Source organism: Delphinapterus leucas, chromosome 6 (assembly GCF_059928025.1).
Source record: "Delphinapterus leucas isolate spDelLeu-1000000601 "Yukka" chromosome 6, BTC_Dleu_Yukka2, whole genome shotgun sequence".
In the NCBI taxonomy this organism is placed as follows: Eukaryota; Metazoa; Chordata; class Mammalia; order Artiodactyla; family Monodontidae; genus Delphinapterus; species Delphinapterus leucas.
The window spans coordinates 95,037,832-95,109,920 of NC_143134.1; positions in this window are offsets into that span (position 1 = coordinate 95,037,832).

Here is a 72,089-nt window from a genome sequence, read left to right on the forward strand (position 1 = left end):
GTTGGGATCACTTTCCTTGTTGTGAGTTGTTTAAATGGCAGGCACAAACTTTGTGTGATTCTCTTTCATTCTTTTGAATACAAAGCATCTTTTCAACAGTTTTAATACTATTTTGGTATCCTGGCCATATCTGTTTCCCTTGAAGACAAAGAGAGTAAGAATCAGAGCTTTGCTCATAATTTATTTATTTAGCTATTCAAATTAAGTGAAAGGTTCTTTGTGCCATTTATGGTGTTGACATTTAGAGCCTTAACCCTGATTTTGCTAATATATTCACTCAGATCACTGTGGCATTCATAAAATTCTAATAGCTAAGAAATATTATCAAGTAATATTCTTGTAAATTAATAGACAGTCAATCAAGAATTATCTCAGGGCTTATGCACATCCTGTATTTCTAATGGTTTTCAAACCTGCCTCTACACCAAATTATCTGGGGAGTTATAAGAAATACTATTGTTCGTATGGAGTCCACACCAACTCGGTTAAGTTAAAATCCCTGGAGATGGGGCCTAACTATTAGTATTAGCTGGAAGCTCCCCAGGTATTCTGACTGTGGCTCCCCAGCCACAGTTAAGAACTATGCTGTCTAGTTTTTTTCCCCCTATTTTTATTCTTCTCTGGTCTGCTTTCCCTCTACTCTGGGCTTGGCTGAAGATTACCTTTTCCATGTAATAGAGGGAGTTAATTGGAAGCCTCTGTTTTTATTGAAGCTGCCAGGCTATATTTCCTCTAAAAACCCAAATTGGCTTGCTCCTGACAGCAACTACTTTATCTGTTTCTCTGAATCAACAGATAAATAAAGGTACAAACATATTCAAACAGATAACAGTAGAGGTTTCTCCACAGGCACCAAGTGGTTTTAAGTTACTCGACTGTTCTATATTTATTGATGATAATGTTTTTAACAAAGAGATGCTGAGTTATGATTACCATAAGCCTCTGGCAAGTTTGCTATTTCAAGTCAGAAGTATATGGTCAATTTGAGTCATTTGCATTTATCTCTTTATCACCAGATTTAAACTACTTAGAACTGACTTCATAACAGATTACTATATGTACAATGTTTGGACATGAATAATGTTAAAGCCATCATGAAACGTCACAAAAATTAAGTACCTCTTGTGTCGTGGCAATGCTGAATGCTATTTTATTTGTGTTCCACAAGTATCTGGTGGATCCTGTACAGTGATGTTATAGTATTTTATTACAGACAATTCTGAATGGGGATAACATCATATTTCAGGCTTGGAAGAAAAGGAAGTTAATTTATTTACCTCATATGTGTGTAGCCAACAATGTAATTGTGCTTTTTAATGTCAGTAGATTTTTGCCTGTCCTTCTTTGTATGATAATGGATTTGGTCATTTAAAAAATATATTTTGAATATATTACTATACTAAACATCGTATACAAGGCTTCCTGCTTTTAGGCTTATTGAATCTCCTGCTAATGGAGAGTTTCTCTCTAATTCTGTAACAGTGTTCCCCGAGTGAGAGTACAGGCTGCATACATTTGACAAATTTGTCCATGTCTAGGCTCGTCCTGAGCGCTCACTGCATCAGCCAACTGAGAGCTGATTTACATGTTGAACTACATAGTTCTACAGGAAAGGCACCTGACCGGAGTCTGAAGTGCATGTGGACCTCCAGGACTAAGACATCAAACCTGCAGTGAAAGAAGGGTCTCCCCTTCATTGCAATGTCCTCAGAGGGGAAGGGATACATCCTGAGGAAAGAGAGGGTTGAGGTGCATTATGGTAGATGGAGGAACCAAGGTCTGATACATCCTATTCTGAGACACTGAGACTGTCTCCCAACCTGCACATTGGTGTCAAAGCAAAAATTGCCCTGATAAATTTAAACAGGCAGGGAAGACTTTATTCAAGACTGTTGCAACAGGGGCAAGAGACTAAACTCAACTACACTGAAACAAAAGGTGAAAGGGTTTTTGAGCTCTGGGATGAGCTAGTAGAAAAGTACTGATGGACATTGGGGAATAGGTTGATCAGTGAGATGTTGAGCGCACTGAGTTTTCTGAGTTTGCAAATATTTTTCTCTGTACTATACCATCTGTGTTTGTTAATTGGCAGCCATCAAAGTTAGGCTCCTACTCCCCCACAGAGACTGGGAGATTGGGATGCTATATCCTTCAATGTTTACATTTCAAAGAGATGTTTCCCAAGTACTTGAGAAAGACATTTCCTGGGTTGTAAAACTGGCAAGAGTCTGGGAGAAGAATTACATACATTTCAAAGCAGAAGAGAAAGAATTTACAGTTCCATGTTTTCTAAAGTAGATGCACTAAGAAAAGTGAGGCCAGGGGCTTATAGTCAGGAAGAAACTTGTGTAAAGTTTTGTCAGGCTGAGGGGAATGTTAGTCCATTTTTGCCGCTGGACAAGTGCTAAAGTCTCAAGGGCAGGTAACCGCAGTAAAGACTGATTCAAATAAAAAGTGATGCCATGAAAGTTTCTCTAATAAAATAGAGACACAGAGCAGAGCTAAGAGAGGAAGAAGCATTTCTCAATGTCATATTTGCACAGTAATCGTTGAGGCAGAAAGAAGAAAAGTCTCTGTCAGGGTCCATGAAAGATCAATAGGAAGTAATGACAGAGCTGACAACAGGAAGCATTCCTGTAGTAGCACCTATGGGGGAGTAGCTTGGAAGTTTAGTTCTCCATTTGGGTAGAGTGACAAGCTTGGTGACAAGCACAGAAAAATCACTGGGCATGATGGAAGATGGCAACTACTTCTCATGGGCACGTATGAGCACACCATAAACTACTGTGGATCAAAGGAAAGTATTTGGAAATGGTTATGGTTTCAGTGACATTGTGAGAGAAGTGATGCTAGGAACTTACCTTATTTTTCTTCTTCTGTAACTTTCAGATTGATGTAAATTTTAGAGCAGTATACTACACTGAAAAAATAATATACTTGCATATATCATTCAAATAAAAATTCCAATTTCAGTTTTGCCATTTACCTACGTGAACTTCAACAAGTTACTTAAATTCCCTGTGCTTGAATTTTATTTTTTCTTGTGTGAAATAAAAACGAAATAGTTATTATGCATTATTAGTGTAATAATTAAATGTATAAAAGCATAAAGCCCAGTACCTGGTACATGAAAAGCCCCCTACAAATGTAAGTTCCCTTCCTCTATTACATTCCCATGAATGTACAGAGATGACGTATCAAACATATCAAATTATCTAATTACTCAAGATTTTAATATCGAAAACTTGCCTATATTATTTGCTTTCCTTAGATAGTCTCTATGCACAGAAATTTTAGCAACTTGAGAATACCTCCAAATTAAGATACCTGAAATCCTTGGCCTCAATTAGTTGGATAATTCAGGTGAAAAAGATACAGTATTTTCTTAGCATAATGGACTCAAATTTCCTATCTTCAGGTGTATATGTGTATGTGGGGCTGAGGGCTATGAATTCAAAAATTTTATTGACCTTTTGGATCTCTGTACTAGGTATTTGAATTTTTTCACCTATCCCTGGCTTTGTATAGCACCTGTTTCAGTGCATCTATTTTTGTGAATTTCTCTAGGTAATTGGCTTCATGTGCTTATACCTTTCCCTAGCATCCCTAGATACATCTTAAATACTGTTTATCTTTTATCACACAGATATAGGAAGATTGATTATCAAAAATGACTATGTTGAATCCTTGTGTAGGTGTGCTACTGTGACTTGAGCATTTCTTCCTTCTAACCTGTCTCTGGAAACCTGTTTGCTTCCTTTGTATCTACTGATGCTCTATCCTTGTGCTGTAGGCAGAATAAGGGCTCCCAAAGACATCCACATTCCAATTTGTGGAAACTTATTGATAATGTTAACTTACATGGCAAAAGGGATTTGCAGATATAATTAAGGATAAGAACGTTGAGTTAGGGATATTATACTGGATTATAAGGTGTATCCAATCTAATCATAGAAATTTTTAACATGGGAAGCTTTTCTGGACTGTGGTCGGAGAGAGGGATGACCACTGAAGAACAATCAGGGAGATGTAACATTTCTGGCTTTGGAGACAGGAGAAAGGAATGTGGAAGATGGTGCTAAGGAATGTAGGCATCCTCTAGAAGTCGAAAAAGGCAAGGGAACAGATTTTCTCCTAGAGCCTCCAGAAGGAAATGTAGACCTGCTGACATTTGATTTTAGCCCTTTGAGACCATGTTAGACTTCTGACCTACAGAACTATAAAATAATGAATTTGCATTGTTTTAAGCCTCTAAGTATGTAGTAATTTTGACAGTAGCAATAGAAAACTTGTATCTACACATACAACCTTGGTGCAAGCTGGATGATAGGAATGAAATGGGAGGAGGCCTTCTGCTTTACAATTCAAGTTTAAGGCCTGCCACTTTGCTGGAATTCCACTGAAGAGACTAAAGACCCATTCTGGGCACATCTTCATTTCCCCAGAACTATTCTTTGTACACAACATGCCTTACATTTGGGGACTGTGTGTAAAACCTTTCCAATCATACTGCTGTCTTTACACCTTGCTAAGAATCTACAGATCATGTGGTTAACACCAGCTACTTAACATGCCTACTCAACCTGTGATTTCTCATCACTAAATTCTTCTTAATTTAGCTGAGGGAGAGGAGATCTTTATTGTTCCTTCTCTCTCTACTCTTAGGGACTTTAATATTTCTCTGGGCTACTTCCTCCAGATCAGCTCACAAACCTCTTCTGCTAAGTACTAACTCCACAAGGACTAGAGGAAAGGAGGTGTCTATTACTGGTTTACTGTAGAAGTGTGTGTTTCTTATTTTCTTTCATTGGTGATATGGATATTTCTTTGTTTCTTTCCTCCTCTAGTTTACCTTCCCAGTTTCGGTTACATAAATCCTTGCCTTAACATGTTTACAGTATAGAACTAAAGAATGAATTTATGTTCATGTATGTATGTACATGTATATTTGTACCCACATGTGTTTATTTAATAATAATTTAGATAGACATTGGCATTCAATTTCATATGCATATACACATATGTTAACCTGAAACAAAACAAATTAAAATAATTAACATTAGTTAATTTTACTTTTGATTTTTCTGGGTAGGCCTATAATAGGTCTTGATGTCTTGATGGTATAATGAGTCTATAAACTGCTAACATTCTGAAGGCCTTTTGTTAGTCAAGGTGATAGTTGTCACCTCCTACTGTAATTACACCATATATTCTGATTGCCAATGTTTGTATTTGGTTTATATTGAGTGATGATGAGTTCTTTATTTGACTAAAGTCTATGCTATCTTCTACCCATTAAAAGGGTTTATTGAACCTTTTTACTATCTAAAAAATATCTGACCCTCCCCAGTCTCTACCATCTCCCACTCTGTTCCAACCTCTCTAATATTTCTCCTCTATTATCTTTCTAACACATATAATAAAATAAATTAAAAACTTACTATAGAAAAACTCAAATATTGGTTTAGAACGAAAGCAAAATATTCTTGTAGCCATTTTACTCCATGTAACGTAGAATGAGCATCTCTCACCACTCAGGGCACTGGAAGGTGACTTGCAGCAGGTTGGATACAGACAGACACTTATAGAAGTTACTTTGGGGACAACACTTGAACTATAGTGGGAAATTTGGAGCAAGCATAAAGAAGTTAGAAGGAGCTGTTTTAGAGAGCAGATGGTAGACCAGGGGGTTTTGTGCCTTTTAACATAAATAATTCTATGAGGCAAGCAACCAAAGTAAACAAGCCCAATTTCTTTTGAATTGCACTCCAGGAACAGAAAAATAAAGGAGTGATAATAGTCGATGTTAGAGACAATTCAAAAATAGCTATTCTTTCTCATCCTTAGTTGATTAAAATATGAACATAGAATAGGAAAGGGCAAAACATGACCATTAAAATCTCTTCTTGTGGTACTTACGTTGTATTTTCTGCATCATAATCCCATGGCACCAGCTGTATTTAATTTCTTGCTATATATTCCAGTTAAATAAATGGTGCTTTCTTGAGTGCTAACTACTCATGGACATGTTCTGATGACTCTGGGGTGAATTTACCCACTTCAGTGAACACAGTAATAAGCCAGACTCTATGCAACGTTCTAGTGGAATTAAGATACCAAATGCAAAAAAAAGATACCAGATGCATGGCATTCCAAATCATTGGAAGAAGCAAAATGTAGTCAACCAAATGCCAACCTCTGATTGGAAGATAAGCTAAAAGAGTAAGGATTTTTTTTTTGGATCATTTCACATGCATACAAAATCACTCTGTGGAGGACCTTCAAGATGGTGGAGGAGTAAGACGTGGAGATCATCTTCCTCCCCACAAATACATCAAAAATACATCTACACGTGGAACAACTACAGAACATGTACTGAATGCTGGCAGAAGACCTCAGACTTCCCAAAAGGCAAGAAAGTCCCCACATACCCGGTTAGCGCAAAAGAAAAAAGAAAAAAGAGAGACAAAAGAATAGGGATGGTACCTGCACCTCGAGGAGGGAGCTGTGAAGGAGGAAAAGTTTCCACACACTAGGAAGACCCTTCACTGGCGGAGATGGAGGGTGGCAGGGGGGAAGCTTCAGAGCCACGGAGGAGAGCGCAGCAACAGGGGTGTGGAGGGCAAAGTGGAGAGACTCCCACAGAGAGGATCGGTGCTGACCAGCACTCACCAGCCCGAGAGGCTTGTCTGCTCACCCACCGGGATGGGTGGGGACTGGGAGCTGAGGCTCGGGCTTCGGAGATCAGATCCCAGGGAGAGGACTGGGGTGGGCTGCATGAACACAGCCTGAAGGGGGCTAGTGTGCCACAGCTAGTGTTAGGGAGTCTGGGAAAAAGTCTGGAACTGCCTAAGAGGCAAGAGACCATTGTTTCGGGGTGCGTGAGGACAGGGGATTCAGAGCCTAAACGAGCTCCATAGACGGGCGCAAGCCGCGGCTATCAGCGTGGACACCAGAGACAGGCATGAGATGCTAAGGCTGCTGTTGCTGCCACCAAGAAGCCTGTGTGCAAGCACAGGTCACTATCCACACCTCCCCTCCTGGGAGCCTGTGCAGCCCGCCACTGCCAGGGTCCCGTGATCCAGGGACAACTTCCTCAGGACAACGGCACGCCTCAGGCTGTTACAAAGTCACGCTGGCCTCTGCTGCCACAGGCTTGCCCTGCACCCGTACCCCTCCCTCCACCCAGACTGAGTGAGCCAGAGACCCCTAATCAGCTGCTCCTTTAACCTCGTCCTGTCAGGGTGGGGAACAAACGCCCACAGGGGACCTACATGCAGAGGGCCAAATCCAAAGCTGAACCCCAAGAGCTGTGTACACAAAGGAGAGAAAGGGAAATTTCTCCCAGCAGCCTCAGGAGCAGTGGATTAAATCTCCACAATCAATTTGATGTACCCTGCATCTGTGGAATACCTGAATAGACAACAAATCATCCCATAATTGAGGTGGTGGACTTTGGGAGCAACTGTAGACTTGGGGTTTGCTTTCTGCCTCTAATTTGTTTCTGGTTTTATGTTAATCTTAGTTTAGTATTCAGAGCTTATTATCATTGGTAGATTTGTTTACTGATTTGGTTGCTCTCTCTTTTTTAATATATATATATTTTTTTACTTTTCTCTTTTTGTGAGTGTGTGTGTGTATGCTTCTTTGTGTGATTTTGTCTGTATACCTTTGCATTTACCATTTATCGTAGTGTTCTGTCTGTCCTTTTTAAATTTTTTTTATAGTTTTTAGTGCTTGCTATCATTGGTGGATTTGTTTATTGATTTGGTACCTCTTTATTTTTAATAATTTTTTAAAATTATTGATTTTAATAACTTTATTTTATCATGTTTTTTTTTCTTTCTTTTTTTCTTTTTTTTTCTCTCTTTTCTTATGAGCTGTGTGGCTGACAGGGTCTTGGTGCTCTGGCCAGGTGTCAGGCCTGAGCCTCTTAAGTGGGAGAGCTGAGTTCAGGATATTGGACCACCAGAGACCTCTCGGCCCCACGTAATATCAAACGGTGAAAGCTCTCCCAGAGATCTCCATCTCAACGCTAAGACCCAGCTCCACTAAATGACCAGCAACAGTGCTGGACACCCCATGCCAACAACAGACAGGACAGGAACACAACCCCACCCATTAGCAGAGAGGCAGCCTAAAATCATAATAAGGTCACAGACATCCCAAAACACACCGCCAGATACGGTCCTGCCCACCAGAAAGACAAGATCCAACCTCATCCACCAGAACACAGGCACCAGTCCCCTCCACCAGGTAGCCCACACATCACACTAAGCCAACCTTACCCACTGGGGGCAGGCACAAAAACAACAGGAACTATGAACCTGCACCCTGCAAAAGGGAGACCCCAAACACATTAAATTAAGCAAAATGAGAAGACAGAGAGACACACAGAAGATGAAGGACCAAGGTAAAAACCCACAGACCAAACAAATGAAGAGGAAATAGGCAGTCTACCTAAAAAAGAATTCAGAGTAATGATAGTAAAGGTGATCCAAAATCTTGGAAATAGAATGGAGAATATACAAGAAACGTTCAGCAAGGACCTAGAAGAACTAAAGAGCAAACAAACAATGATAAACAGCACAATAAATGAAATTTAAAATTCTCTAGAAGGAATCAATAGCAGAATAACTGAGGCAGAGGAACAGAAAAGTGACCTGGAAGATAAAATAGTGGAAAAAACTACCACAGAGCAGATTAAAGAAAAAAGAATGAAAAGAGTTGAGGACAGTCCCAGGGACTTCTGGGACAACATTAAAAGCACCAATTTGAAATATAGGTGTCCCAGAAGAAGAAGAGGAAAAGAAAGGGACTGAGAAAATATTTGAAGAGATTATAGTTGAAAACTTCCCTAATATGGGAAAGGAAATAGTCAATCAAGTCCAGGAAGCACAGAAGTTCCCATACAGGATAAATACAAGGAGAAACATGCCAAGATAAATATTAATCAAAATATCAAAAATTAAATACAAAGAAAAAATATTAAAAGCAACAAGGGAAAAGCCACAAATCACATACAAGGGAATCCTCATAAGATTAACAGCTGATCTATCAGCAGACACACTGCAAGCCAGATGAGTGTGACAGGACATATTTACAGTGATGAAAGGGAAAAACCTGCAACAAAGATTACCCAGCAAGGATCTCATTCAGATTCGATGGAGAAATTAAAACCTTTACAGACAAGCAAAACTTAAGAGAATTCAGCACCACCAAACCAGCTTTACAACAAATGCTAAAGGAACTTCTCTAGGCAGGAAACACAAAAGAAGGAAAAGACCTACAATAAGAAACAGAAAACAATAAAGAAAATGGTAATAGAAACATATATATATATTGATAATTACCTTAAATGTAAATGGATTAAATTCTCCAACCAAAAGACATAGAGTGGCAGAATGGATACAAAAACAAGACCCATATATATGCTGTCTACAAGAGTCCCACTTCAGACCTAGGGACACATACAGACTGAAAGTGAGGGGATGGAAAAAGATATTTCATGCAAATGGAAATCAAAAGAAAGCTGGAGTAGCAATTCTCATATCAGACAAAATAGACTTTAAAATAAAGACTATTACAAGAGACAAGGACACTACAGAATGATCAAGGGATCAATCCAAGAAGAAGATATAACAATTGTAAATATTTATGCACCCAGCATAGGAGCACCTCAATACATAAGGCAAATGCTAACAGCCATAAATGGGGAAATCAACAGTACCACAGTCATAGTAGGGGACTTTAACACCCCACTTTCACCAATGGACAGATCATCAAAAATGAAAATAAATAAGGAAACACAAGCTTTAAGGGATATATTAAAAAGGATGGACTTAACTGATATTTATAGGACATTCCATCCAAAAACAACAGAGTACACTTTCTTCTCAAGTGCTCATGGAACATTCTCCAGGATAGATCATATCTTGGGTCACAAATCAAGCCTTGGTAAATTTAAGAAAATTGAAGTCATATCAAGTATCTTTCTGACCACAACGCTATGAGACAAGGTATCAATTACAGGAAAAAACGGTAAAAAAATACAAACACATGGAGGCTAAACAATACACTACTAAATAACCAAGAGACCACTGAATAAACCAAAGTGGAAATCAAAAAATACCTAGAAGGAAATGACAATGAAAACACAACAACTGAAAACCTATATGATGCAGCAAAAGCAGTTCTAAGAGGGAAGTTTATAGCAATACAGTCCTACCGCAAGAAAGAAGAAACATCTCAAATAAACAGTCTAACCTTACACCTAAAACAATTAGGGAAAGAAGAACAAAAAAGCCCCAAAGTTAGCAGAAGGAAAGAATTCATAAAGATCAGATCAGAAATAAATGAAAAGAAAGGAAGAAAACAATAGCAAAGATCAACAAAACTAAAAGCTGGTTCTTTGAGAAGATAAACAAAATTGATAAACCATTAGCCAGACTCATCAAGAAAAAAAGGGAAAAAACTCAAATCAATAGAATCAGAAATGAAAAAATAGAAGTAACAGCTGACACTACAGAAATACAAAGAATCATTGGAGATTAGTACAAGATCTATATGCCAATAAAATGGACAACCTGGAAGAAATGGACAAATTCTTAGAAAAACACAACCTTCCTAGACTGAACCAGGAAGAAATAGAAAATATAAACAGAGCAATCACAAGTACTGAAATTGAAAGTATGCTTAAAATTCTTCCAACAAACAAAAGCCCAGGACCAGGTGGCTTCACAGGCAACTTCTATCAAACATTCAGAGAAGAGCTAACACCTATCCTTCTCAAACTCTTCCAAAATATAGCAGAGGGAGGAACACTCCCAAACTCATTTTATGAGGCCACCATCACCCTGATACCAAAACCAGACAAAGATGTCACAACAAAAGAAAGCTACAGGCCAATATCACTGAGGAACATAGATGCAGAAATCCTCAACAAAATACTAGGAAATGGAATTCAACAACACATTAAAAGAATCATACACCATGTTCAAGTGGGGTTTATCTCAGGAATGCAAGGACTCTTCAGTATACACAAATCAATCAATGTGCTAAACCATATTAACAAATTGAAGGAGAAAATCCATATGATAATCTCAATAGATGCAGAAAAAGCTCTCAACAGAATTCAAAACCCATTTATGATAAAAACTCTCCAGAAAGTAGGCATAGAGGGAACTTACCTCAACATAATAATGGCCATATATGTTGACCACAGCCAACATCCTTCTCAATAGTGAAAAATTGAAAGCGTTACCTCTAAGATCAGGAACAAGACAAGGATGTCCACTCTTGCCAGTATTATTCAATGTAGTTTTGCAAGTCCTAGCCATGGCACTCAGAGAAGAAAAATAAATAAAAGGAATACAAATTTGAAAAGAAGATATAAAACTGTCACTGTTTGCCAATGACATGATACTATACTTAGAGAATCCTAAAGATGCCACCAGAAAACTACTAGAGCCAATCAATGAATTTGGTAAAGTAGCAGGATACAAAATTAATGCACAGAAATCTCTTGCATTTCTGTATACTAATGATGAAAAATCTGAAAGAGAAATTAAGGAAACACTCCCATTTACCACTGCAACAAAAAGAATAAAATATCTAGTAATAAACCTACCTAAGGAGAGAAAAGACCTGTGTGCTGAAAACTATAACACACCAATGAAGGCAATTAAAGATGATACAAACAGATGGAGAGATATACCATGTTCTTAGATTGGAAGAATCAACATTGTGAAAATGACTCTACAACCCATAGCAATCTACAGAGTCAATGTAGTGCCTCACCAACCCAATGACATTTTTCACAGAAGTAGAGCAAAAAACTTCACACCTTGTATGGAAACACAAAAGACCCTGATTAGCCAAAGCAGTCTTGAGAAAGAAAAACAGAGCTACAGGAATCAGGCTCCCTGACTTCAGACTCTACTACAAAGCTACAGTAGTCAAGACAGTATGGTACCGCACAGAAACAGAAATATAGATCAATGGAACTGGATAGAAAGCCCAGAGATAAATCCATGAACATATGGTCACCTTATCTTTGATAAAGGCAAGAATATACAATGGCGAAAAGACAGCCTCTTCAATAAGTGGTGCTGTTGAAGACTGGACAGCTACATGTAAAAGAATGAAATTAGAACACTCCCTAACACCATACACAAAAATAAACTCAAAATGGATTAAAGACCTAAATGTAGGGCCAGACACCATGAAACTCTTAGAGGAAAACATAGGCAGAACAGTGTATGACATAAATCACAGCAAGATCCTTTTTGACCCACCTTCTAGATAAATGGGAATAAAACAAAAGTAAACAAATGGGACCTAATGAAACTTAAAAGCTTTTGCACAGCAAGGGAAACCTTAAACAAGACAAAAAGACAACCCTCAGAATGGGAGAAAATATTTGCCAATGAAGCAACTGACGAAGGATTAATCTTCAAAATATACTAGTAGCTCATGCAGCTCAATACCAAAAAAACAAACAACCCAATCCAAAAATAGGGGGAAGACCTAAATATACATTTCGCCAAAGAAGATATACAGATTGCCAAGAAACTCATGAAAGGATGCTCAACATCACTAATCATTAGAGAAATGCAAATCAAAACTACAATGAATTATCACCTCACACCGGTCAGAAAGGCCATCATCAAAAAATCTACAAACAATAAATGCTGGAGAGGGTGTGGAGAAAAGAGAACCCTCTTGTATTGTTGGTGGGAATGTAAATTGAATCAGCCGCTATGGAGAACAGTATGGAGGTTCCTTAAAAAACTAAAAATAGAACTACCATATGACCCAGCAATCCCACTACTGGGCATATACCCTGAGAAAACCATAATTCAAAAAGAGTCATGCACCACAATGTTCACTGCAGCTCTATTTACAATAGCCAGGACATGGAAGCAACCTAAGTGTCCATCGACAGATGAATGCATAAAGAAGATGTGGCACATATATACGATGGAATATTACTCAGCCATAAAAAGAAACGAAATTGTGTTATTTGTAGTGAGGTGGATGGACCTAGAGTCTGTCATACAGAGTAAAGTAAGTCAGAAAGAGAAAAACACCATATGCTTACACATATATATGGAATGTAAAAAAAAAAAAAGAGTTTCTGAGGAACGTAGGGGCAGGACAGGAATAAAGACGCAGATGTAGAGAATGGACTTGAGGACACAGGGAGGGGGAAGGGTAAGCTGGGATGAAGTGAGAGAGTGGCATGGACATATATACACTACCAAATGTACAATAGATAACTAGTGGGAAGCAGCTGCATAGCACAGGGTGATCAGCTTGGTGCTTTGTGACCACCTAGAGGGGTGGGATAGGGAGTGTAGGAGGGGAGATGCAAGAGGGAGGCGATATGGGGATATTCGTATGCATATAGCTGATTCAATTGGTTATACAGCAGAAGCTATCACAGCATTATAAAGCAATTATACTCCAATAAAGATGTTAAAAAACAATCACAGTGTGTGTGTGTATAAAGTGTTTATTTAAATATATATATCTAATTATATATGGGTTTGTAACGACCCATGGCTTTATAGTTGTCTTATTTTTTTAAAGCTCTACTAAGGATCACAAGTCGGGAAGATAGACTTTAGAGTTATTCCAGTGTTGAGGTTTTGTTAGGCTTATGCACTACTCCATTTAAGATTTATGAAATATTTTTTCAGATGATCAAGCAAAAAGTCTCAATCAACAATGGAAGATAACCCAAGATGGATGTGGCATAATGGTAGAAAATGAGAAGAAAACTCTTAGAAATCAGTGAGGTCAAAGTAAGATCAGGAGTGAAAGCAATAGGTTAGACAAAGTACCAAAGATTCAATAGGATCAGAATCATTATGGAAGTTCAGTAATTCAATGATGGAACCACTTTAGTTAATGACAAGAATGGACGACCAAACTGAAGAGATTTAGATCATAAGAGTTGAGGTCAAACAATGATCAGGTCAGTTTATACTCTTAAGGGCTTTGAATCAGAATTGTGACAGAATTGGGATGGATACATGGAATGAATCATGGCATGTAAGTCTTTAAAGAATGTGGAGTGTCCATGAGATTTGTAAATATCAAGGACAAGGAGGGCCCAGTATTGCTGATTAAACTCCAAGAAACTGGGATTTTAATGAGTGTAGAGCAATAATCATAGCTAGGGTTGGGAAAAGAAGGGAATCCTATCTCATTTTCTGATTTGGAGGTCCACAGAGTGCAGTAATGGTTGTTTTATTGGAGATATCTCCTGGAAAAATATGGGTGTTTCAGGAATAGCCTCATTTTAGTTACAGTCAACAAATGAATAAATTAAAGAAGGATAAGGATTCCACAGTGTTAAGAATAAAGGAAGGCTAGCATTGAACAGTGTGGGGATGCGAATATGGGAGAGGAGAGATGTAGAGAGGGGTTTGTATTCTGGGAAGTTATTATAGTTAATAGAGATATAAAGAATTGGGTTATTGATTGTCTTGATTTTTTAAACATATTTCTGAAAAAGTGTTTCAGTGTTGATGCAAACTGAGGCCACAGGTATCATCTGAAGCCTGGTGAATCACTGCTGGCAGCTAGTTCTGGATTGCAGGAGCAATAGGGCAGAGCTGGAACAGACCTTAGGTGGCTAAAGCCTCTGTAAGCATTGAAGTTGTTAGAGGAACAGATGTCAAGTAGCCAGAGAGGTAATAAGAAAATACAGTAATAAACCCAGGTGGTAAGAGACCTTATATGTTTTACTATAGGTATATACTCTTCACAGATATACACAGGGCAGTAAATTGACTCTGAATTACCTTATTACTTCACTAAATGTACGTATATACAATTAACTTTAGTTATCTGATTTTCACACTATAAAGGGAGAATGTATTCTGATGTCTCAGAGGCTGCGTATAGTGTTTAACAGCAACAAAAAAACCTGGAAAAGTGAAGATACCACTGGTGGTTTAATCCATGTTACATGAAAAGCCTGCTTTGCATGAACTCTTTTTCTGTTGAATAATCTGTTTTTTTATTTTACTTTTTATATGTAACCAAAGAACTTCTAAAATAGAATTAATACTCACTGCATAAGGAGTTTTACTGCCTCTTTCAAATAGGGAACTGACCTGCCCCGACTTTCTAAACAGGGTGTAGTGATAATTGGTAGAATGGTGTGGTGGCATGTTTACCCAGCTGGTCACCTGCACGAACAGCTTTCTTATTAAAGTGAATCCACCCATGAAGGACCTCTGAATATGCTGCTTTTGCAGAGTGGGTGCTCTGCTGATGCATTCTGCTCAAGCCCCAAATGAAGAAACGCTTGAATTATTTTTGATTCTAAGCCAGCAAGGGGGTGATAAGCAACTGCCTGTTCACTTGGAGCATATGCTTACTGAGTTCTAATTCTCTTTTGTTTTGGGACCAGATGCTGCATCCTAGTAATTCCCAAACCTGGCTAATCTTCAGAACCTAGGGAGCTTTTCAAAATATCGGTATCCAGGCTTTCCACTCAGAAATCTTGATTTATTATACCTTGACTGGGGTATAGAAATCTGCATTTGAATAAGCTCCAGATAATTATTTCAGGTTTCGGCATCAGTGCTCTATATCAATGGTTTATAACCATGGTGTGGGGTTGGGGTGGAGAGGAAAATTCTGTGTGTAATTCATGAACATCCCCTGCTCCAAAGTCCTCTATTCCCAAATGAAAATCATTGCTCTAGACTACTTATTAGACACATATTTATTTACCTAATGAACATATTTTGAGAGGGCATTGCCTATGACAAATTAAATGGTAAATTGCTTGACTCTTTGAAAAGATGCAGAACTGGGGCTACTGCCTCCTTGGCCACATACACTCTCCTTAGGATAAGGGCATTGCATGCTTTCCGAGTTACTTGCTCTCAAGTCACATGCACTGGGCTTAAAGTTCAGTTTTCTTCATCAGGAAATAATTCTAAATACTTTTAGCTGGTATCAGTTCCTGATCTTACCCCAAAAGTAGAACGTGTGTAAAAATCAGAGACTAGCCAGTTGTCTGTAAGGGCAATATTGATGTATAAGAAGACTGGGGCTATGTTTAGAAGGTTCTTTAATAAATGTTTAGCTCAAGAGCACATCAGGCCAGGAGAGAGAACATAAGTTGGGGTATGGAGATAAAATACATGATCAAGGTCTTGGAGCAAAGGTAAAGAGTGGAGTGGCTGCGTTTCGTTCTAGTAATTGATAGTAGATGTACCAAGGATGAGAGGGAGTCAGTAACAGAATGACCAGAGATGAACCTGGATTCCACAGAGTGAGGACACTTCAGGAACTAATTCTGCTTGCATATTAAGCAGAATTATTTTTACACACTGATCAGTAGATTTCTTGGTTGAGGTTGGGGGAGTTGTGAATGACTGGACAGTGTATTTTTTTTTTTTTTGATGTTGGGGGTAGGAGTTTATTAATTCATTTATTTATTTTTGCTGTGTTGGGTCTTCGTTTCTGTGCGAGGGCTTTCTCTAGTTGTGGCAAGCGGGGGCCACTCTTCATCGTGGTGCACGGGCCTCTCACTATCGCGGCCTCTCTTGTTGCAGAGCACAGGCTCCGTAGTTGTGGCTCACAGGCCTAGTTGCTCCGCGGCGTGTGGGATCCTCCCAGACCAGGGCTCGAACCCGTGTCCCCTGCATTAACAGGCAGATTCTCAACCACTGCACCACCAGGGAAGCCCTGGACAGTGTATTATAGATGGTGAAAAGCCCTGCCATGCACACTAATTATGTATTTTGCCACTTGCTCCTTTCCCCATAAAATGATCTCATGGAAATATCAGGTATCCTCTACAATGAATATCTGTTGTTTTTGTCCGCTCAACACAGATCATTCCTTAGTAATGGTATTCTGATGTTCTTTGAGAAATTTCCCTCTCCCTGGAGATATTTATACTTTAATGGTTAAAACAGTGGGCATGTTACTAGTTGGATCCAATGAAACTCAATTTTGGACCAGTTATTGGAATATTTATGAGGGATACTCATTCTTTCCACTGGAGTGTCTGGGGGAATTGGATGAAAGCCTGGGATGTCTAGCAGCCATCTTGCTTTAAGACAGATGCCTACCAAAAAGGGAGCCACCGTAAAGAAAAGAGAGCCAGTAAGTTTAGCTCCTCAGTCCAGTTATTCCTCAAGCTTATATAACCTGAACTTTTTAGAGACATGAGACAATAACTCCTCTCTCTCTCTTTCTCAATCTCTTTCTCTATCAACTTGAATTGGGTTTTCCAATGCATTGAAACAAAAAATAGTCATGTTTAACATTTCCTGGAGAAGCTGTTTACTTGTTGAAAGCTATATTTGCTTGTGGTTCAAATTTGGTGTGTAAGAAAATAAGCCTTTAGAAAAATTGCTGATAATAATCATTTGTTGAAAGAAGTGAATCCAAGTAAAGCCAAAATAGTTGAGAGGTAGTGCCAAAATATGCTTGAAGTTTCTCAAGTAGTAAGAGAACAGAGGATAATAGTGGGAAGAGGGAGAGGGAAAGAGACAGTCTTAGAAAGAACTGATAGGAAAAAGCTAAACACATCCATAGATGATCAAAACCACGAGACTGAAGAGATAACTTATTCCTCTACAGTTTAATGGCTATTTCTTTCAGTTCTTACTCTCATATTTAGAGAAAAAGGAAGAGTCAGGGATGTATAAAATATTCTCTAAGTAGTAGCAACTATCAGCTAAAAGAAACAGGTAGATGAGAAAAAGTGAAAATGTCTTGGGGGATACTGGTAGGTAGCAGATTATCAAAAATCATTGTTGAAGTAGCATGAAAAATTTTATTCATTTTATTAATAGCTCAATCTGGTAATAGTTGTTTTAATTCTTCTTCAGATGCTGGAGTAAGCTCCATAGGATTACTAAGTGAGAAAATTCCTGGGCTACTCTGAACTTGGAGAGGTGTTTGCACAAGGCCAAGATAACACAGTGGGAAGGAGAGACTGACTGGCAGATGATAAGGTATGTGGCTCGGTTAAACTCAGTTAATCCATTCTTCATCCTACCTGAGCTGGAGCTAAGTTAGTAACTTGTAGCAGGGGTCTCAGCTTGAGGCCATGCTGCGTTCATTCCTGGGCTTCAGACATAATCTGTACAAGTCTGGAAAATTAGTAAGAAGCATAAAATATGCTTATTGGTATGCAAGACTGATAACCCTTTTGGGAGAAAATTCATCTTAAAGTATGACTCAGTGAACTTGGTGGTTTGGGGAAGAAAGATTCTGAGTCAACTCTGCTAAGGTCCCTAGATCTATTCTTCACTCTCTGACTATGGCTGTATATTAGAAGGATATAAGAATGCATGCACAAGCTAGAAGGCCTGTTATACAAAATAATCAATAAAAGAATAAGCTGCAAGCAGCACCACTTTAGTGTTATTTTTCTCAAGAAGTATAACAAGAGAGACATTCTCACCCACTTCACCAGAACCTATAGAGCACCATGAAGTTTCAGTGGTATAAGGAGTACATTGCTTCTGTGGCAGTGATGCCTTGCAGGGGACAACAATGGCATCATTAACATGGCACATGGCAGAGAAATTTTGACATGGTACAGAGTATGGCACTCAGCAATAGTGGTTGTGTTTAGCAAAAGTAGAGTAACTTACTGCAAGAGCTAGCTGTGCCCAGAGTAGTGGTGGTGTCTAGTGGCGTGGCTGAACCTAGCAGGAAGACAAAGCAGTGTCCACCACAGGCACTCAAGCTGAAGAGAAACGGCAGGACATGGAGGACATGGAAGTAGTTTTCAGTGGATGGATTGGAACCCAACTGGAATGACAGTGATGCTCCCATTGTCAGAGCAGACAGGGAAGAGTGGAGTATAGTGATTTTGGTATTGCCAGAAGAAGTATCAGTGATGCTCAGGGAATGCTACATGGTAAGGTGATTAGAAACTACCATGCGACTTCCTGCGACCTCGGAGTGTTGGTGTCATGCATTACAAGGTAGGGACATGAGCCAGTAAAACACTGTTCATGGCCATAAACAGAAAAAATATACACACTCACACACATGCTAATATTTATAGAGTTAATTCTTATCTGCTCCTCACCTGCACTCCTATCACAAAGTAAATTTTAGTTTCTATGAGTATTGAAAGGCAAAGTCCCTCTCCCCTATAAAAGTTAAGAGCTGGTTTTAAAACCATGTAGGCAACCAGTTGTCAGCAATATGGGTGTTAGGCTTCAGCAACAATGAAAAAAGCTGTTTCTTTCATTCCCTATTTTCCTAGAGCAATGAATTCACATAATGCCATTTTGACATTGTAGAGACAAGTCTATTAAAATATGAATTTATGGTTACTTTGTCTCTTATGTTGGTCCATTTAGCATAATAGTTGCAATTGACCTAAACAGCAGAAAGTACATTTTATTCTGTTTGAAATTAAAATGGATTGAATGATTTTCTTGTATATATCATTGTTGAAGTTTTTGTTACACTCTGAATTAACACAAATAGCAGTAATAACACAACTGGATGCACCTGGCATGGGTTATTGGATTTATCCCAAGCTGCTTTTTCATAATTGGCCATTTCTATCCATGTTACTGAAACCCAGTAATGTTTTTAATGTTTTAAAATCAGAATGTTTTAAAAATCAAGCTTACAGAAATATAATTAATAAAGAAAGCAAGGCAAGAGGCTATGGCAGCCTGTGAAATAATAATTTACCACCTTCTTTGAGGTGTGTCTCGGCAATGTATAATAAAAGCCATAAAATGTGCATACCCTTTGACCCAACATCCTCTTTTTAAGATTTATTCTAAAGATATAATTAAAGATATACATAAAGATTTGGCTAACTTCTGTTCATTACAACATACTTTATATAGTAAAAAAAGTAGAAATAACTTAAATATCTAATAATAAGGACTTGGAATTATAAAATACTATACATCCAAATAATAGAAGATTAGGTAAATTTTGAATTAGCTTTTTATATTTTTTAATTTTACAATGAAATATACACATAGAAAACCACACAAAATATGTATAGCTTATTCAGTTATTTTAAGTTACTATGAACAGTAACCCCAGGGATTCCCCATGTGTCCCATCTCAATCACAACCCCTCTATTTCCATAAATAACCACTATCCTGACATTTATTTTATCTTTATTGGTTTTATCACCAATGTGTTCATTTTAAATTTATAGTGTTCATTTTCAGACACTATAATTCAGTCTTACCCAAACAAACAAAAATACAAAGCAATTTTAATGTCTTTTAAGTCTCTTATAATCAATAGGTTTTCTGCTTGTGTCTTAATATGTTTTTTTCATTTCCTTAAAGACCCTGAGGACATTTTGACCTGTAGAGTTTTCTGGTGTGGATTTTGTAGGTTGCTTATTCTTGGTACACTTCAACTTGTTCTTCTGTCCTCTGTGTTTTCTGCAAACTGGCAGCTGGATCCAGAGACTTAAGATCCACCTCCAATCCTTTGGGCAAGTCTATTGGGAGTGCTCTTTCATTAAAATGTGCATAGTGGCAGGTAGTTTCACATTTTATGATGCTTGCAACTGTAGATGATCACATTTAGATCTAGTAATTATTTGATATTGTAAACTAGTCATATTCTAATTCTGTCAATTCTTTTAAAATTTATTAATTGGAAAAGCTATTATAAAGACATGATTTACCTTATCTACTATTTGATAAGCAAGTGATACTATTCCTAGGATCCTAATCATAGGATTATTTCCCTGTATTTGCCAGTTTTCAAGATTACCATATTATTACTATATTCTCCTTTATACCGTGTTTAATCCTACTTCTGAAAAGAGCTATCAGTCTTTATGTCAATGTCTTTCCAATCATTTTGATTATTCGAGGCTCTTTTTCTAGTACATTCCTCAGGAAGATCTGATATCAAAAATAATCTACTAGCTGTTCATATTGATAACAGTTTGTGTCCTTTATAGAAAGTTAGTTTTGTTGGATATAAATCCTTTGTTCACATTTCTGTTCCTTGAGTTTCTTAAATATGTTTTTTCATTCTTTTCTGACATAAAACATCGTATTAAAAAGTAAGATAGTAATTTAATTCTCTGTCCTAATATGTCATGTACTGTGTTTTCCTAGATGCCCAAGAAATTTATTGTTTCTTTTTTTTAAACCAAGAAATTTTATTAGAATATACTATTCATTATTATTTATTGATTTATTAGAATATTGGTATTCATCATTCTGGGCTGATATTCTGAAACACATGATAAGTTCATCAAATCATTTTTTATTTTAGAAACTTTTCTGGAATTATAGTTTGTAGTATTTGCTGTTTCTTTGCATTAAATTGATTTTCTTCTTGAGGAAATCTTATCTTAAATAGTTGTTACTTTCTCTCAAAACATTTCTCTCTCTCTTTTTTTTTTGATTTAAAAGATTTCATCCTTTATACCTTAGTTTTTTTTTTCCCTTAAATCACAAGGGTATTTATTCAGTCCTGTGTTTCTTTTTGTTTGAAGTCATTTTCTGAAAAAAAAAATATTTTATTTCTTTTTTTAAAAATTATTTTATTTCTAATTCTATTTTGAATTCTGAACATTTCTGAGATTTTTTCCAATTCTGATTTTTGTTGTTCTTTCATCTTTTGTATTATTTCCTTAATGTCATGAAAGAGGAGGTTCAGTTTTTATCTACTTCGTAGTAATGTCTTTTATGGTCTGTAGGGATATTATTCTGCTCCTAATTTTCCTTTTCCTTACATTAATTTTGCATGGGATTTGGCCTTGTTACCATTTTTTCATTTTTGTGTGAATTTAGTTTTCCTGAACATTACCCTGAGGTTCAGGGTAATGTTTTTAACTTTACAGATCTTCCTCTTCTGCTGTTTTTGTATATTGTTCCAAACTATGGACATTTTGTCATTTTTCTGCACAATTCTAATTCTACTCCCATCAGTTTCTCCTCACGGTGAGCTTTCATCTTGGGAGGGAACCCTGGAAGTTTGGACACAAAGGAGTTCAAATGCTATTTTTGGGTTGTGGGATTAAAGTGCCTCATGTTTCAATCTCCCTCTCCCTCTCCCTCTCCCTCTCCCTCTCCCTCTCCCTCTCCCTCTCCCTCTCCCTCTCCCTCTCCCTCTCCCTCTCCCTCTCCCTCTCCCTTGCCCTCTCCCTCGCCCTCTCCCTCGCCCTCTCCCTCGCCCTCGCCCTCGCCCTCCCTCATGTTTCAATCTCTATCTCTCTCTTTCTTACTTAGTGTGTCACCATGAACTCACATATTTGTTTTTGTTGAATGTGTTATAATCTATCACCATTATTATTATTATTATTATTTGATGCACAAATTGTCCCTACTTTGACCAGTAGGAGCCTCTTCAAGCCAGCTTCTGTGACCTATTGACTTGACCCTATTAATCTTTGAGCATATTTTTGTTTTCTGGCAGATTTTCCAGGCTTTGTACTTCACTACATCAGATCTATAATCAACCATTTCTCTAAGGTCCCTGGGCTCCTTTTATATTGGCAAATGGTATATAGACTCTAAGATGTGTGATGTAGTTTTACTTATTGCTACTAAAATGCCATTGCTTTCAAGCCTTTTCTGTGGACAGAGCTGGAAAAAAATTATAAATACATGACAAAATGGACATATATATTTATTGTTTATATACATATGTGTTATATAGTATATGTATAGTGTTATGTATATTTTTTAAAGTCATGAACTAATACTATTTCCCAATAAAATAAAAATGACAGGGTTCCTCTTTACCTTTCGCCATTCCATTTTTCTGCCTACCTTGTTCAAGAATGGAAACCTTGATTCACACTCACTCTGTTTTGAATAATAACATGTTGCAGAATACACATTATCTGAAATGACTTAAGTGAGTGCTTGTCTTGTATGTATATAGAGCTTCCCTAGTGGAATAGGTTAAAATTTTTTTAAAAGATCCAAGGAAAAAAGTGTTCTAATGGTATGTGAATTAATGCTTATGGTTTAGGATACATTTTATGTTGGCAGGAGCATCATATATGACCTCACAAACATCTCAAACTACTTAGAAGTGAAAATAATGTGCCCTAGTTAAGTAGTCCTGGTTACGAGGAAGAAATTGATATTGTAGATACATGTGAAAAGTCTACATAAAAATATTTCATGAAAATGAATGAAAACATCTATATTTCTTAATAATATATTTAAATGTATTATATACTATGAAGTAAAATACTTTATTTGCTATAAGGTTTCAAAAATATAGGTACATATATAGATGTTTATTTATAGTTACTAGTGCATTAAGTAGATACATTACCCTATCGTCCATATCCCTTAAGTTTATATATTCAAGTTAGTGAAAGTAAAAGTTGTTTGACTTTTGTCATTGCTGAAATGAGGATATAAGTAACCATAAATATGATTTATCATTTTTATTGCCTATACTATTTATATTTCTTTATTCTTCCTAAAGATTGATTAGAAGTTTCTATGGCAGTGATCATGTCTTAAATATCTTCATCATCCTCACGACACCTGGACACATAGTAAATAATTCAGTATAACAAGTTGATATGAATTACACATTGGAGACTGTGTGAAAGTTGTCTTTTTCACTGTGTGGTCTGACTAGGCAAAATTACAGGGAACAGATCAGTGGTTACCAGGGTTGGGAAGTTGGTGCTACTACAAAGGGTTGGTATGAGAGTTTTTTGGGCTTTTGGAATCATCCTGTATCTTGATTGTAGTGGTAGTTACATGACTCTGTACATGTATTAAAATTCATAGAACTGTATATAAAAAATCAATTATATGATAATTAAAAAAATCAAATTAAAGAATGAAACATGAACCCTTAGGCCTCAAGTCATGTGAATCAACTATTTCCTTAGAATATGTATGAACCTTCCTATAAGTGTCCTGTAGCAATTTACCAGGGTGACTTCATACTTGGAAAAGGGAGACACCTGGACCTTCTGGGGATTATTGGTTGCCAAATCTCAATATACTCTTATTACTAGACATCCAGAAGTCCTCTATGGTTCACCAGTCATAGCAGGACTCTGCGGAGCTCAGAGGATGGATGGAGTTTGGGTCTAATTGTGTCTCACAGGGCTGTGTGGGGCCAAGGACCACACAGTGGTTATTTCCCCATTTTCAAAATGTAGAGTAGAAATATATGTACTTAGAACCGCAGAATTCATACATTGATTTCTGACTGATGGAGCAAGTGCTATTTTCTCCACCATGCCATTATCTTCACTGATCATGATGTAACAAGGCTAACTTCTTGGGGCCCTACAATTTCAATTTTCATCTCCTTAGCTGAGATGAAACCTGAGACAGCTACAAGTTCTAGTGCTTTGCTTTCTCTTTGGTCTCTATGCCATATCTCTAGTTGGTATATGACCTTGTGGAAATTACTGATAGAGAAGGTTGGGCTCACTGCCCCAATGTTTTTCCTTTTTTTTCCCCCTCTGGATCTTGGATCATCAAGTCCTCAAGGTCATGGTTGCTCTCCCATGCAATGCCTTAGAAGAGCTGTCTTGTTGTTGGTAGTGGTAGTGGTAGTACTTTTTAATTTAAAAAAATCTAATTCTTATAACTATTCCTGGAAGGTTGGTTGAGGAATTTTTAAATGCCAGTAAATTTGCTTTTGTTACAAAAGAAAATAGTAGTGCACCTGTTCTCATCTGTAGATTAGCAGAAGTTGCTGTGTGAGTATCACATGGATGCCCTAAATCCACTGAGCATTGGCTGGGTTGCCTCGCCACACTGTGACTGCCATCTCACCTGCTCTGTAGGCTCCTCTGGCTCTTGCCAACATTTGCTTGCAGGCTGTCAGTTTTGAGTGGGACAAGAGCAAGAAAAATCTTATATCAGGTCCAGGCTGTGCTACAAACTGCCCTACAGCCTGGGTCCTTCTGAGTCAGCACACCCAAGTATATTGGAAAGGTCTATGGCAAACAGAGATGCTGTATGGAGCCTCTGGCAGTCATTAATAATATCCCCAGGGCTTTGGAATAAATCACATCATCTTATGCAGACAATATATTCTCCATTTGAAAGCAGCTTCTATGGATGAAAACACCAAAGACTGAACATGTGATTATTGGACATCAAATAACAATCTGAGTCAAACTAATTATCATGAAATATATCTTAATAATGCATTTACATGCACTGGACCCTGATTTTGCATTTCACTGTGAAAGCAGTTGCTAATGGCTTGGCTGACTGATGAGGAATTTATAAAGATCAAGATAGGAAAACTTGGGCTTCCCTGGTGGCGCAGTGGTTGGGAGTCCGCCTGCTGATGCAGGGGATGCGGGTTTGTGCCCCGGTCCGCGAAGATCCCGCGTGCCGCGGAGCGGCTGGGTCCGTGAGCCGTGGCCACTGAGCCTGCGCGTCTGGAGCCTGTGCTCCGCAGCGGGAGAGGCCACAACAGTGAGAGGCCCGCGTACCACAAAAAAAAAAAAAAAAAAAGGAAAACCGATGACGAGGTTTCAAGGAGAAGTATGTGAATGGACCTCTCCGATTAGGCATTTTTATGACCTACATAAATGCTACCAGAGTGCATGTATTATTAGAGGAGATTCTCAGTAACATAAGTTGTTTTTGGATGGCATCTTTCTCCTGGCTTCCCCCAAGCCTTCTGATGTTTGCTCACTGAGTCTATGTACAAAGTGGTCATAGTCTCAGAGATTAAGGCTATAGCAGTCACTGTGAGTGCCTTGATCCTACCTCTTCAGTGTATTTAGATGGCTTCAAACTGCCAACATCTGCATCTGTGCCTAAACATTTTTTCTGGCCTTTCTTTTCATACATGCATCGGACCAAAATTTCTTGGGAATTAATACCACCAAGAGTAGATTTCAACGAATGATTGATGGGAATTGTATAAATACTTCAGCTCCCTCATAGTAAGATGGATCAGTTCTAAGGTGTGTGTTTTATAATTTTTCTCAGGGTTTTCCCTTGAATTAAGCTCCATTTGCCCATTGTGGTAGCTGCCTTAATAACTCAGCCCTGATTGGCTTTTTTTCCCTGCATCACTTTACCATTCCATGGCTGTTTTTCCTGCATCTCCTAAACAAGCCACCTGTATTGCTGCCATTTTATTAGTCTCTTTTTCCAGGGGCACCAAAGCTGTTTTGGCTACTACTACTGCTGAGTGCCTGATTTTCCAACGATAGAGGTCAAGGCTAAATCTACAGCATGTCACCATTTCCTGTGGATTCCAGGAATGATGATTGCATTAGACAGTGTTAATTGTGGAGGGGATAGTGATGTTATACAGAATAAAAACATATTCCTGGTAAATATTTGCTATCTAAACAAAAAGCTCTTTTGCCAGCACCATATTTAGGGCTTTGCAGAATGTATTATCCATTGACATGGTTTCTCACACAAAAAATCTCAGCTAAGGACATAGTCTGGAATTACAGTGGTTTGCAACCACAGAATTCATTAGTCCTACTCTGTATTCCACTAATAAGAAGAAATTAGATTGATATTAGAGTGAAATGGCTTGCTTAAGACTTGGTTATGGTATCAGCTGGAAGATAATATCATGAGAGATATGTATGCTATCCTAAAAGGCTCAGTAATGTCTTACACCAGAGACCAGTTATCTCATAGCGAGAACACACAGGCTTGAAACCAAGGGATGAAAATGTGTGACCACTCTAAATAAAGTACTTAATAACCCACTTCAGGATTTTTGCTACCTGCCTAAATCCCTTTTGGCACTGGTCAGTTTGAAGGTCCTTGTGTCCAAGGGAGTAATTTTCCCATCAGTGGACATAGTTATGGTTCTACATAACTATTGATAGAAGCCGAAAATGCCGCCTGCTTTTTTGGGCTCCTCATTCTTCTGAACCAAAGGATAAAGAAGGAGTCAGTGTGACTGACTCCAGTTACCAAATGGAAATGTAGCTTCTGGTATATAGTGGGAACAAGGAAGACTGCTTCTAGCACACAGAGGATTCACTGAGACATCTTTCAGTATTCTCTTGCTGATTTGCCTTGATCACTGCAAAACGAGAGCAGGATACTGGAAGGGACTGATGATTACATGGAATGGGCAGTAAATGCAGAGTTGTGATTAACTTAGGCTTCACGATTAGCTACAGAAGCAGTGACTTAAACACATTTGTTTTATGCTCATTATTGTTTCTTCCTTCTACATGTTTTTCCTGAGTTACTTTATATGAAGAGCATTGCTGGCAGCTAATATTTTTGGTTTCATATGGGAATCTGTCCAAACTGAAATAATCTCACAGTTATGGAGTAGTTGATAGGAATTTTTGTGCCTCCTGTTTTGAGAATACAAAATTTTATTTGGAAAAAGGACAGTAAATCTTAGGGGCAAAAATAGTAATGATACACTGGATCCTGCCTGTTGTTTTCCCTAAACCACCACACATTTGTAATTAATTTTTAAAAACTCTTCTCATATACCCAGTTTGAGTATGCATCTGTTTTCTGCTTGGACCCTAATGGATATACTGTTTGAAGTCATACTTTCAGAGGAAGAATATGTATAGATTATGCAAAATGGTAAACTCTCATTGAGACATAATACAGTTTATTGTACTAGTTCAATATTTTTCAAAATGTTTATTTTTCAAAATTTTTACCACCACAGTTTTGAACCCTCCCTTTTCTATAGAAAATTGTTTCTGAGTTCTATCACATCTGAGATTGTTTTGGTTTTACGTGAGTTCCTTCTGTGTCTTTTATCTTCTGCTAGATTACAGATATATTAGGGCAGATTTTACATCTTGTATGGATGTTCATAAAAGCATATAATCTACTTGATAAGCATGAATAAACGTTTAAGCCATAAATGGAATTATCCCCAAAGCATAACCAGTAGAATGAGGTATATTAGGAGGAACAAACTTTGGAATAATGAGATTGACAGTTCCTCCCTTCAATGTAGACTGTTTTGGTTTTGAATAAAAGAACCCATTTTGGGAAACATCTCCATTGTTTAGAAACAATGGAGTATCTTTGTCAGGTGATGTGAACATTTATAGCCTCCAGTAGTCATGAAGAGGTCTGAAAGAAGATGATTGTATTTTACTCATAAAGCTTGTTTAAATATTAAAATACTTCCTTAGTATAGGAGGAACTTTGCATGGTTTGATGAATTTCTTTACCATTATTTAGTCATTTCTTTTTCTTCCAGGCCCCAGAGTATGATAAATACACCCAAGTAGATTGAATTGTCATAAGCCACTTCAAGCTTGGTTCTGTTTCATTTTGACATAAACCCCAACTAGGGTGTACAGTAAGAGTATAAATGTGTGTTGCTATGTTGTGCTAACTTTTATACCAATATAATAACTTACTATTGTGTGTGGTTATCAATTTGATAACAGTTAAGCTTATTTTTCTATTTGTATTCTAAAAAATTTAGAGTTTGTACTTTTAATCCTTTTGACTTCATTTTTAGGATTTGTGAAACATTAACATGTTTGGAAAAGCCAAAATTATACAAAAGACTATACCTAGAGAAGTGTCACCCCTATTTCTTACTCCTCCACCCTCCCCTCACTCATCTCCTGCAGGTGACGATTGCCCTACGTTTCTAACCCTTTATATGTTTTTTTAGTTAAAAGAAAGAAACTGGGCATGTACAATTTTCCCCTTTTTAAACAAATTGAGGTATAATTGACATATAATAGTTTAAGGGGTACAACATAATGATTCAATGTTGGTATAAAAGCATACATATTATTTATTTCTTTGAAACTCTGGGCCACGTTGGTATTATGTACCCATTTAATTTTTAATACTCTCCATGTGTTGTTTTTCCTTCTCCAGAAACTGCCTTGTGCTTTTATTGATCCTATTTATACCTGTTATTTTTTCATTCATCTTGCTATTTATGAGATGTTGTGCCCAGGTTTTTTGCATCTTTGGAGTTGAAAATATACAGTTGTTTCTTTAATCTTTCATCTTGTTGAAAACATTAATGTATATTATAATGTGAAATCTCTGGAATCTTGTAACAAACTTTATTGGTCATGAGTATTTTTTCAAAAACCATTTCTGAGTTGTTAGTATTGTAAACATTCAGAAATGAGATTCAACTATATTTGTTTTGTATTATCTCATTTGGTTATGAAATCAAGTCACTAATAACCTCATAAAATTAGTTTGGCATCTTCTTTTTCTTTATATTTCTGGAACATTTGGAATAACAAATAGGTTATCTGTCACTTGGAGGTTTGCTAAGATTTATATCTAAGATTGTGGGAAGATGTTTAAATTTCTCTTTAAGATAGTTTAATCACTATAGGTTAATTCACAGTCTATTTCTAGGCAATTAAAATTTTATATTAAATTATCTATTTTATCTGATTTCAAACTTTTTGAATTACAGTTTAAATACTATTGTCATATAAACAATTTCCTACTATATTTTTAGTTAGGTTTTCTTTCTCTAATTGTGGCATCTCTATTTCCACTGAATTAATCTTGCTAAAGTTTTCTCTATTTCATTTAACTTAAAAAAAATATTCACTAAGTTTCCTTTGTTTCTGTTTCATTAGTTTCTACTATTTTCTTTATTGTTTTCTACCTTCTTTTTCCTTGGGGGCTTACCTATTATTTTTCTAACTTTCTGAGTGAAATATTTGTTTATTTCTAATATCTGTTTCTAATATTGAAATATTAGGCTATTGATTTCCCTTCATCTTGCCATTTTACTTTCATCCTCAGCATATGATATATATTGGTTATAATGTGATTTAATTCTAAACATTATTCAGTTTCCATTATGATTTCTTTTCTGACACTTTAATTAATTAGGGTTAATTAAAGTGCATATGTGTGTATTTTCTCCCAAATGCAAGTTATTTTTCCCATAATTTTTGTTACTGATTTGTAGTTTTTATTGCACTGTGATCAAAGAAAATGTGCTTTAATATCAGCTGCCACTTTCTAATTCTGGCTTTTTGTTCATTTTCATTTGATGATTTTTATTTCAAGATTAACCTTGTGTTAACAATTATATAATTTTTACAGGATTTCTATGTTGGGGGTATGGGGTATTCATAATTATAACTTGTCATGTCTCAGTGATGTGATCATAGTATTTTATGACTAGAAGAAAATGCCACATTTGTTATAAAACTAAATTGAGAGTGAGGAATTATCTGGTATTTTACATTTCAAATACTATGTACATTACCTCATTAATCTGTATGACAGTCTCTAAATCCATCCACATCTCTACAAATGACCTAATTTTGTTCCTTTTTATGGCTGAGTAATATTCCATTGTATATATGTACCACAGGTTCTTTATACATTCGTCTGTCGATGAGCATTTAGGTTGCTTCCTGGAAATTGTAAATAGTGCTGCAGTAAACATTGGGGTGCATGTGTCTTTTTCAAATATGGTTTTCTCTGGGTATATGCCCAGTAGTGGGATTGCTGGGTCATATGGTAATTCTATTTTTAGTTTTTTAAGGAACCTCCATACTGTTCTCCATAGTGGCTGTATCAATTTACATTCCCACCAACAGTGCATAAGTGTCCCCTTTTCTCCACACCCTCTCCAGCATTTGTTGTTTGTAGATTTTCTGATGATGCCCATTCTAACTGGTGTGAGGTGATACCTCATTGTAGTTTTGATTTGCATTTCTCTAATAATTAGTGATGTTGAGCAGCTTTTCATGTGCCTCTTGACCATCTGTATGTCTTCTTTGGAGAAATGTCTATTTAGGTCTTCTGCCCATTTTTTGATTGGGTTGTTTCTTTCTTTAATATTGAGCTGCATGAGCTGTTTATATATTTTGGAGATTAATCCTTTGTCCATTGATTCGTTTGCAAATATTTTCTCCCATTCTGAGGCTTGTCTTTTCATCTTGTTTATAGTTTCCTTTGCTTTGCAAAAGCTTTTAGGTTTCGCTGGGTCCCATTTGTTTATTTTTGTTTTTATTTCCATTACTCTAGGAGGTGGATCAAAAAAGATCTTGCTGTGATTTATGTCAAAGAGTGTTCTTCCTATATTTTCCTCTAAGAGTTTTATACTGTCTGGTCTTACATTTAGGTCTTTAATCCATTTTGAGTTTATTTTTGTGTATGGTGTTAGGGAATGTTCTAATTTTATTCTTTTACATGTAGCTGTCCAGTTTTCCCAGCACCACTTATTGAAGAGACTGTCTTTTCTCCATTGTATAACCTTGCCTCCTTTGTCATAGGTTAGTTGACCATAGGGGCGTGGTTATATCTCTGGGCAATACCATGGCTCTTGACTTCTTTGTCTTTCTTCCTGTTCCCTTTATGTTTTGGAACTGACAGGGGTGAACTTGGACTTTTTTCCCCCATGTCATAGTCTCCTATGTTGGGATAGTCAATATGATCAAGTTTTCTTAACTGTGAAGAAATCCTTATGATATTAGTCTTCCATGATTTCTTTATATACGTAGGTATATGGAATTAAGGGAATTCTCACTCACTGATTCTCTCTCTCTCTCTGTCTCTCGTGTGTGTGTGTGTGTGTGTGTGTGTGTGTGTGTGTTTGAAGTCAGAAGCTGTTTATTATTTACTTTTATGTCTCTTTGAATTTCTGTTGTAGCAACCCTAGTCCCTTATCACAAGAAAAATAGGTGCCATCTTCACATTAAAGAGAGGATTACAAGTATCAAACTGATTAGGAGAAAAGCACATAGACATTTTAAAGTAATATTACAGTTTACAGTATTGTTTATGCTGCATATGGTATTGATATCTCATATTATTTTAAATTCATGGTCTGAAGTCTTATTTAAGCAATATTTTATGCTTTGTTTTTTTTTTAACGTCGTTGTTGTAATAAAATTGCTTTACAATGGTGCATTAGTTTCTGCTGTATAACAAAGTGAATCAGCTATACGTATACATATATCCCCATATCCCCTCCCTCTTGCATCTCCCTCCTTCCCACCCTCCCTATCCCACCCATCTAGGTGGTCACAAAACATGGAGCTGATCTCCCTGTGCTATGCGGTTGCTTCCCACTAGCTAGCTATTTTACATTTGGTAGTGTATATATGTCCATGCCACTCTCCCACTTAACCCAGCTTATCCTTCCTCCTCCCCATGTCCTCAAGTCCATTCTCTATGTCTGCATTTTTATTCCTGTCCTGCCCCTAGGTTCTTCAGAACCTTTTTTTTTTTTATTATTAAGATTCCATATATATGTGTTAGCATGTGGTATTTGTTTTTCTGACTTATGTCACACTGTATGACAGACTCTGGGTCCATCCACCTCACTACAAATAACTCAATTTCGTTTCTTTTTATGGCTGAGTAATATTCCATTGTATATATGTGCCACATCTTCTTTATCCTTTCATCTGTCAATGGACACTTAGGTTGCTTCCGTGTCCTGGGTATGCTGTAATGAACTTTGTGGTACATGACTCTTTTTGAATTATGGTTTTCCCCAGGTATGTGCCCAGTAATGGGATTGCTGGGTCATATGGTAGTTCCAATTTTAGGTTTTCAAACAACCTCCATACTGTTCTCCATAGTGGCTGTATCAGTTTACATTCCCACCAGCAGTGCAAGAGGGTTCCCTTTTCTCCACACCCTCTCCAGCATTTATTGTTTGTAGATGTTTTGATGATGGCCATTCTGACCTGTGTGAGGTGATACCTCATAGTACTTTTGATTTGCATTTCTCTAATGATTAGTGATGCTGAGCATCCTTTCATGTGTTTGTTGGCAATCTGTATATCTTCTTTGGAGAAATGTCTATTTAGGTGTTCTGCCCATTTTTGGATTGGGTTGTTTGATTTTTTGGTATTGAACGACATGAGCTGCTTGTATATTTTGGAGATTAATCCTTTGCCAGTTGCTTCGTTTGCAAGTATTTTCTCCCATGCTGAGGGTTGTCTTTTTGCCTTGTTTAAGGTTTCCTTTGCTGTGTAAAAGCTTTTAAGTTTCATTTGGTCTCCTTTGTATATTTTTGTTTTTATTTCCCTTTCTCTAGGAGGTGGCTCAAAAAGGATCTTGCTGTGAGTTATGTCATAGAGTGTTCTGCCTATGTTTTCCTCTAAGAGTTTTATAGTGCCTGGCCTTACATTTAGCTCTTTAATCCATTTTGAGTTTATTTTTGTGTATGGTTTTGTTAGGGAGTGTTCTAATTTCATTCTTCTACATGTAGTTGTCCAGTTTTCCAAGCACCACTTACTGAAGAGGCTGTCTTTCTCCGTTGTATATTATTGCCTCCTTTATCAAAGATGAGGTGACCATATGTGTGTGGGTTTATCTCTGGGCTTTCTTTCCTGTTCCATTGATCTATAATTCTGTTTTTGTGTGAGAACCATACTATCTTGTTTACTGTAGATTTGTAGTTTAGTCTGAAGTCAGGGAGCCTGATTCCTCCAGGTCTTTTTTTCGTTCTCAAGATTGCTTTGGCCATTCGGGGTCTTTTGTGTTTCCATACAAATTGTGAAATTTTTTGTTCTGCTTCTGTGAAAAATGCCAGTAGTAGTTTGATAGGGATTGCATTGAATCTGTAGATTGCTTTGGGTAGTATAGTCATTTTCACAATGTTGATTCTTCCAATCCAAGAACGTGGTATATCTCTCCATCTGTTTGTATTGTCTTTAATTTCTTTCATCAGTGTCTTATAGTTTTCTGCATACAGGTCTTTTGTCTCCTTAGGTAGATTTATTCCTAGGTATTTTATTCTTTTTGTTGCAGTGGTAAATGGGAGTATTTCCTTAATTTCTCTTTCAGATTTATCATCATTAGTGTATAGGAATGCAAGAGATTTCTGTGCATTAATTTTGTATCCTGCAACTTTACCAAATTCATTGATTAGCACTAGTAGTTTTCTGGTAGCGTCTTTAGGATTCGCTAAGTATAGTATCATGTCATCTGCAAACAGTGACAGCTTTACTTCTTCTTTTCCGATTTGGATTCCTTTTATTTCTTTTTCTTCTCTGATTGCTGTGGCTAAAACTTCCAAAGCTATGTTGAATAATAGTGGTGAGAGTGGGCAACCTTGTCTTATTTCTGATCTTAGAGGAAATGATTTCAGTTTTACGCCATTGAGAGTGATGTTGGCTGTGGGTTTGTCATTTATGGTCTTTATTATGTTGAAGTAAGTTCCCTGTATGCCTGCTTTCTGGAGGGTTTGTATCATAAATGGGTGTTGAATTTTGTCAAAAGCATTTTCTGCATCTATTGAGATGATCATATGGTTTTTATTCTCCAATTTGTTAATACGGTGTATCACATTGATTGATTTGCGTATATTGAAGAATCCTTACATCCCTGGGATAAATCCCACTTGATCATGGTGTATGATTCTTTTATTGTAACACTTCTTTTTTCATGCCGATTAGAAAGAAGTTCTGTTCACTAGTAATGTTATGAAATGTTTAGCCTATGGGAAAGAAAATAATGAAAGGATTCCTTGGTACAAAAACTTTTGGGATCATTGCCTTAATGCTAACTGTCTGCTAATAATTATTTTTAGAAGAACTGACTGGTCTGCTTGATCTTTCTGAGAAATAAGAGTCTTCTAAAAATAAATGTCATTGCAAGAATATTGCCTATATATTTAATAATGAAATAGAAATGAAAGCCAATATAATTTTATTCTGTCAAAAAGTTGTAATAAATTACAGTAGGCTTAAGTTTATATATCTTTAAAAATACTGTTTACCCAAACAGAACATATGAACTATTTTGGTCACCTTTAGTAAGTAATATGCTGTTAAATATCTTTAACAATTTATTAGCACTGATAAAAGCATAAATGACAATGTCTAATCTCTTCTATGTATATGCAGTTGTGGTGAAAGTTTTGTTGTTGTTGTTTGAGTTCTGTTTTATTATTTATATTCCATCTGCTTTAGAAAGGAATTTAAAGTCATTTACCAAAAAAAAAAAAAAACAATGGCATACCAAAAAGCAAACCCAAAACACACCTTAGCGGACATCAATTAAAGAAGGTGAAGAGGGAAAGTGAGGAATAAATACAAATAGGGTACCTAAATTAAAGGAATATCATTAATTCTGGGCTTCCTTATAATTAAGACAATAAAGAAAACATTGAGTTATATACCACTTAATAAATAATCATTTCTCTTTTTTCTACACATATTTTCTTGCCCAACACATATTTAAATTGAATTACTATAAAGCTAGGTTTCCTAACAAACTGGAATGCATTTTTAAAATGGTAAAGATCCTGAAAATTGCTGATTTACAACGTTTATGAAAGTTATATGACATGTTTAGTTGTGATGATTTAGACATATATTTTAAGATATGCCAAATAAGTGGAATCCATTCAAAAGATGACCGCGAAGTTGGAAACATTTTTGATGAAAGCAGATGAGCAGATGCAGTCTTTTGTTTGCAATTTCAACTTAAGTCAATCAGGTGAAGATACAGCACTAAACAAATTTAGTCTAAATCCACAGAGAATGAGCAATATAAAAGGGTCCTTCTACACTGGTTATCTTTGTTTGGCTCATGATATTACACTGAAAGGAATATGAAATTGAAAATCTTTCAGAGATGAGTGACCAGAAGAGAACAGGACTGAAAGCTAACTCAAGGAACTTCTTCTCTTTGTATCATATTCCACTTCCAATCCATTAGGAGAAACGGTTGGCTCTACCTTTGAAACATACCCAGAATCTGAGCAGTTTTAACCTCCTCCAGTGTTACTGTTCTGTCTCAAGCCACCATCATCTCTTGTCTGAATTATTGTAATAGCCTCCTAATTGGTCTCTCTGCTTTCACTTTTGTCCCCCTAAGGGTTATCCTTAACACAGAGAAATCCTTTTAAAACTTAGGTAGATCGTGTCACTCTTCTGCATGAAAACCTCTAATAGCTACCCATTTTACTTTTAGTAAAAGCCATAAAACTTAAAATGCCATGCAAGACTCCTTGTGATTTGGGACCCCTCTGACTTCGTCTACTATGCTAGTCCTTCCTTACTGGGCTCCAGGGGCACTGGCCTCATTGCCAGCCACGCTCTTGCCCTTGGGCTTTTGTCAGGTTGTGCCCTTAGCATTTAGCTAACTTCCTTCCCCTTTTAAAGTCTTTTTCAAATCTCACCTTCTTAATGGGGCTTCTTTGAACAAGCTGTTTAAAATTGCAACCTGCCTTTCTCCCCTCTGTAACTCTTGATCCCCCTACCCTAATCTCTCTTTTTTTTAAACAGCTATACTTAAGCATAATTCACACAAAAAAATAAGTATTCAAGATGTGAAATTTGATGTTATCACAAATTCACACACCTATCAAACTATCATCATAATCAAGGAAATGAACATATTGTTAATAGGAAAGTTTCCTTGTGTCCCCTTGTAATCCTCACTCCACTCTCCAAACACATCCACAGGAAACCACTGATTTACTTGTCTATCCCTATAAATTAGTGTGCGTTTTCTAGAATTTTATATAAGTGGAATTGATGTAGGAGATAGATGGGCTCCTGGGCCCGACAGGTGGTGTTTGTCAAGTGGAGTAAAACTGAAGCTTTGTTCTCACCCAGACACTCCAAGGACAAAGCTAGTAGCAGAAGCTGAGCTCTGCTGAAGTAAAGAGATAAGATGACCATGCCTGAGGTCAAGGAAAGCTTCCCTGTCTGCACGTGCGCAGGAAGGCTCCTTGGGGGTCAAAAAGGGAGGGGGCGCCACCTCCATAATATGCGTGGACATGCACCCACAGACCTCTGTGGTGGGATCCATCTTAGCAAAAAATGTGCACGCATGTTGGGGAGTGTCCTAGAAAAGTTCAGATGTGGAAAAAAACGAGATAATTGGCCAAAGGTTAACAAAGACCCAGAAGGACTCTCCTATATAAGGGATTTAAATCATCTCTTTACTGGCTCCTCCTCATTAGGAAGGACGCCCACACCCTTTCTCCCTCTGTGTGTACTTCTGCTTAGCTTCTGACTTAAATAAATAAACTGCTTCCCTGTGTGCTCTCCCATATGTTGTGCTGTGCCTCTAATAATAAACTTTGTACCTGTTTTTACAGTTTTTGCCTCCTTGAAACATTCTTGCTTTCAAAAGGGGGAAAGAGCCAGAGTCACTTTGCTTCTAGCCCCTGGTGGTCTAGTGGCTAGGATTCCTGATTTTCATCCAGTCTACCCAGGTTCAGTTTCTGGGCAGGGAACTAAGATCCCTCTTTAGGACTGCTCACTGCTATCCTTCCAAGATCAGAATCATACAGCATGTGCTCTTTTTGTCTGGCTTCTTTCTCTCACTGTGTCTGAGATTCACCATGTTGGTGCACATCAGTAGTTCATTCTTTTTTTTACAGATGAATAATATTCTATTGAATGAATATATCACTATTTGTATATTTATATTTTGATAAAAATTTTAAATGTCTTCAGGTTTGTGCTATTACAAATATTTTGAACTTTTGCGTCCAAGGCTTTTTATGAACGCATGCTTTCATTTTCCTTGGGAAGGTACCTAAAAGTGGGATGGTTAGGTCATATGGTAGGTCTATATTTAGCTTTTTAAGAAACTGCCAAATATTTTTTCAAAATAGTTGTACCGTTTTACATTCCTACCAACAATATTGTGGCATTTGTAGTTTCTCCACAATCTTGCAAAGGCTTGACATGGCCAATCATTTTAATTTTAGCTCTTTTCAGGTACTTATCTGCCATCTGTGTATTTTCCTTGGTGGTGTCTGTTGAAATCTTTCACCATTTTATTCATTAGGTAGCCTGTTTCATATTACTGAGTTTTCAGGGTCCTTTATATGTTCTCTATATTATTACTTTATCAGATAGTGATTTCCTAATATATTCTTTCTGCCTATGGTTTATTTTTTTAATCTTTTACCTGTGTCTTTCAGAAAGCAGAAGGTTTAATTTTGATAAAGTCCAATTTATCATTTATTTTCCTTGATTGGATTGTGCCTTTCTTGTCATACCTAAGAAATCTTTGCTTAACCCAAGTCACAAAGATTTTCCCATTTCTTTTCTTCCAAAAGTATTGTAGCCTTTGATTTTAGAGTTAATATTTATATATGGTGTGAGATATAGATCAAAGTTTTTTGTTTTTGTTTTTCAGGGGGATAGGGATATCCAATTGTTTCAGCACAGTTTATTGCAAAAAGGCTATACTTTTTTCCACTCAATTGCCTTTACAACGCTGTTGAAAAACAGCTGACTATGTGTAAGTGTACTTCTGAACTCTATTTGGTTTTATTGATCTATTTTTTTATCTCAACGACAATACCACATTATCTTCATTACTGTTATTCCTCTTTTCCCCTACATTTCTGTTTGTCTGGACTGTTTAGATTCTTTGCATTTCCATATGAATTTTAAAATCAGCTTTAAAATTTTCTCCCAAGAACCTGTTGGGATTTTGATTGGGATTATACTAACTTTAGATCAATTTGTGAGAATTGACATCTTAACAATCTGTTTTGTAGGACTTTTTTCTTTTCTCTCAGCAGTGTTTTGTAATTTTTCAATCTATAGTCTGTTTACATATTTGTTAGATTTATCCCTAAGGATTTCATGATTTTTGACATTATTTTGAATGATATTTTTATAAATTTGAATTTCTGATTGTTCATTGCTAGTATATAATTGACTTTAGCATATTGATCTGGTATTTGACAACCTTGCTAAACTCAGTAGCTTTGTTGTTGATTCCATCAGATTTTCTACAAAAATGATCATGTCATCTGCCAATGTTAGACTTCCTTTCCAATACGGCTGCGTTTTATTTCACTCCCTTGCTTTATTGTACTGGCTAGAACGTCCAGTGAAATGTAGAAGAGAAGAGATGGGAGTGAATATCCACATCTTTTTCCTGATCTTAGAGCCAAGCAATCTTTCAGATTTAGCATGATGTCAACTGTAGGTTTTTCTTGAAGTGTGTGGACTCCTATACTTTAATGTTAATAATCTTGTCTACCTTAGTCCTCATTATTTGTCTCTTATCAGTTACTGGCTCATTACTCTCCATGTTCTCAATGACAGTAGCTCTCTTACTTTAGCCTTCCAATTTCCTGCTTCTAATACACAGTGAGTTAAGAAGTAACATCTGTAAGTGCTATGTGTCAAGTATTGTGCTGGGTGCTCCTAAACTTCATTTGGTGGACATGACAACTTTTGTCAGGTTATATGTTCATCATTTTAAAAGTAAGGAAGGCTCACAGAGGTGACATGACAAGTGAAAATTTACACAGCTGTACAAATATTATTCGGTCTCTATTAAGAACACTGATGATACAGATAGGCTGTATAGTGCAGGATATACAGCATATACTAGATTTCTCTTCTTGAGGTGTTCATGAGCTAATAACTGAATCTGAAACCTTTGATCTTTCCACTATGCCTCATTGCCTCCAAAGTTTGCTTGGGAAACTAGAATACCACACGTATTAGAATGAGATATAACAATATGAGTACATAAGTGCTGAGTGAGGGCTTGAGTTTTGGTCTGTTGAGGAAAATATAAGAATTTCATAACTTGGGTTTTTAAACCAACTTAACTGCTTTGTGGCCCCATTACTTTCATCCTAGTTCTCATTTGTGTTTCATATGGGAAAATGTATCTGTCACAAGCTTGGAGTAAGTAGGTTGTGGCTGTGCTTGCTTTCTCATTCTGTTTCCAAAAGAATTATTTACGGAATTATAATAGAACAAGAGAAATATGTCCTTGTGGTAAATATTACCAAAAGTATGGGGATGCTCAGTTTTCACAAAGCTAGAGCATGCTCTATGCTTATCTCTCATTTTTATAGTGTATCGCTGTTTTTGCAATTTTAGAAAATAGACTAAAGCTGCTGCTTTCTAGCAATTTCTATCAAACACATCCAGAAGCTGGACTGTTTTATCTCTTCTCTCTAGAAATTTGTTGCAGCTTTCTTCATTTGAATAGTTGGCTGATGCAGTGAGTTTTCTGTCTAAATGATATTATAGGGCTTCAGAGGAAGTGGCTGTGCTTTTTAAGTAGGGTTTAATACACAATCTTGCAGCTGCTACTCAGCAAACAAGAGATATGTGTGTTCTAATAACCAACCAGTATAATGTTCTGCTGCGGTAATGCTGTTGGGATGATGCCAAGTTGATTATGGATATTTGCATTGCAAATTCCAACCAACATTTAACTTATATGCTTCATCTGCAGAAGCTACCACAAAGGCTTGCTGGCCTGCAACTTTTCCATTATTTTCTCCGTCCAACTCTGCCTCTTCTTTTGGTTCCTCTATCTTGGTAACAGAACACTGTTAGTATTTCTGAAAATTATTTTATTTTTCAAGGCATCTCTGCTTCTATTATCACAGAATAATGAAATTATTTTTTAAGACCTCCAGTGATTTAATACCCATTCCATTCCGAATCATCCACGTTGAAATTCCTAGAGAAACTAATTCATCAGGTTATTTTTAAAAGAAATTATTTAATAGCTTTCAGTTACCTATTTCAATTAAAAACTTATATTTCTTGGTGTCCTTAAATATCCCTCCCAATTTTATGATCAAACTTTCTAGCTTAATCTCTGCCTGTATCCACTTTCACTCTTCAGACAACACTACAGCCACATCAGACTATGAAATACGTACTTATTTTTTATATGCTACCTGGAAAAGTCTATATCCTCCTTCACTACCTGGTAATCCCCACCATCCTTTAAGAAACAATTTGAATGTTATTTCATTTGAGAAGCTCTATTACTTAAGTCCTTTCTCCCAACAACTACTCAAGACTGTTTACATTCTATAGTGAGTAAACCTGTGTTTTGGAACATGAAAAATTCAAATAAGTATAAGTTTAGTTTATGTAATTTTTTTGTAAATTATTTAATCTCTCTGAGACTCATTCTGCCTTACTATAAAAAAACAGTATAGTTGTAAGATTTAGATCCTTGTTATTCAACGTATTAACCAAGGAACAGCAGCATTGGCATCACCTGGGAAGTTGTTAGAAATGCAACATTTCAGGTTCCTCCTGAAACCTATTGAATCAGAGTGTGCATTTTAACACAATTTTCAGGTGATTTGTATGCACATTCATTAAAATCAGAGAAGAACTGACATAGGGACAAATGGTAACTACATCTAGCCTTGTGCTCTTCAACCAGTATATATGTTCAGTAAATAGCTGTTTCTCTTCCCATTAGGCTGTTCATCCATAATACCTTGAATATAATATTCATTTATAACAATTATTTGTTTACTTGTGTTTTTCATCTATTAGATTGTCAGCCTCTTAGTGATAGAGACCTTTGTATCTCATACACTTGGCTTTATGCTGATATATAGTAAATCCTCAATAAATGTTTATTGATAAGGTCATTAACTAGATTTGCAACATTTAGAACTGTATAATGAAGGTAAAATTGGTGTTTCTAAACACTGAAATTCTAAACACAACACTAAAAATTCTAATTTATTAAGGTAATGGTAACATGCGATCTTTGGATAGTATACACAAGTTCACTTATTGATCATCACTTTAGAAATCACTCATCTGTGAAGATGAATTAAAATTATTCATTGGTGTGTTTATGAGTCTCACAATCTACTGTATTGTTTTGGTACTTTCATTTTTAATTAGATAATTAATTATATTGCCCTGTATTGAGCAAAGATAAGTGCTACAAAGGATTAAAGAGAGAAATGAAAATAAGGGACAAAACTCTTGTCATATATATTAGAAAGTTGCCGTAATTTTGGAAGGATTAGATGTAGATCACCTAGAATCCCAGTAGCTCAGACTGGATAAGGACTGGAGCATATTCTTCCTGAAGGACAATGAGGTACCCAAAGGACACAATGCCCTCAAGATGATAACCTCAGGAGAATTTCAGATAGGCACTAGTACCAAAGTCAGGGCCTGGCACATCAAATTGAAGTTGCTGAATGTTTATTAAATGAATTAATGTCATGGATTCATTAGCAAGTTAAGCAAAATGTATAACTGTAGAATATTCTAATGATAAGTAGAGAATGCTGGGAAACGGAAAATTGTACAGAATATTATTTCAAATATATTTTTAATATTATCTCAAATGTGCACATAGAAAATTCTGTCAGTACCACGTAACACTTAATAGTCTGCTGCCACTTTGCTGGGTTCTGTTGCCTGAGTGGGGGCACTGACCCTTTCATGGATGCATCTATTTTTCTTTCCTGTGCAGTGCCACCCCTGTCATGCATTGGAGTTGCTTGGACTGGATCACACTACTTCTAGCAGACACCACTGTTTTGGCTAGCACTCAGTTGCCTTTAGATCCCTGAACCTACTGAGTCAATGGGTATAACTGCTATTACTGTATGTGCTCATTCAAAGAACATTGCCAGTGCTTCACTTGGAGTATAGTCATTGATTGATTGATGGCAAGCTATTACCCTTGCCTACACTATACACTCTTCATATCTTTTCCTAAGCACAAAAGCCTTTTCTACTGAATCCAAAAAAATGAATCAATTCCAATAGTGACTGACTTTTACAGAAGTAAAAGAAGTAGAGAAACTTGCCCAAACTTACACTCTAATGCAGTACCCTGACTTTGGGTATTGGTGTTGTGTATAAGTGACCTCATAGTATATAAACTTATCTCTTCTTTGTGAGTATGCATATTCTTGGCCAGACTCTCTGGACCCTGTCTCCCTCAAATAGCTGGTTTTTGAAGTTCTAGCCATGTCAAGGTGAATCAGTGATGTTGTGGATATCTGCATCTATAGTCTGAATAATTGGGTGAAATAGTGTTATTGACTTTCCAGATTTGTTGCATTAAATAGAACAATGTGTGTTATAAAGCTCTTTTCAAACTATTATTATAATTACAATCATCACCATTCTTTATTAGAGAGCCAAAGGGTCTAGCACATGATAATGAGATGCCTCGTGAGTACTAACTTGAACAGTGTTTGTCATCTTAATTTCAGTTTCCATTGAAAAGTTCCCAAACCTTAGACTTGTGGCAGTACAAGTAGAAAGATGTCTGAAATATCTCAGAAACATCCCCAATGAAGTTGAATTCTCTAGACAAAAAAGAATAAGCTTGTTCCAAACCCGAAAAAGTTAAGCAGTATGGATTTCTAAAGGTAATGCAAACATGCTTTCACCAGAGATTAGCACAAAATCCTCTTTTTGATATTCAAATCTCATTAAATATATTCTGACTTATGTTTACTATCTTTTCAGAATATATGAGCCTATTCTAATTTTGCCATCAAGGTAATTGGTAGCATTGAAATGACTTACCCAGTTCACAAAGCTAGTCAGAAACAAAACTAGAATATAAACCTCATAAAACCCAGAACAATATACATTCCAGGATAATATCAGTGAAATGGATAAACTCAAGACAACATACTGAGGTCACTCATTAATGCAAGATTAGGGAAGGCGCAGTTCGACACTCATATTAAAAATATTTTAGTAGAATGTGTTTATGTATAGATTTTGTCCAAGATATTAAGAATGAGGGCATTTCCTCAAAGACTTATGAGAGCATTGAAACATTAAAAGTCCAGTAAACTCTCATTAGAATGTCCACAGGGTTTTTGAAAAGAGTGGAATTATTTTTGGCTGATTTTTGGTTACTACCATGAAGACTCTGACCCTGCACAAAGTGACTCTCATTGAAATAACATTAATATGTTTTGTCCCTTAAGTTTTACCAACTTTTTTCTATAATTGTACTGCTTGAAGATTATAAAAGATCCCCATTTCATTGGAATGTTTCACTAAAAAAGTATTTGGGGACTTAATTCCCTGATGACAGTTTTCATCATAAAAAGCTACAAGGGAGCACTGTTATCAGGATACTCAAGTACAACTCCAGCACTACCTCTTGACAGTCTTGAAGACTCTGACAAATTACTTAGCTCTTTGTGCCTCAGTTTCCTAAACTGTACGATAATCCAGTAACTGTTTATCAGTCCCCAACTTAGGTCCCTGTTACTGTGCTCAGTGCTGGAGCTATAAAGATGAGTAATAAATTGTTTTTTCCCTGAAGGGACTCAAATTCTATCACAGGTGGCACAAGTCAAATAAAACAACTTATGCAAAGGTTTTTGATTAATTGTAAAGTTTTCTGCAACTGTAAGGGTTGTAACATTCAGTTTGTAACAGAAGTGGAATGAGCCGTTACCAGTTATGATTTGAAAGTTGCTCCCCATGTTTACGTTCTTCAAGTCCTTGTGATACTGGGAAATAGCTGGTTAAGTATTACTGATGATACCTTCTGGGGTCACTTGATGGGCTCAGGGATGTGCTTCAGTGTAGAAGCCTTCTGGAGAAGGAAATACATTGTAAAAATACATTGTATGCAGGGGAACTAAGAGAGAGCCAGAGTGAAAAAGCGCAAGAGAAGAGGTAAATGTGCTAAACTTTGCCTAATCCACAGTGAAGCAGCATTGCCTAGACTTTGTCTCTGGATAAAACTGTTTCTAGGGGCTTTCCTGGTGGCGCAGTGATTGAGAGTCCGCCTGCCAATGCAGGGGACACGGGTTCGTGCCCTGGTCCGGGAAGATCCCACATGCTGCGGAGCGGCTAGGCCCGTGAGCCATGGCCGCTGAGCCTGCGCGTCCGGAGCCTGTGCTCCGCAACGGGAGAGGCCCCAGCAGTGAGAGGCCCGTGTACCGCCAAAAAAAAAGTCCTATTTGCCTTGATGAAATGACTAGAAAGCAGAGATATGTGAAATAAGATCAGTTCATCAGGACGTAAAGGTAAACTTTTGAATTTATCTTCCAGGCAACCTGGAAGATATTTTTCTGTGCGCCGCCAATCATAATTTTTTTCCAGCTTATCTTCTTGGTCTGCAGATGCCTATCTTTTCCCCTTTACTATAATTTTCACAAGAACTTTTCATTCTAAGGAGGGCACCGTTTATTTGCTAAAATAAAATGATTGAAAATTAACGATATTCTAAAAGATTTATTTCCTTTTTGTGGAGAATCATTCTTCATTCAAAACATATTTATTAGCGAACTGCTGTGCAGGAACTGTCCTGGAATCTGGGAGTTAAAAATCAATACTACCTGCTGTGAGTGTCATATAATCTACCTGAAATGCTCTTTCCCTGGGAATCTGTATGGCTCTTCGCTCTCGTCGTGTCCTTCAGGCAGTTACTCAAATACATTCCTCAGTTAGGGCTCTCCTTGTCCCCTCACCTAAAATTTCAACCACACCCCTACACGCCTAACTTCCTGTCTTGTTTTTTCCTCTCTCAGCAATTATTACCATCTACCTACTTTACTTGTCTTATTTATTATCTCTTGCACTAGAATATAAGATCCATAAAAGAGGTATTTGTCTTTTGCTTTAGATCTATAAGTCTAGGCACTTAGAATAATACCTAACACATAATTGGTATTGAATAAATAAATGTTGAATAATGGAAGAATGGCCGAGCTACCATTACAGTCCTTATATGGATACCAAACAATCCTTTTTTGCTGCCTATGAGGATGTGATTCACTCTTCAGTTGACCATCTAGGTATTTTTTTAAAATATCAATGTTTATTTGAAATCCTAGGGAGGATATTCTGTACCATTTTAATCCTGGAGTTTAACTCAGCAGCCAAAGTAGTGAAAATGAATTGGCAAAAGGAATGTGTGTATGGGGAATAAATGAAATGAAATCTTCTCTTTTTTTTCCAGAGGAGAGTGGGGGTAAAGCATTCGCCACTAATATTTTATATGGATTAGGCAGTATTAGCCTCTAAAACTATCAGACAAATTGGTTCAGGAAACTGGCTTTGGAAATTTGAGCAAAGCATGATGATGTAAAAATTAGATAAAATGTGACTTGATTGGCTCCCTGCCATTGAATTTGTATAATCTCCACAACCGTTACTGTATCAGTTTACCTACAGTATCAGCTTTTCACTGGACTTTGGAAATAATCCTTGGGGGAGGGGGGCTAGAGAATAACTAGAATGATATATGTACCTTCTAAGCATTGAGTCATTTTGTCCCCTGGTCTCAGTAACATCTAGAACCTTGTCTAGTATCATGGGTCATTTTTTGTTCCTTTGAACTAACAAATACTCCTATTTCCACTTCTTAGTTGCCTAATCCTTGTTTTGTGTGTGTGTTTTCTCTCTTGCTACCTATCAAAGTAGACTATTGCCCACCTTAAAACCTGCCCCTACAACTTCATCACAGTGTATTTAAAAAACTAGTTAAAATAGATATTTTCTATTGAAAGACGTATCCAAAATAGCCCCAAGAAACAGTACATCTCAACAGACTAATATATCTTGAGCACATTGAGAATAGAGCTAAAATTCTGCACCCTCAAGAGTTCCAAGCGTACATATTTTAAGAGTATTGTGAAAGGCAGCCTTTAAGATGCCCCTTCTTTCCAATGATTCTTGCCTTCTGGAATTCATGCATTTGTTTTAGTGCCTGCTCTCACTAAATAGGGCTGACCTTGTTAACCATAAGATATTGTGGAAATGATGGATTGTGTGTAACTTCTGAAGCTATGTCATAAAATACACAAAATACACTGCACCTTCTGCCTTGTTCTTTCTTGATCACCCAATCTGGGGGAAACCATCTGCCATGTCATGAAGACTGCTTTAGCAATTCTGTGGTAAGGTCTGTGTGGCAAGGAACTAACACCTCCCGCCAACAGTCAGCACAAAATTGCCATCCGTGTTAGAAAGATATTTTGGAATTAGATCTGCCTGCCGCAGTCAATCCATCAGATAACTTGAGCCTCACCCAACAACTTGACTGCAACCATATGAAAGACTGAAAGCCAGAACCACGCATCTGAACCATTCTTGGAATCTGATCCAAAGTTACTGTGTAATACAATAAATTTTAAAAAATTTATTGTTTTTTTATTAAAGTATAGTTGATTTACAACTAAACCACTAAACAGAGTAATGTTTTGGCATAACAATAGATAATACAAGAATGTTCTACCATATTTTCAGAGAACGTGGTATATTTCTGTGGCATCCCTTATACCAGTGATTTGATCCTCAAAACCACTTTTTAAGAAAATCATACTGGATGTTCCAACAAGTTTTTAAAGAAAATAAACCAAAAGCTAAAAGGCTTAAGATGATTTGTTCAAGGTTATACGTGCAGAGTGATAAGGTTGAGTTGATCCAGGCCTAATGACTCCAAAGGCAATGCTCTTTCTGCAAACCATCTGTCTCTTCAGATGCCAAAGTTTTAGTTTTCTGAATCCCTTAAATATTGTCTGGACCTGTTTTGCAAACCACAGCTGCTTTGGTCCCATGGTGCTTGCTTTATTTTTCTCTCCTCTCCTCCTGTTCCCTCCCCTCCCCTCCCCTCCCCTCCCCTCCCCTCCCCTCCTCTCCTCTCCTCTCCTCTCCTCTCCTCTTCCCTCCCCTCCCTAGTCCCCTGCCCTCCCCTCTTCTCTTCTCCTCCCCCTCCCCTTTTCTTGAATTTCTTTCTTTTCTCTTTCTCTCTATGTCTGTCCTTCAATCACCCAGAGCAAAAGTGGTACTAAAATTTGTATTAGTGGCAAAAAAGAAATGTTCATAAGTTCATTTTGCATCCATGGGAAAGATAGAGGCCTTCTTCTCTCCAGTGTGCAACTACTGTTCCTGTCTTCCTGATCATTTTCCTCAGCCACATTGCCGTATTGGCAGCTCTACGTTTGGAACTGAGCAAAAGGAAAGATGGAGTGGAGGAAATTTTGCTTCCTCACTGTCTCCCACCACTATGCACTCTCTCCACAATGCCCAGGGATCCCAGACACTGAACTAATAGCATAGAGTTTAGCATCATCAACAAACATAGAGGGATCAGACGACTATCATTCTAAATTATACCATGCTGAGAAACTAGGAAATCAACCCTACCGTTTACTTAAATATGTGTAGAAGGAATAGCTAAGTTTTCGCCAATATTCACAGCCTTGTGAATAGAGGCCTGTAGAATCTATTAGCAACTCAGCTGGTATCACAGTGACTATAATGTGAGACTAAAGGAAAAAAGGACCCAAACTGAGATAACAGAAGAAACAGAATTTCATAAAAACAAAAATCAAAACCAGTGAATTTTTACTGTTTTCCTAGATGAGGAGGTATTTGTTATTATAATGAAATATATATTTATAATTCTCTGTGTCTAGAATAACTGAACTGTTTATTATCTGTAGTTTATTATTGTCTCTCTCAAATAATTACTTCCAGGAAATCAATGTTTGTATTATCAAGAATTTAATCCATTTCATTTTACTTCTACAAATTTATTAACTTATAAACTCATGATAAAAATTATGGATAAGAGCCTTGTTAGCTATTACTGAAAACTCATTAAAGATGCAAAAGACATATTTCATCATTGTTTTATGAATGGAAAAAAAATAAATATTGCGTTTGTTTCTTTTTTTATTCCAAAACATTTTCTTCTATATAAGGGCTGAAATTTTCAAGGCAATACCATTCTTTAAATTATAAATTTGGGTTCCACTTTATCCTTAATGCACTGACTTGTCACCAAGTGTTCCAGGCCAGCAGTATCAACAATTACCCTGTTTGGTGGCCTATGTTTCAGACTTTGACTCTACAGAGAAATAATAATAAAAATATCATTATGATTCAAGGGAAGATAATTATAAGGTGATAGACAGTGATGGTCTTAGAGGAGTCACTTTACTGCCCTCAGCACTCTCCCTTTAGTCAAGAAGGGGGCACTGATTCATTTTTCTCTTGTGACTGTCTCAGTGATTCCTAGCAGTTCCCCCTCATAGTGTACAGAGTTAAGAACTTTCTACAACCAGCACATGACAAAGAAGTGATAAACCAGAGACTAAAAAAATTATTTCTGAACTTGCCAAAACTGCTTGTTTGTTTTATGTTTCGAAAACCTGAATCTGCAGAATGTACTTGACTTGGGCCGAATTTGATTGCCCTTAAACCATCTGTTTCCAGAAATCAAGGGTTGTTAATTCATCTTTGCCTCAACCTCCCCTGCCCATGTTCCTTTCCTCCTGACCTACTAAAGGGCCCGTAACATAAAGCCACAATAACCTACCACAAAAAAACCTCTGCTAACCGATGGACGGCATTCTTACTTTTAGACTGACTCTCCTGCTGCAAGCAAATGAAGCTTTCTTTTTTCTCATCTGTTAGAGTTTAATCGAGGGCCCATGACAATAGCTTTCCTTGCCAAAGTGAGGGGGCTCTGTTCCTGACTACTCCCTTCTCACTTTCCACAATCTCCTCTCAGGTTGTTTGTTCTTCTTTTACCCCATTGCTTCATGGCATTGGCTGTTCCATTGCTGTGGATCACTTTTGTAGCTTAATTAATAGTCAGAATCCTGGTCTTCACCAGAAATAATTCACAAAGCTGCTATTCTGTTCTCTGAGGAAAGTGGTATCTTTTAGCTCAGGCAACACCCTCCTCTCTACAGGTACCATTTCAGTATTGCAACATCTTGTAGGGTAAAGTTGAATACTCCATTTTGTTTCTGTTTGAAAACAACTTTGGAGATGTGTAAAGTAAATCCCTTCTTCCCCTTCTCCCTTCTTTCATTATTGTGTCACGTGGATATATACCTATCTTTCTTCTTGAAGAAGAAAGAAGAAAAGGCCAGCCCCTCTATGCGTACTCCCGACCTAAGCCCTATTGATTTCTTAAGGCTTTTGATCCTGGAATGATCCTCTGTATTGTCTGTGTCATCAGTTTCTCCCTTTCTACTGGACCTTTCCCGTCTATAGCTAAACAAGCTTTAATAATGTCTATCTTAACAATAAATGACATAAAAACTGTAAATCTAACAAAATATCATCTAACCTTAGCCCTAATTCCCTTACAATTACTATCTCACTTCTCTGCTGCACTTCCTAAAAAAAGCCAAAAAACAAAAACAACTTGAAGGAATTATCTCTAGTCATTACCCCTACTTCAATTCTTTCTTCTGCCTGCTCCAGTAACGATTTGATCATGACTACTCCACTGAGGCTGCTGTTGCCAAGGTCACCCATGACCTTCATAATATCAAATGTAATGTTTATTTTCTCTTTCATATCTTAAAGTCCAACCATACTAGACTTAATTGTCCATTTCTCCTTTTGAATCAGTTTTTCTCTTGACTTCCATTGCATCTCCCGCTTCTAGTTCTCCTCTTATCTCAAAGGCCCCCATTACGATTTTTGGCTCTTCTTTCCCTGATATACTTATAAATGTTAGAATAGTACAGGAATTCATCTGAGTCCTTCCTCACTGTTTCTCTTTTTTTATCCACACAGTATTCTCAGGAGATTTCACCCAGTCTCATGGTTAAAAAGCTGGGACAAAGTGAGAGAGTAACATTGACATATATACACTACCAAATGTAAAATAGATAGCTAGTGGGAAGCAGCTGCATAGCACAGGGAAATCAGCTCAGTGCTTTGTGATGACCTAGGTGGGTGGGATAGGGAGAGGGGGAGGGAGATGCAAGAGGGAGGAGATATGGGGATGTATGTATATGTATAGCTGACTCACTTTGTTATAAAGCAGAAACTAACACACCATTGTGAAGCAATTATACTCCAATAAAGATGTTTAAAAAACAGAAAAAAAAAAAAGGTGTAATCAGTTAATCCCTAATTCCCTTCAAATGCAATCAAATTCCTCATCCTGGTTTACAAACCCCTTTTCTTCTCTTGTAATTCTGTCCCTCACTCAATATGCTTCACCAGCACTGGTCTTCTATGTATATCTGAGGTTTCCCCTACCTGGAATCCTCTTTTCCCTGTTCTTTGAATGGCTATGTCCTTCTTATTATTTAAATATCATCTCCTTAGAGAAAACAACTTAATCACAATTATATGATTATATTTTCAGTATTTTTAAAGCACTTATTATTATATGATAGTGTCTTATTATTTATTCCATATACAACTAGTATTTCCATGAGAAGTCTGACAGCCTTGTATCTTTCATTAATTGTGGTGTACTGAATGCCTCGAACAGTGTCTGGCACAGAGTAGGTAATTAATGATCGTTGAATAAGTGAATGTATTGTAAACCTGGGCTTCTCTGTGATTCAGCTGAAAAGCCTAAGCTAGATAAACAGACTGCTTACAGATACTATATATCAAAACTACTGAATTATTTTGCCTTAATGAGCTTGAAGTTCCTGGAAGAGAAAAATGTCTGAATTAGGTTCTAAAGAATGAATACAGTTTATTTAGACAGTGTCTTAAATTAATCTTTTTTTCACTGCAATATGCTGGCATTTGAATGCATTTTAAGAATTAGAAAAGACAAAAATTGGTAAGAAAATACTGCACTTCTAAAAAAATAATTTATTTTTAAAGATCTGCTCCACTGATCTTTAAAAACCATTTAATTTTCACTTTTTAAATAATTGCATCTTTAAAAATAAAAACAAAACAGCAAAATGTATGACAGTTTCCTGACTTATGTACAACCTATCTATTTGTTGTTGTTGTTTTTGTTAGACTAGCTGGTGATAGCATGATTTTCAGTCTCTTTCTTGAAAGTTTAATACAAAACCCATGTGAGATTCAAATTTAAAAAAATAAAATCAAAGTACATGAAATTTTAAAAAATGGCACTTATTTACAACTGCTGTATTAGAATGTAGGTTAGAAGGGGTGCATTGTACTGTTTGGAATATTAAATTTTACTGTATGCTCTGGGGAATCAGCTTTATCACAGGTTGAAAGTGTAAAAGCATTTAAACAAAACATAATTCCGGGAAGGAATGGCAATACATTAGGCAATTTAAAGAAACAAAAGGAAACATTTTCATTTTATCTATGTTAATGTGTACTTTCAAAACTGTGTGCATCTTTTTTTCAAAGGAATATTTGTTTTATAAAAGTGAACTCAATTTGAATGTAATTCATACACTTGTTTTAATTATGCACTTACTATGTTCCAAACATGTGCCTGTTTCGGTCAGATATATTATACACTAAAATTATAATAATAACAAATGAAATCCAGTAATAGGCCCAGGGATTGACTTCAAGAGAACAGAATGACTTCCAAAACTCTCCATTTCTGTGTAACAAAATGTGAAGTTTTTTATAGCTGTCGTGATTGTAAAACTCATGATCATATTCTTATTTATATAAATATTTTATAGCAAAATTGCACTTAAAAGAAAGCAGTAGCAACTGGAAGATCTTTGAAAAATCTGAAAAATTCAAATTAGAGTGAAAATGACCCTAATGATTAGCAAAAAATGGTGAATCAGAGAAAGAAATACACGATAGACTGGACATTTTACTGCTTTAAACCTGTCTTCCTTTGGTATTTTGAAAAAAAAAACTTTTCACTGGGAAAGTAGTTTCTCCCATGTAATATATTATGTATTCTGGTCTATTCAGTATTGTAATATGCAGAAAAATAATATTATTTTAGAAAAATTAATGTCCTGTTAAGTCAGGAGTTTCAAAATGCTCCAAAACATGAGTATGGTCCCTTTGCAAATCCAGAAAGGAACATACAGGGATCTTTACATCTGGGAGATGGAACTCAGAGTAAATGAGTAAGAAATAGATTCAGCATCCAATTATCTTTATCTATTTGTTGAGGCAGTTCTGAGCCACTTGATGGAGAGATTAAAAGGTAAAAAAAGCAATACAAATAGGTAAAGCTTTTGAATTTGGACAGCTCTCGGCGGGAGAAACCTACAGTCAGGTGTGAATGTTAATATTCATAGTAAATAGAAGAGATATTAAAGAGGTAATTAGCACCTTTCTTATAAATGTTTAAGATGCATAGCTAAGACAAAAGATGACCAGAGTGATGACAAGTGTTGAAGACAATCAGGACATAAAATGCTAAACAAGAGATATTCAGAAAATACAACATTATCCCAGTTAAATCAGTGACCAGGCACTTAATTGGTATTATGCATCTAAATTTTTTAAACAAATAATTGTCTAGTTATGAAAGTAATACGTCAATGTGGAGAATTTTGAAAATCTAAAAGCATTAATAAGAAAATGAAAATCGCCCATATCGCTTCCACTCAAAGACAACCATTTAGCAAACTTATTTTCTTCCAGCCCTTTTCACATGGACACATACAGCATTTAGGTTGAGGAAAGGGCAAATTTTGGGTAATATTTTATATAACATTATATATTTAAATTATTTTTATTATTACATAAGTAATACGCTTTCATTGTATGAGATTTTAATACAATAAATTGGCACATAAAGGAAATTAAAGCAAACCATAAGCCCACCATGCAGTGAGTCCATTGTTAATTAACAGGTTGGTTTATAACCTTATGTTATTTTTTCTGTTACTTCTCCAGCCTTATCTACCCTCTCTTCCTAATCTTAATTTTACTTCTCTGTGCGTGTATCTCACCAATGTTCTTGGCTCATTGTTCTTGGCTTTTGGCTTAACCAGATGTCCTTGCAGTTTATAATACAGTCTCCCCACTTTCCATGCACAGGATTTTCCTGGCTGATTTATTTACATTGTGGTTCAGAAATCACTCCTTCTCTAGCCCTGTCACAGTAAGTTTCTTAATTTCACCTGCTCTCATTTCAAGTAAGTGATCATCAATCCTGGAGTTCCCATAAGATTTAGTATAAAGCTCCATCAGTTCATTTAGAAGAAATTGTACTTATTCTGTTTATGTAACTGTGTTTACCTCTAGAGCATGGCTCTTGTACCTGCTGTACCTGTCATAATATATAGCCTACATTAGGTGCTCAAATATTGTTAGTTAAAATAATAATAATCATTATATAAAAAAGTTTTATCTCTACTTTTTTCTCTTTGATGTTTTGGAACTTCTATTAGATATTTACCAATGTATACCTGTTTTTTATAAAAAATATTTCATTTTTCCTATTTGTGGATATCTATGTATACAACACATATACGTTTAGTATATGTATTAGTATGATTGGTACTCATATTAGTTTCCTAGGGCTGCTGTAAAAATTACCACATATGGATGACTTAAAACAACAGGGTTATTCTTTCACAGCTCTAATGGTTACAAATTCAAAATCAAAGTGTTGGCAAGGCCACACTCCCTCCAAAGGTTCAAGGGAAAAATCATTCCTTAACCTCTTCCTAGCTTCTGATGGTTGCTGATAGTCTTTCTCATTTCTTGGCTTATAACTGCTTTACTCCTATCTGTCTCCATCATCACATGTCCTTTTTCCTCCGTGTGTTTCCTCTGTGTCTCTGTGTCCAAATCTCCCTTTCTTTTCTATTATAAAAACACCAGTCACTGGATTTAGGATCCACCCTAATCTAGCATGTCATTATCTTAATTACCTCTGCAAAGACTATATTTTCAAATAAGTTCACGCTCACATGTACCAGAGATTAGGACTTGAACATCTCTTTTTTGGGGATACTATTTAACCTACTACAGTACATGATACCACAAATGCTCTATACATTTATATTGGCATATTGTCACCTTGGAATTCTCAAGAAAATCAGCTTTAGAGTCATTTTATTTAAAGTTGACAAATGGAAAAGTAGTATCTGCTGGAATGGGTTTGAGACATGCATCTATATTCCTTTTTATTGGTTTGTAATTTTAACAAATGTGTCCATTACTGAAGTCCCTGGGCATGTCCTTGTAAACTAAGTATCATAATATAAAATTTTAAGATGCTAATAATTCTCTCACAGATGACTGAAAGATGAACCTTCTGCTTAGCAGAGTAACACTAAATATAATTAGGTTTCACCAGCTATCCCATTAATTGAACATACTTCCTAAACTTAATTCTATGATGTGTTTTCTACAGTATTATTACTACGGATATTATCACTATAGATTTTGTTGGTTTCTTGTGCTGAAAGAGTTTAGAGTGCTTACACATGGTAAAATAAGTGAAATACATTTTAGAAGGTTAGTATATGAATGGATAATTCACATCATTTAAAAGAGATGTGAACTGAGACCTGAAACTTGAGTGATTTTTTGAATATTGTGAGGCTGCCACAGTTAGAAACCTTACAATTTAGATCCATGTGGTGAGGTGTAGGTAAAATATTGAGTGAATGGTATAATGTAAAATGGAATAAATGCAATAAAATTAAATTAGATACAGAGTAACTTAATCAAAAAATATAAACACGTGCTATGAGAACACAGAAAAGAAGATCTCCTGAACAATATATCATTTGGGCTGGAGGTTTATGTGGATTCAGGGACAAACTGTTGCTCAGAAAAATATCATTCATTCAACACATATTTATTGAGTGTACTATGTAAGTAGGCTCTGCAATGGCTGTACCTGTTTTCGCTGATGGATTTTGTATCCCTAGGGTAGTGACTGTGCTTATTTTTCCTTTAGCATAACCATGGTGAGCAGTGCAGTGGTAGAGAGAGAACTGGGTCTGTATGGGAGAGTCTGGATTTTTGGATCATGATTAATGATCACGAGTCCTCCCAATCATAGAACACTTTATAATTCACATTTAAATTGTTGGTTCAAACTGTCAGACTGCCTAAGAAAAATGGTCAGAGGACACACGCTATTTAAAAAGAGGAAAAAATGATGTGGAAAAACGTTTATCCCCAAGAGGAAATACATTTATAAAAATTTAAATATTGAAGAATTTACCTATCAAAAACTTGTTTTTTATTTTAATATAAATTCCAACTATTGGCTAGTGGTGACAGTTCAATGACTACTCTAAAAATTATTAGTATGACTATCAATTCAAAAGTAGCTTGGCAAAATATAACCATAATATTTTCAGTTTCTAACAAATTTATTTTATAAAATTATCATAAAACCTGACTTATATAGCACAAAGGACAATAATTATGGACTACAGGTTCTTAGCCATCTTTTGATTCATACATTTTTTGAGAACTTTATGCAAAATAGGTATTCTCCCCAGAAAAATGCACACACTAAAATTCGCATTAAATTTCAAGTATCAGTTGATCCTCTGAGGCATAAATCTGGATCAGTTTTCTTTCTCTTCTCTTTCCCTTTTTTTCTATCTCTTGGTGAGGTTGGTTGGGGGTGATGCAAAACTAAAAGTAAAATTCTGAGAAATCAAGTAAACAGTTTATTAAAAATTGCCTACAATGACCAAGAATGTTTATCCCAGGAGGTTGAAAGTTAGGAAGTGTGTTAATAAAATTCATTACATCAAAAGGACCAAGAACATAAGTAAACAAACAGAAAACCAATAAATCACATGTGGCAACTCCTAGAATCTGAGAGGGAGAAGAGAGACTTCAAGCCAACTAGTTCAAAGTAACACAGCATTCGATGCCAATGATTCAGGCAGGGGTGGTGAGTAAAATTCGTATATATATTGACGGAAGTGCATAGATAAGCATTTTAAGGTAATCTGAATTTAAATGAGCAAATTCAATTAATGTGTAGTATAAGTTCATGACAGGCAAATAATTAATACACATAGATCTGATTTTTTTTTAAATCCACATACCTAAGAAATTAAAGAATACAAAGAACTTCTAACATTTAGACAAGAATTTTCTTCCAGAATGACATTGCTAAAATTAGTAACTTGACATAGTGAAACAAAAAATAGAAATCTGTGAATGTCTACTGAACTTTTAATAATAGTTTAAAATATTATATATAACAATTAAGTATAAAAATATATATAATATTTTAAATGCTGTGTAGTCAGAACTTGTTTTCTCTGTGACTTATAGCCATTGTGTATACAAAGTCCTTTCCCATTTATATCTCCTGTGATTATTTATTCATTTCTCATTGGGTTTATATGTTTTAATTTTTCATTTTTTAACTTATCAATTTTGCCATATACTTTGATTTTCAAAATTCTTATTCTGATAAAAAATAGAATATTTCACAGTCTAATTTTGGTGGGGTACTAACATAACAGTTGTTTTTTTTTTCTCCACTTACTACCTTCAAACATCCTCTCTTGTACCTCCCTTCTTTCCAGTCATTTTCAGGTATTAAAAAGTATGTTTCTCTCTAAGCCAGTTTAAAATTTTTTTCTCATGTCAAAATCTAATTTTCTTCTGCACCATTCCTTCTCACCTGTGACTCAGAGACCTGCACCGAAGGAAGATAGTTTGTCTGTTCTTTCCCCCTCCTGATCTTGTTCTCTCCTTCATACAGTATTGTTTTGTTTTTGGTTTCTATAGTCTCAGGTAAACGGGATGGAGAAATACCTGACAGAGACCTAAGGTGCATCACTTGGTTGCACTGTTGAAGTCTGTGTATCAATGTATTTTGAGAGATAGGTATCCAAATGCTAAATAGTTACACAATGCTAAATAGTTATGCTTATAGTTACACAGTCGGTCCTCCATATAGGTGGGTTCTGCATCTTTGGATTCAACCAACCACAGATCAAAAGTATTTTTTAAAAAAAATTTGGAAATTTCCCAAAAGCAAAACTTGAATTTGCTGCATGCTGGCAACTATTCACATACCGTTTATATTGTATTAGGTATTATAAGTAATCTAGAGATGATTTAAACTGTATAGGAGGATGTGCTTAGGTTTCATGCAAATACTAACCCACTTTACATAAGGGACTTGAGCAACAGGGATTTTGGTATCCAGAGGGTCCCTTGAACTGATCCCCCATAGACAGAGAGGGAAAACTGTATGTTCTGCAGGAAATCCCATTAGAACTCCCCACAACCCCACACCCATTGCTTCATTCCTTAATATTCCTGGAATAACCTTTCATGAACTGTTTTTAGTCATTTTAATTTAATCCATAGTTTCTTCCTCTATGAGGGCAGAGTACTGACAAAATGGTCCATTTTCAATTGCTATTACTTGTTCACTTGGCCTGTGGGAAACCCACTCATCCTTTCTTTCCATGTCAAAACTATGCAAGTCCAGACTCTGTCCTTCTAAACTGACGTTTCTGTGATTCTCTTCCTTATCCTCCAACTCAAAAGACAAACAAAACAACAACAACAAAGAAACCCATGGTATCCATCAGCCACTATTCTGAATACACAGTTTTCTGTTCAAGGCCTGTGCGGCTCATCTCTCCTCCCAGGAGATCTTATTCTGTACTAGTTGTTTTCTTGGCTTTCCCACATCTTGGCCTAAGAGAACAGCAGCAGTCTTGCCTAGGATGACAATACATGACTCTCCTAGTTAACTTACATCAAAGCACCTTTTTAAAATAGTTCTCTTCTTTTTTCACAAAACAGTGATGGGTGATGGAGTCATGGTCTGTGGACCATTTTGAGCATCTCTTAGTAAATGCTGTAAAATATACCATTTAACTTTCTGGTACCTGTCTCTAGAATACGGGAGAAATCAGAGTTTGTTAATCTCAGTTTTGGATCTCTCTCCAAAATTCTGAGGCAATATACAATATCCCCTTTTATATATATACTTTTTTTTTTTTACAGAAAATCACATGTTTAATCTGTTTTTTATAATTTTAAATTATGCAGGACAACTTTATAGAAGCTCTCTGTCCTTCTATACAATAAGATAGCCAACATTTTCCTCTGCAGTGTAAACCATCTCTTGGAGTAGCAATTCCTCATGGTCTGGAAGGGACAGCTTCAGGCCCTGTGAAAGTATTCACCTCAAGGCCACAACTGATTGGATCAAGGTGAATTAATCTGTAGGCTAGACTGAGAAAATCAGATTCTTTTTCTTAGTAATTTAAATTAAGAGATACTGAGACCAAGTCAGTCAGTCTGATGTATGAGGTATGAAACACATGAATGCAACTTCAGGTAGATTTAGAGCCACAGGAAATGCTAGAATTTTGCATGAGAAAACATGTATAGAAAAGGAGAGATCAAACAATCTAAATGTCCATCAGTGGATGAACAGATAAAAAAAATGTGGTACACACACACATACAACTGAATATTATTCAGCCATAAATAAGGAAATCCTGCCCTTTGAGACAACATAAACGGACCTTGAGGGCATTTTGCTAAGTGAAAAAAGTCAGACAGAGAAAAACAAATACTGTATGATCTCGCTTACACATGTATGAAAAACTGAAATCATAGAAACAGAGGGTAGAATGGTGGTTACCAGGGGGGAAATGAGGAGATGTTGGTCAAAGGAAACAAACTTCCAACTATAAGATGAATAAGGTCTGGAGATCTAATGTACAGCATGGTGACTATAGTTAACAATTTTGTGTTATATTCTTGAAAGTTGCTAAGAGAGTAGATCTTAAATGTTCTCACCACACACACAAACTCTAATTACATGAGGTGATGAATGTCTTAACTAACCTTATTTTGGTAATCATTTTGCAAATAAACATGTATCAAATCAGCATGTTGCACACGTTAAACTTACAAAATATATGTCAATTATATCTCAATAAGACTGGAAAAAGAAAAGAAAGAAAAGGCGAGATTAAAATCTACCCAAGAAAGTTATACAAAGAATGGAATTGCTTTATGAGTTTCTAGTTACTGTCAGACCAGGCTTTACTTTTTGTACTTCGTTCTTCAGGATTCTCTATTCTTATAAAACAGGAGGGTCTCTTTTTATGCATGCCATATTGAAAGGGTTTATGTTTCTTGCAAGGAAATGAGGTCTAACAAAACACTTGTGAGCCAAATTTACCTGGTTCATCAATGTAAAAATGGGATTTGCAACTTCTTTAATCCCCTCAACAACCCTATAAGAACAGATGTTTTAAATGCATTTTACAGTTAAAGAAAAAATGGTACAAATAGTAATGGCCAAGTTCCCGAAGCTAGTAAGAAAAATCTCCAGAGTTTGATTCCAACTGTTTCTCTTCTGTATTAGTTTGCTAATGGTGTCTAACAGATTACCATGATTTTAGCATATTTAAACAACATGTGTTTATTATCTCACAGTCCTCTAGGTCAAAAGTCTGAGAATGGTGTGATAGGATTCTCTGCTCATAGTCTCAAAGGTTGATATCAAGTGTCAGCCAGGCTGAGTTGTCATCTGGAAGCTCTGGGGAAGAATCCACTTCCAAACTCATTCAAGTTGTTGGTGGAATTCAGTTCCTTGCAACTGTAGGACTGAGGTCCCTGTTTCCTTGCTGGCTGTCAGCTAGGAGCTGTTTTTAGCTCCTCAGAGTCACCCACATTCATTGCCAATTAACCCCTCTATCTTCAGACTAGCAATGGTAAATCTTTCTTGTGTCACATTCCTCTCACGCTCTGAATATTTTTGTTCAGGAAAAGCCTAGTCCCTTTTAAGGGTTCCCCTGATTAGGTCAGGCCCACTAAGGACAATCTCCCTTTCTTAAATCTGATTTGGGACCTTAATTACATATGCAAAATCCCATCATAGTAGAACCAAGATTAGTGTTATACTGAGTAACTAGAAAGAGATATGTGTACACTGCGGGGCGGAGAATCTTGGTGGTCATCTTTGAAGTCTATACATCGATCATGTTCCTTGCTCTACTTTGCTTAAGATTTAAATTCCAAAGACAGACCTGTTTAACCTAGCCTGGTCACAGGTTCACCTTTTGGCTAAGTGAAACTGAGATACCTTGATTAATACTGCTCACTGGACTGATTACAATGGAGGCAGTTATTTTCCAATGGATACTTGATATTTTCTTATTTAAAAAGTAAAACTAAAATGCCATGGAGGAAAGAAAAAATGTCTTTGCATGTCCCCTGTGTTTTGAGTCTTGTTGTCTATGGAGAGAGATTAAAAAGAATCTTTTTCTAAGGAAGGTAAGAAAACAGGAGTCCAAGGCAGAAGTTCCATTCCTTAATAGGGCCTGTAGCATCTTCTCTGTTGTCTCTCCTAGGTCAGAATCTGGGCATGACTGAACCATTTAACAGGTGGAAAAGGAAATGCCCAACCAAGGTACAAGAAAGCTATAGAGATTTAGTGTTCTATAGAGGTGTGTAGAGAGATGTCTTTACTGAGATGAATGCAAAAGTAGATTGTCAGCGTAAGCAGAATTTTTAAAATGCAGAATGTGAAAAATGTATTCAGCCAGTGTTACTGAAATGTTCCCTGGAGGAAGGAATAGTCATGTTAATTAGAAAAAATGGACATGTACAGATATGAAGTTTGGACAATTTAATTTAGAACATCCTTTAAAATAAAGGTGGCTACTCTCCCTTTGATCTTTGTGCTGCTTGGACAATAATGAAGCACAATTCTAGAGTGCTCTTAAGATGCCCCTAGTTGATGAGGTTCACAGTTTATAAAAATTCCTTAATGTCAATGAAAATACTGAGACCAACAACCTAAGACCTGATTTTTCAACATTACTGCCCATAATATTTCTAATTCTATGCCAATTTCTAATTTTAAGTGTTAGACTGTTTATATATTTTTTGCCTCTGGTTAAATAATCAGCCATTTGGAAAGAAGAGTATTATTATTAAATTTCTGGAAGAAAAATTTGTACAAGAGCCTTTTAAGAATTTGTATAGCTCTCCCTGGGATCTGTCCTCTGAAGCCCTAGTCTCAGCTCGCAGCCCCCACCCACTATGTGGTGAGCAGACAAGCATCTCAGGCTGGCTTCTAAGAGGAGAGAAGGGGGCCACCAGCCGAAAGCTCCAGGCAGTTTCTGGAAGCCAGAGAAGGCAAGGAAAGGAATTCTGCCCTAGCCTCTTGAAAGGAACACAGCCCTTCTGACATCTTGAGGTTTGTCCAATGACACTCATTTTGGAATTCTGGCCTCCCAGACTCTGTGTGGCTGAGAGGGTCCTGGTGCTCCGGCCAGGTGTCAGGCCTGAGTCTCAGAGGTGGGAGAGCCGAGTACAGGATATTGGGTCACCAGAGCCCTCCTGGCCCCAAGTAATATCAATCAGCCAGAGCTCTCCAAGAGATCTCTGTCTGAACACCAAGACCCAGCTCCACTCAACGACCAGGAAGCTACAGTGCTGGACACCCCATGCCAAATGACTAGCAAGACAGGAACACAACCCCACACATTAGCAGAGAGGCTGCCTAAAATCATAATAAGTTCACAGACACCCCAAAACACACCACTGGATGTGGTCATACCCACCAGAAAGACAAGATCCAGCCTCATCCACCAGAACGTAGGCACCCTCCACCAGGAAGCCTACACAACCCACTGAACCAACCTTACCCACTGGGGGCAGACACCAAAAACAACGGGAACTATGAACCTGCAGCCTGCGAAAAGGAGACCCCAAACACAGTAAATTAAGCAAAATGAGAACACAGAGAAATAGACAGCAGATGAAGGAGCAAGGAAAAAACCCACCAGACCAAACAAATGAAGAGGAAATAAGCAGTCTACCTGAAAAAGAATTCAGAGTAATTATAGTAAAGATGATCCAAAATCTTGGAAATAGAATGGAGAAAATACAAGAAACGTTTCACAAGGACCTAGAAGAACTAAAGAGCAAACAAACAATGATGAACAACACAATAAATGAAATTAAAAATTCTCTAGACTGAATCAATAGCAGAGTAACTGATGCAGAAGAACAGATAAGTAACCTGGAAGATAAAATAGTGGAAATAACTACCACAGAGCAGAATAAAGAAAAAGAATGAAAAGAATTGAGGACAGTCTAAGAGACCTCTGGGACAACATAAAACACACCAACATTCGAATTACTCGGGTCCCAGAAGAAGAGAAGAAGAAAGGGGCTGAGAAAATATTTGAAGAGATGATACTTGAAAACTTCCCTAATGTGGGAAAGGTAATAGTCAATCAAGTCCAGGAAGTGCAGAGAGTCCCATACTGGATAAATCCACAGAGAAACATGTAAAGGGATATTAATCAAACTATCAAAAATTAAATACAAAGAAAAAATATTAAAAGCAGCAATGGAAAAGCAACAAGTCACATACAAGGGAATCCCCATCAGGTTAACAGCTGATCTTTCAACAGACACACTGAAAGCCAGAAGGGTGGGGCAGGAAGTATTTACAGTGATGAAAGGGAAAAACCTACAACCAAGATTACTCTACCCAGAAAGGATCTCATTCAGATTTGATGGAGAAATTAAAGCCTTTACAGACAAGCAAAAGCTAAGAGAACACAGCACCACCAAACCAGCTTTACAGCAAATGCTAAAGGATTTCTCTAGGCAGGAAACACAAGAGAAGGAAAAGACCTACAATAAGAAACTGAAATCAATAAAGAAAATGGTAATAGGAACATATATGTTGATAATTACCTTACATGTAAATGGATTAAATGCTCCCACCAACAGACATAGACTGGCTGAACAGATACAATAACAAGACCCTAATAAATGCTGTCTACAAGAGACCCACTTCAGACCTAGGGACACATACAGACTGAAAATGAGGTCATGGAATAAGATATTCCTTGCAAATGGAAATCAGAAGAAAACTGGAGTAGGAATTCTCATATCAGACAAAATAGATTTAAAATAAAGACTATTACAAGAGACAAATAAGGACACTACAGAATGATCAAGGGATCAATCGAAGAAGAAGATATAAAAATTATATATATTTATTCACCCAACATAGGAGCACCTCAATACATAAGGCAATTGCTAACAGCCATAAAAGGGGAAATCAACAGTACCACAATCATAGTAGGGAACTTTAACACCCCACTTTCACCAATGGACAGATCATCCAAAATGAAAATAAATAAGGAAACAAGGGCTTTAATTGACACATTAAACAAGATGGACTTAATTGATATTTATAGGACATTCCATCCAAAAACAACAGAATACACTTCTCAAGTGCTCATGGAACATTCTCCAGGATCATATCTTGGGTCACGAATCAAGTCTTGGTAAATTTAAGGAAATTGAAATTGTATCATGTATCTTTTCTGACCACAGTGCTATGAGACTAGATATCAAATACAGGGAAAAAAACTGTAAAAAATACAAACACATGGAGGCTAAACAATACCCTGCTAAATAAGCAAGAGTTCACTGAAGAAAACAAAGAGGAAATAAAAAATATCTTGAAAAAAATGACAATGAAAACTAACGGCCCAAAACCTATGGGATGCAGCAAAAGCAGTTCTAAGAGGGAAGTTTATAGCAATACAATCCTACCTCAAAGAACAAGACACATCTCAAATAAACAACCTAACCTTACCCCTATAGCAATTAGAGAAAGAAGAACAAAAAAACCCCAAAGTTAGCAGAAGGAAAGAAATCATAAAGATTGGATCAGAAATAAATGAAAAAGAAATGAAGGAAATGGTAGCAAAGATCAATAAAAATAAAAGCTGGTTCTTTGAGAAGATAGACACAATTGATAAACCATTAGCCAGACTCATCAAGAAAAACAGGGAGAAGACTCAAAATAGCAGAATTAGAAATGAAAAAGGAGAAGTAGCAGCTGACAGTGCAGAAATAAAAAGGATCATGAGAGATTACTACAAGCAACAATATGCCAATAAAAAGGACAACCTCAAAGAAATGGACAAATTCTTAGAAAAGCACAACCTTCCAAGACTGAACCAGGAAGAAATAGAAAATATAAACAGACAAATCACAAGCACTGCAGTTGAAACTGTGATTAAAAATCTTCCAACAAAAAAATGCCCGGGACCAGGTGGCTTCACAGGTGAATTCTATCAAACATTTAGAGAAAGAGCTTACACCTATCCTTCTCAAAGTCTTCCAAAATATAGCAGAGGGAGGAACACTCCCAAACTCATTCTACAAGGCCACCATCACTCTGATACCAAAACCACACAAAGATGTCACAAAGAAAGAAAACTACAGGCCAATATCACTGATGAACATGGATGCAAAAATCCTCGACAAAATACTAGCACACGTAATCCAGCAGCACATTAAAAGGATCATACACCATGATCAAGTGGGGTTTATCCCAGGAATGCAAGGATTCTTCAATATACGCAAATCAATCAATGTGATACACCATATTAAAAAATTGAAGAATAAAAACCATATGATCATCTCAATAGATGCAGAACAAGCTTTTGAAAAAATTCAACAACCATTTACGATAAAAACCCTACAGAAAGTAGGCATAGAGGGAACTTACCTCAACATAATAAAGGCCATATATGACAAACCCACAGCCAACATTGTTCTCAATGGTGAAAAACTGAAACCATTTCCTCTAAAATCGGGAACGAGACAAGGTTGCCCACTCTCACCACTGTTATTCAACATAGTTTTGGAAGTTTTAGATACAGCAATCAGAAGAAAAGGAAATAAAAGGAATCCAAATCGGAAAGGAAGAAGTAAAACTGTCACTGCTTACAGATGACAGGGTACTATACGTTGAGAATCCTAAATATGCTACCAGAAAACTAGTAGACTAATCAATGAATTTGGTAAAGTAGACGGATACAAAATTAATGCACAGAAATCTTTTGCATACCTGTACACTAATGACGAAAAATCTAAGAGAGAAATTAAGGAAACACTCCCAATTACCATTGCAACAAAAAGAATAAAATACCTAAGAATAAAACTACCTAAGGAGACAAAAGACCTGTATGTAGAAAACTATAAGACACTGACAAAAGTAATTAAAGATGATACAAACAGATGGAGAGATATGCCATGTTCTTAGATTGGAAATATCAACACTGTGAATATGACTCTACCACCCAAAGGAATCTACAGATTCTGTACAATCCCTATCCAACTACCAATGGTATTTTTCACAGAACTAGAACAAAAAATTTCTCAATTTGTATGGAAACACAGAAGACCTTGAATGGCCAAAGCAATCTTGAGAAAGAAAAATGGAGCTGGAGGAATCAGGCTCCCTGACTTCAGACTATACTACAAAGGTACAATAATCAAGACAGAATGGTACTGGCACAGAAAAGGAAATAAAGATCAGTGGAACAGGAAAGAAAGCCCAGAGATAAACCCACGACATACGGTCACCTCATCTTTGATAAAGAGGCAAGAATATACAATGGAGAAAAGACAGCCTCTTCAATAAGTGGTACTGGGAAAACTGGACAGCTACATGTAAAAGAATGAAATTAGAGCACTCCCTAACACAATACTCAAAAATAAACTCAAAATGGATTAAAGACCTAAATGTAAGGCCAGACACTATAAAACTCTTAGAGGAAAACATAGGCAGAACACTCTATGACATAAATCACAACAAGATCCTTTTTGACCCACCTCCTACAGAAATTGAAATAAAAACGAAAATAAAGGGGACCTAATGAAACTTCAAAGCTTTTGCACAACAAAGGAAAGCATAAGCAAGACGAAAAGACAACCCTCAGAATAGGAGAAAATATTTGCAAAGGAAGCAACTTTCAAAGGATTATCTCCAAAATATACAAGTAGCTCACGCAGCTCAATACCAAATAAAGAAACAACCCAATCAAGAAATGGGCAGAAGACCTAACGAGACATTTCTCCGAAGAAGATATACAGTTTGCCAACAAACACATGAAAGCATGCTCAACATCACTAATCATTAGAGAAATGCAAATCAAAACTACAATGAGGTGTATCACCTCACACCGGTCAGAATGAGAATCATCAAGAAATCTACAAACAGTAGACGCTGGGGAGGGTATGGAGAAAAGGGAACCCTCTTGCACTGTTGATGGGAATGTAAATTGATACAGCCACTATAGGGAACAGTATGGAGGTTCCTTACAAAACTAAAAATAGCACTACCATATGACCCAGTGATCCCACTTCTGGGCATATACATTGAGAAAACCATAATTCAAAGTGAGACATGTACCACAATGTTCATTGCAGCACTATTTACAATAGCCAGGACATGGAAGCAACCTAAGTGTCCATCGACAGATGAATGGATAAAGAAGATGTGGCACATGTATACAATGGAATATTACTCAGCCATAAAAAGAAATGAAATTGAGTTATTTGTAATGAGGTGGGTGGGCCTAGAGTCTGTCATTCAGAGTGAAGTAAGTCAGAAAGAAAAAGAAATACTGTATGCTAACATGTATATATGGAATCTAAAAAAAAAATGGGTCTGAAGAACCTCAGGCCAGGGCAGGAATAAAGATGCAGATGTAGAGAATGGACTTGAGGACACAGGGAGGGGGAAGGGTAAGCTGGCAAGAAGTGAGAGAGTAGCCTTGACATATATACACTACTGAATATTAAACAGATAGCTAGTGGGAAGCAGCCACATAACACAAGGAGATCAGCTTGGTGCTTTATGACCACCTAGAGGGGTAGGTTAGGGAGGGTGGGAGGGAGATGGAAGAGGCAGGGGATATGGACATATATGTATACATACAGCTGATTCACTTTGTTATACAGCAGAAACTAACACAACAGTGTAAAGAATTGTACTCCAATAAAGATGTTAAATTCCATATATATGTGTTAGCATATGGTATTTGTTTTACTTTTTCTGACTTACTTCACTCTGTGTGGCAGACTCTGGGTCCATCCACCTCACTACAAATAACTGAATTCCTTTTCTCTTTATGGCTGAGTAATATTGCATTGTATATTTAGGAAAAAGATGTTTAAAAAGTCAAACAAACTTAAAAAAGAATTCATAAAATGGAAGACTATAATCTCTTCCTTTTTGGTACTGAATAACTCAGAAATATGCACAAGTAAAGCAATGAGTGAATATTTAGTCTTGGTTTAATTACCTATAATTGAATCAATTTTAAATAAATAACAAAGCTATCCACTTCTATAATGATATAAAATTTATACAGTAATGAAGTTGGGCGTTGAGGTAAATTAGTCATTATTGCCTTCTGAAGATAGCATGTTGTATTAGGAACCAAATCTCTAGAATTCATTTCAGTGTGCATTTGTAGAGCTATTTCATTAACTGAAATACATTTTAAAGTTGCTTTTTAAAAAGAATTATTTGGTCAACAGTGATGTTTATAGCAATTGGAAGTCATCACTTCATCCTTCGAAGAAAAAAGTTTTACAAATTGAAAATTAATAATTTTCCTTAGACTCTCAAGAGAATTGAGTTTACAGGGAAAACCATCACCCCAAAATATAGAGAGATGAGTGAATATTGAAAATCACTGCTGAGATCTGCTTACTTGGAGCAGAAGCCACTGAGCCAAAAATGTAGGAACACATATTTGGTAATTTTGATGAATTGTTGGAGACTAAGACTGGACTAGCTGGAATGTGAGAAACTCTGGGGGCTGCAGGCTTTTTCTTTGGGAATTCTCCCACCATTGGTTTCCCCCACCCCTTTATTTTTCTTATTCTGAATTTATCCAATTATAACTGCTTAAATATACAATAGTAGAAAAGTGTTGGGTGAATATAGCAATTGGATAAGTGAAATGAGTGACAGCAGTGTTACATGGGATGGGAGGGAGGAAATGGAAATACTCTGTTATAAGGTACTTACACTACATATGGAGTGGTATAGTGCTATTTGTTGGTGGGCATAGATTAGTCCAAAATGTTTATCATATACTGTTATCAGAGTGGAACAAAAAAAATTAACAAAAACAAGATCTAATTATATGCCGTCCATGAGAACTCACTTTAAATAAAAAGACCCACATAGGTTAAAGTTACAGGGATAGAGAAAGATACATCATGCTAACACCAATCAATAGAAAGTTGGGGTGCCTATATTAATTTTTAAACAAAACAGTCTTCAGAATAAGCAGGATTATCAGGGATAAAGAAGGGCATTACATAATGTAAAGGGTCCATTTCTCCAAGAAAGCATGACGATTCCAAACATATATGCATCTAACATCAGCATGTCAAAGTACATGAGGCAAAATGTGATAAAACGGAAAGAAGAATGAGACTGATTTTATATTATGTTTGAAGATCAACACTCTTCTGTCAGTAATTGATACATCAAGCAGGGAAAAATCAATAAGGATGTAGATAATCTGAGCTGCACAATCAACTTTATCTAATTGACATTTATAAAATACTTTTTCCAGCAACAGCAGAATACATATTCTTCTCAAGTTGCTGTGGAAAATTCCCCAGAATAGACCATAATCTTTACCATTAAACATACTTTAACACATAAAATAGTAGAAATTGTATAAAGTATCTTCTCACACTGCAATGGACTCAACCTAAAAATCAATAGCAGAAAATAGCTGAAAAATACCCAAATATTTTTGAAATTATACAGCACATTTCTAAATAACTCAAGGGTCAAAGAAGAAGTTTCAAGAGAAATTTTAAAAATTTAACTAAAAGGGGCTTCCCTGGTGGTGCAGTGGTTGAGAGTCCACCTGCCGGTGCAGGGTACACGGGTTCGTGCCCTGGTCTGGGAAGATCCCACATGCTGCGGAGTGGCTGGACCCGTGAGCCATGGCCGCTGAGCCTGCGCGTCCGGAGCCTGTGCTCTGCAACGGGAGAGGCCACAACAGTGAGAGGCCTGCGTACCGCAAAAAAAAAAAAAAAAAAAAAATTAACTAAAAGAAAATAAAAATACAACTTGTCAAAAACTGTGGGATGCAGCTAAAGCAGTGCTTAGAGGGAAATTTATGGCATAGAAAAGAAAAAAAGTCTAATATCAATAACCTAAGCATCCACCTTAGGAAATTAAGAAGAGAAAATTAAGCTAAGGCAAGCAGAAGAAAGAACTATTAAGAATTAGAGCAAAAAGAAAAGTATCAGGTATAGCAGGTTTTTCTGTTTGTTTCTTCCCTGATAAATCCTAACAAGCTTTAAGGAAGAAATTATACTAATTCTCCATAATCTTTTACAGAAAATAAAAACAGAAGAAATACCTCTTAATTTAAATAATTAGGCCAGCAGTATTCTAATATTAAATCCAAATGAAGACATAAGAAAATTATGTACCAATATTGTCATGAATATAAGAAGCAAAATATTAACAAATAGAATTCAGCAATATGTAAAAAGGATAATACATCTAGATTAAGTTCTTAATTGCAAGGCTTCTTGTATAATCATAAATCAATCAATATATTCATCATATTAGCAGAATGAATTTTAATAAATGATATAGGTGAACAACTTAGAAAGCAAGAACTCTAACTTGTTTCTTTTGTGCTCTCATTACCTGGCACACAAGCAGTGTAATAAACATTTGTTAAGTTAATGAAAACTCTACATAAAATCTCCTCATAGTTTTTCAGGCCCAGCCTCTGAGATTCCAAGGCACAAGGTCAAGACCAGGAGGAGGATTTGAGGAAAACAGAAAGACTGGCTTGCCTGAAGCTGTTATAAGCTTATGGTTAGAGCTGGGCAAGAGCCCAGGGTGATGTTTCATTAAATCACTGAGCTGTTGGAATGGGCAGAGCACATCTGGAGGGAGCTAAGTGGTTAATTTCAATTCATGGATCCAGCCAAACTAAAATGCAGCTTGTTCACCAAACCATCCCCTTTTTCCCTATTTTTCTCTGGATCGATCCCAGCTCTAATTAAAATATAATATTCTCCTTACAAAATAATTATATCAATAGATGCAGGAAAAATATTAAAGAAAAACACCATTCATAATAAAATTATTGAAAAACTAGGACTATAAGAGAACTTCCTTAACCTAATAAAGGAAGTGTCAAAATCTACAGCTAACATCATACTTAATGGTGACATGATGACTACCTACCCCCTGCATTTGTGATCAGGGCAAAAATACCATCCGTCACCACTCCTATTCACCATAGTACTGGAAGAACTACCTAATTGCAGAAAGATAAGAAAAATAATTATAAAGATTGGAAGGAAAGAAATAAAGTGTCTTTACTTGTAGATGACATGATTGTCCATGTAGAAAACCCTGAAGACTACAGGAAAACAAAAACAATTTCTGGAAGTAAGTATAGCAAGGTTGTAGGATATCATGTCAATATACAAAGATCAATTGCTTTCCTGTAAGCCAGTAATGAACATTTGGAAATTAAAATACAAAAATATGGTTTATAAAATTACCAAAAAACAAAGTACTTTTTTATGAATCAAAGTAAATATGTTTAGGATCCGTATGTAGAAAACTACAAAACAAAATGATAAAAAATAATAATAAAAGAACTAAGTACGTAGAGAGCAATTCCATGTTCAGAGACTGGAAAATTCAATATTGTTCATACAATAATTCCTTGTAAATTTGATCTGTAGGTTCAGCACAGTCTCAATCAGAATTCCAGAAAGCTATTTTGTAGCCTTGGACAGACTGATTCTAAAATTTATATGGAAAGACAAAGGTTCTAGAATAGCAACATGCCACTGAAGAACAGCATAGCTGGAGTACTCATAATACTTGATTTCAAAGCTTCCTAAAAAGCTACAGTAATTAAGACTTTGTGGTATTGGTGGTGAAATAATAGGAACACTGATCAATGGAAGAGAATAGACAGCCCAGCCCAGAAAAAGAACCACACCAAATAAAACTGATTTTTGACAAATGCACAAAAGCAATTCAATGGAGAAATGATGGTCTTTAAACAATTAATGCTGAAACAACTGGAAGTCAATATGCATAAAACAAGGACCTAGACAGAGGCCCTGTACCTTACACAAAAATTAGCTAAAAATGGACCATAAACTTAAATGTAAAATGCAGATGGGAGCTTATAAACAAGCAAGGGAAGAAGCTAGAATGATCCACCTGATAATGGGTTAGAATTGGAGACATTAGTGTGAACTCACATTTAGCTTAATATAGATACAAATGGATGCATATAAAACTATTTATAGATAAGTGTAAATAAAGGAAGTAACGGAAGTTAGAATCAGAACTATGCCACATATAATGTATACCTATTGAATGGCAATTTCTAAGACTTTTTTAAACAAAAAAGTTTAAAAAAGCTCCTTTGCAGAATGAAGCTTGAATAAGGTATATTCTTATTTGGGCATGACTCATGTTACATAAGCAGTATAATAATAATTAGTAGTAACAAATTAATAAAAATAGATAATAGGATATTAAACAATTATTTGACAACTTATTTGATATCTGCATTCCATTAGATTATGAGCTACATATGCCAGGGAATTTTTTTTTAGACCAGTACATATTCAGAATCTAGCACACAGCCTGATAAATAGAGGGTACTCGATAATATTTGTCAAATAACTGAGTGAACATGGTAGGTGTATTTTTCAGGGAAAAAATTAGATTGGTCTGTGGTAACAGTCCCCAAATCTCATTGGCTTAAAACAAACCCTTCACTAAATACTCATGATGAGTCCACTGCTGATTTGAGTAACACTTAAGGACCGTTGGCATCTGTGCAATAATTCAGCAATGCAGGTTGTTTAGGTATTGTAGCTTCATCACCTCAAATATGAGACCTTCTCCCTGATTATTATAGCAGG